Below are 72,089 nucleotides of genomic sequence, written 5' to 3'. Positions count from 1 at the left end.
GGGGATCCTGTTGATAAATAGCACACTGCAGACCCAAATAGTGCTGGTGTCCAAGGGAAAACACCCTATTCAATGAGATCAGTCACACCTGCCAGCCCAGTCACACTTGTCACTGCCGTGATGGGCTCCGGTCAATCCCAGATCCGGTAAGGGGTCACCACCGGTGTTTTGAATGAGAGAAGGAGTGAGAGTCCTATTTCTAGGGTGTCCCCCTCCGCAGTTAGGTACCCAGGCTGAGCTCCCGCAACCAGCCCCTGGGCCCAAAAAAGTCCAAGTTCTCCAGAGATGTCTTGCCAGAACTATGGTTTTGACGGGTCTGTCTTTGATGTGCGTGTGTTGTGCCTATTTCTACCCCCCAGGTGGCTGGCTTAAGTGACCGAGAAGTCAATGTTAATATGACCAACCCCCTGTCTACCCTGAGCCAACCCACTCTGTGATAAGGCTCCTGAGCTATATGTAGTGTGTGAATGTGGAAGACCGGTGCTTATATATATATATATATTATACATACACACACACACAGTACATACACTGGAGATCAAAATGAGAGAACAATGTATAATCACTTGATTTTTTTCAGAACTAATATAATCTACATTGATCAACACTTGAAGGGTTCTTTTGCAAGGCGTACACCATGCCAGTAGAACAATGTTGTACAAAAGATTCAAAGTTTATCAACATAAAACCTTTATTTTGCTCAAAATGTGGTGATCACAATTAGAGAACAAAAATGACTGTAGCACAGAGAAATTTATAACTAAATTTTCTGAAGGTAACAACAGTTACCAATCTGTAGGAAGTGTACAGACCTTTGCTTTGAATGACCGATTATGGTGCTAGATGAGGTTTATAAAGGAGACACACACGCTGTAGGTAAATCAAAGTCTCTGAGTGTCGCTGCCACTGCGGGGAGCCCGTCCAAGTACCCGGTCCCAATGTCACTGCTACCGGTCCCCGACTCCTCTGGTCCCGGACCACTGTCTGCAACCCAATCTCAGTCTTTCTAGCTCCCCGGGAGCTAACACTCCAGTTCCTCTCACTTTGAGGGCTCTCTCCAGACTCATTTCATCCCTCCTACTAGTCTGCCTGACTCCTAGGTGGGTTGCCCTGTTCCAGCTAGCCCAACCCACTGGTGTGTGACAGGTCATGATGTGAGGTGTTGGTTGGGATTTGTGGTGCTGATTGAGGTGACACCGGTTTCTGGGAACTTGGAACTATGGGGGGTAGGTCCTGCACCCTGAGGAAAAGGATGCATTTCTCTGTAGCACCCTGATGTATTCAGGGGTGCTACATTCCCCCTTGGTTAAACGTAGCTCATCCGAGAGCTACAGGGCACACAGAGTTTTATTTAACTGGAAGTAAAAGATAACATATTAAATATTTTTTCCCACGCAGGGGAGGCAATACACTTAAACGTTTCAAACATGAGAGTCCAACATTGGAACACCTGGGAACGCTACCGATTGTAGCAGAAATCGGGGACTCAGCCTAGTCCACTGCAGCCCCTTCCTGCTACAGTCTATTCCTATTGTCCCTTTCCCTTCAACCTGCCACCCAAAACACCTGGACCTCTGGTGCCACCGCTAATCATGGTGTCGCATCACCCAGAGTTCCTTGCATTGTCCATGGTGACGGAATTGATGTCCGGATGGTTCAGAGGACTACTCTTGTAGGTACTCTAGGTGCAACTATTTTCAAAGAGCACAAGTTCGTGCTGGCTGCTGCTAGTCCTGCAGCCATAGTCCATTTTTAATACTAGGGAGGTAAAGCAGGGTCCATGCACTGGGTGCAAAAATTGTAATACTTTTCAAAATCAGGTTACTTATTTGGATAATTAGCATTTGTTCAAACATTTTTTTTTTCAAATAATTAGCAGCTTATTCACTCAACATTTTCAATTATGCAGACTTTTCAAGAAAAATAATAAACACAAATATAAAACAACAGCAACTACTAGGGCAGCCTGGTTCCACTACCATACATACCATACATATATATATAGTCTAAATATATAAATATAGACTGTGTATATATGTAGAGAGATATATTTATATAACTGTATAGACAGATGTGCCACCCCTGCAGTGGATCAAACCGCTTGGAACCGGGGGTGGTGATTTCTCGTGGCTCGAGGGTCTCCGGACCCAGGAGCTAGGGGCAACACTCAAATGTGGGGGTTATTTACAGGGGATAGGTATAGTTCGCGATGCCACCCTTGGTGTGCGGTAATTGGGAGTACCACCGCTGCCGTTGGGAGTATCTGTGGTGATGGAGTGGGGAAGCAAGATGACGTTATCCTCCACGGGTAGGCCCTGGGACTTCTGGATAGTGATGTGGGGGTGCAGTGCAGAGGTCAGTCGGTTACTCACTCAGCAATGAAGCAGACTCTGACAACAGGGTAAACCAAGTCTCTGACTGCCGTTGCCTCTCGAGGGGAGCTTGTCCGGGTCCCGTCCCCTGAAGCACTGACTGGTGGTCTGTAACCTGTCTCCTGGCACCAATTTAGATTGTCCGTTGTGGCCCGGTAGCCTGGAGCTTTCCGGGCCCCGCTCCCCACTGTGGCTAAGTGAAGGAGCCTGCTCTCAGGAGCTCATGCTTGGGATTTCAGTGGGCAGCTTGCTAGGAAAGCCCTATCCCCCTCGTAGTGCTAGTGCCCCCAATCTCTGAGCTTCGTGGGAACAGTCCATAAAGGCCCTGTCCTCCACAGGTTAATTGCTGGGTTGCCTGAAGCTTCTCCCCGACCTTGGGTCCGTGTACCACGACGTGCCTTCGGTCCCGGACCAGTGATAGGACCAGGCTGCTGATCGTCCTCCCTGATGGGTTCCAGGCACCTAGCCTCAATCCCCTGCCACCGGGGGTCCGACTCCTCTAGGTCCAGACCACCATCTGTGACCTAGTCTGCTTCTCCCCTGGGAGCTCCAACTCCCAGCTTCCTCAGAGCTCCTCACAGCTCGAGGGTTCCTACTCAACTCTAGGGAGATGCTACTTCCAGCTCCTCACTCACTGGGAGCTACTTCTGTTCTGCCTGTCAGCTCTACCCTGCATTTCCTAACTCGCTGACTTCCCCCCTCCCACCACTCTGTCTGACCCCAAGGTGGACTGCCCTATTCCAGCTTAAGCAGCCCACTGGTGTGCCTGACAGGTGTGGGTCAAGGTGTATCTAGGATTTGTGAATACTGGTGGAGGCAGTACTGCAGGTTGGGTTCCAGAACCATGGAGGTTTGAGCCCTGCACAGGGAGAGAAAGATTGTGCAGAACCCTGTGACGACCTGAGTAGTCCAGGGCGTCACACATATATACAGTATTTGTGTCCAAACAGCTATATAAATAAATCTAAATAAATGTAAATAATAATTACATACTGTATATTAAAACATTGGTGGCACAGTGGGATTAAAACTAGTGAATAACTGATTGCAGGGTATCTAAAGAGACATGCGGTGAATTGACCTATTCCATGCGTCTGGTAGTTGGCATATGGAGGGATACGGTGAGCAGCTGATACTGCTGATGGTGGCTCTTTTCTGTTCTGGCCACTGTAGGGGTGGCACGGGGCATTTGTAGTGACGTGGACTAATCCTGGCTTCTGCACAGCCCTGCATTATCAGTCCGCGCCTCGGCCACCTCCACGGTGAAAGTGGATATTTGCTGGGACTTGTGGTGCCTGGTATGCATCTGTGAACCAAAGGCCATGTCTACTTCTTTCTTCTGGACCGCTAAACAGCTGCCGGCTGTAGCAGGTCCCATTACTTTCAAGCACCACACTGACACCAAGTTTTTTTCAACAACAAACATCTCTTTACCTAATAACTCTCATAGTTCTTGCAGAGCATATGCACTATGGACTCTTTCCTTCCTTGTTACAGGGAACACACATCTTATCTTTAATACTTTAACCACACTCTCTGGATACCCAATGTAGTTACCAAGTTACCAATAGCAGCCGGTGTTACATTCACTTTGCAGACCAACCACTTCCCTGGTACTAGGGCTTCCAGTCAAGCTTTCGCGCCCCTCATCCCCTTGCTCATCTTCATATTTCAAGGCAGGAACAAAGAGTCCTTCAGGTCACCCCTCATCCACCCACAGGATTTAGCCAAAAGCTATGACTGGGCCAACTTGGATGGCACTCCTATGGCTGATTCTGTCAGGACCTACTCCTCTTGTTGGAGCCCACTAACCTTCCATTGAATGAGGGGGTTTGTAGGTTATCTGCCAGGGGGTGGCCACCATCAAGGCCACACGGACTTTACCCACACTTTGGGATGTGATTCAAAGCCGCTCCTCGCTAGGGCCTCACTTGTTCGAGATCGGAATTTGACTCAAAGGTCACACCAAATTGTTGTTAACGGGGTTCTCCCTCACCATGTCTCTCACAGACGCACTCTCCTCTTTTCCCACGGGGACTCTACTGTCACTTCTTGACTTATCACCCTAGTTACTATCTCAACTCCTCTGCCATTAACTCCTTTCTACCCAGACGATACCAGGGAAATGGTTTTACACTTTGTGGCCACCTAGTGGTTGCATACACACATTACACCTTTATATAAACTGTAGATTTGCAGGTCTGGTGCCACAGAGCCCTACACTCCCTTACACTTCGCACAATCCCGTGGTCTAGAAGAAGAAAAAGGAAATGAGGGCACATGTGCGACCATCAGCAACTGCATACTAGGCAGGAGGAGATGTCTTCAATAGATGGCACAGGAGATAGCGTTTTGCACATGTGCTGACTCCAGCGCCATCTTTGTGAAGTATTCACAAAGTAAATAAATTAAAGAATATGGTGATGGGGGTGGGGTTAGAGGGGAGAGAAAGGCCAGGACAGCAGACAGAGGGTGAACAGAGCAGGACCCAACCCTCAAATGCCCACCCACAATGCACAAGTCAATCAAAGTGCAGTGCATTTTTGAAACTTTGATTACAGATATCTCGCCAATCAAGAAATCCATCTTTCTACAACAGGTATGCCTGGATACAGCATGATATGATAATGTCATATGTCATATTCCTGCCTAAATTCAAATTGTCTCTCCAGGAAAGGAGACAAACTCTAGCGCCACCTATTGGAAGTAGCAATCCTAAAAGTCAAAATTGGCCTTTTAACAAGCCTTTTCATATGACCTAGGATATCTGCCAGATCAGAATGCCAATTTGCAGACACGGCATTTCGGGGTGATTGCTCCTCGTCAGTGCAAAGTGTGGGTAACTGATCTGGCTTATGAGAAGCTTTGTGGGGACCACAGGGGAAAACTATTCTCCTTACGGAGACCTGACAAACCAGTCTGGCTGTTAGCCTCACGTGCCAGGCTTGCATGTTCCCTGCATATGGTCACCACAACATTGCAATAAAATGCAATAAGAAGCAATCAAAACATTAGATCTACCCAAAAATGGAATCAGTAAAAATGACAGCTCAGGGCAGAAAACGTAAGCCATCACACAGCCTCAGATCTCAAAAAATAAAAACGTTATGGATCTTGAAATTTGGCCCCAGAAGCAAACATTTTTTTTTCTTATAAATTACTGAATTTTCTGTTACCACTTAAATTAAAAAAAGCTATAGATGTTTAGTATCTATGTACTCATTATGGCCTGAAGACGCATACTGCCCGGTCAGTCTTAACATATAGTGAACATGGTAAATAAAAACACCCACACAACAATTGAGGAATTGCAATTTTTTTTTTTAGCAATTTCACCGCACTTGCAATTTTCTTCCCATTTTTTATTACACTACATGTTAAAATCAATGCTGTCATTCAAAAGTACAACTCATCCCGCAAAAAACAAGCGCACATATGGCTATAGTGACAGAAACATAAAAAAGAGAAGAGAGGAGCGTAACACTCAATCATAAGCCCAACTTCCTTCTCATTTAGAACCATCCTTAAGAATATTAACTGAATTTGTCTTAAAATATGGATTATCTTAGAATTGTTTATAGCTTAAATTATTTATTTGAGCCAAATGATTGCAGGAATATTATTATAATATCTGTAATGTTTGTGTATTTCATGTCTTCTAGTATAATTGCATGAGTATGCTCCTAGAAATGTCCTTTTTGTGTCACAGAATGAATTTTTCCCAATATCACTATAAGGAACCATAAAGCAATATTTAGTCTATTATGAAAGTGAACAGTTTCCCGTAGAAAAATGCATGCGCAACAATGACACTTATTGCTCTTATATTCCGATTTTACTCATTAGAATTATTTCATTTTTGTTCCTAATGTATTAGTGACATGAGTTTTATAAATAATTTTAGTTTATATTTTTAAAAATAACTCTAGTTACTATCTATATACCACTACCATAGCAGGCCACATGAGAAATTCAAAGGAGATCATTGAGGGAATCGCTTGTTTAGGATAATAATCCATTAGCCAAAATAGCCACCACCTACAAAGAATATGTCGCGTTGAACTACCCAGCGCTACTATGTTTTATAAAGGTAGGCTTATTTTAATGGATGCTGTACAATGCCACCGGCATCCTGCAGTGGCGCTATATGAGAATTGAACAATTACTGCTGTGTTTACCACTGATTGTAGTACATCTCTGGGGTTTCCTGAAGAAAGACTGCTTATTGATCAGCTTCAAGGGACTATTGAAATAAAATATAAATTGTATGGTCGCCAAAAACAAGTGGTGTTCATTATTCTCATAGTCCCACATAACAATGAAGGAATCCCATTGCCACACATTTCTATTATTTGTTTGGATCATTAAAGCACCACTCCAGCATTTTTTTTTTAATTTCCCTGCTGGAGTGGACCTTTAAATCTAAGCCCTCTGCCCCCTGTCATATACTCACTTTCTGCCGGTTCCTGAGACTCCTGAGACTCTATCTTGTGGCCTTAGCTTATGGCTAGCCAAAAGTCAGAAGTGTCGTCATAAAGTCTCAGTGCAAGTCTATGAGAGCCAGAGCAAGGCCAGGATGTGGCTCTCATAGATTTGTATTGAATTATGACCTCCATCACACTTTAGCAAACACTGGAGCTTCTGTCAGGTAACAAATTACAGGAGACCGTACGGAGAGATGATGGAAAAAGATGAAGACTTTGGAAGGTGAGCATGAGACAGGGGTCAGGGAGCTTATATTTAAAGCATCACTCCAGCAGGGAAACAAAATAATTCTGGACTGGGTCTTTAAGGAAAGTGGCTGCTGGCCAATATAATCAAAGCAAGTTGGGCTGCAGTGTGTACATCGCCCTGGCCAAAAACTGATGCTCTAGCAGGATACAGCTAAACCCCCACTAAGTGAAGGCATCACAGGTGCAGGAGAAGCAGATCACACACACACCTTCATGGAATGGAGGGGAGGTGACTGCTAGATGATAAAACTGCACACAAGTGACTTGCATAGAGCGCTGTTCACATGCAGATGACACAGTCACAAACCCGCAGCCTATTAGGTAACGCCCTTCTATTAGATCAGGCGGGCTGCCAAGCCGTACTCCACTGTATATCATGCACGGACAGACACTCTACAATGCAAGGCCCAACAGAAAGGGGCCTGGCTGTATCCTGTACAAACAAAAAAATATGAGGTTTTTGTTGGTATTTATGGCCATAAAACGTAAGCCTACACCCTCGTCAAGGGACCTCATGTCTGTAGGTCCCTACACTAAATATAAAAAAAGCAACAATAAGAGGATAATGTCCTCCAAAAATCAAGTATTACTCACAGCAAGTTGGGCTGCAGTGTGTACATCGCCCTGGCCAAAAACTGATGCTCTAGCAGGATACAGCTAAACCCCCACTAAGTGAAGGCATCACAGGTGCAGGAGAAGCAGATCACACACACACCTTCATGGAATGGAGGGGAGGTGACTGCTAGATGATAAAACTGCACACAAGTGACTTGCATAGAGCGCTGTTCACATGCAGATGACACAGTCACAAACCCGCAGCCTATTAGGTAACGCCCTTCTATTAGATCAGGCGGGCTGCCAAGCCGTACTCCACTGTATATCATGCACGGACAGACACTCTACAATGCAAGGCCCAACAGAAAGGGGCCTGGCTGTATCCTGTACAAACAAAAAAATATGAGGTTTTTGTTGGTATTTATGGCCATAAAACGTAAGCCTACACCCTCGTCAAGGGACCTCATGTCTGTAGGTCCCTACACTAAATATAAAAAAAGCAACAATAAGAGGATAATGTCCTCCAAAAATCAAGTATTACTCACAGCAAGTTGGGCTGCAGTGTGTACATCGCCCTGGCCAAAAACTGATGCTCTAGCAGGATACAGCTATCGTGCATGAGCGTGACATCAGCGGTAACGCGGCATCCTCTGATTGGCCGTCAGGGATGTCAGTGATGACGCGGCGGCTGCTGATTGGTCGGCATGATGTCAGCGGTGAGTTGGCCGCCGCGGGTTGGCTGCCACTGGCACCATTACCTTATGGCATGTGGCATGAGGCAGGGAGGAGACTTTAAAAGGCTCGTAGCCACACCCGTTGGCACGCGAGCGTCATTGTCTATGGCCGCAGCTTAGCAGACTGTGCTGAATGTATGCTTGGGTTCCAGAGCCATCTTTCCTGCAGTGCTTGTGGCAGGTGTGTGTGTGCAATAGGACAGAGTTAATCAGGGCTAGGTGCCGATATCAGGTATTTGTATCTCGGTACACCTGTGTCTTGGCACGGTGAGGGCTAGTCTCTGTCCTATCAGTCCTCGGGCAACCAGTAACGCTAGCTGGGTAGCCCACTCAGTCTGACGTGTCCCGTACGCAAGTGACCAGTATTTTGCAGTGCCTATGGCAGACTTGTATATGCTAACCGGGCTATCCTACCAGTCTATCTTGCTCCCTACGCACGTGACCGATTCAGCGTATATGTCTTTGGTTTCCCAGTGACACTAACTGGGTTACCCCTTTGTCTGATGTGTCCCTACACACATGAGCGATACCTGTTTGTTTTTACTCTTGGTCTAATGTGTCCCTACACAAGTGATCGATACCCGTGTACCTGTGAAACTAACAGGGACACGCTACACATTGGGGTGTGCCCTTAAAGATCCCTTTTGTTCACATTTGGGTTCACCTTGGTTGCTGTATCCGTCCACCAGTCCCACAGTGGCTTTGTCATCTGCCCGGCGGACTTCGGGAGACGATTGACATCATATTATTTTATATCCAATCGTCCCCTCCATAACAAGGGGTAAGTGGGCAGGATGGGTGCGGACACAGTATGAGGAGTGAGGAAAAACAGTATATAGACACAGAGGAGGTAGTGAAAAGACAGTAAGGGATGAGAAAAATATGAGGGGGCACAGAAGAGAGACTGGGTAGTGGAGAGGGGCAGTAGGGAGAGGGGTAACATCAGGGGACAGTGTGAGGTAGTGTGATGACTATTTTAAAAATTTTGCAAAACGAAAATGAAACCCCTTACATTTGAGGAACAATTGCATTCAAATGACATTAGTATCATCAAATTTGTAAAATATTCAAAAAAGTTCCCCCTCTTTTTCATTTCAAAATTTTCAAAACAACGATTTTTCGTGTTTTAATTTTTTGAAGATTCTGGAAGGATTTAGAATATTCAGGAATAATTTAGAACATCTAGAATAAGAATAATCTAGTGAAAAAATGACCTTTTTAATTGTTACCCATTAAAAATTTATATTTAACGTTTTCTTTAAAAGTTAGATTTAGCCTTACAAACAAACATGTGCTATAAGAAGAGCTGAAAGAATTGAAAAGCATGTGGTACATTTGGAGTCAGGCAGCCATCTTGGATACTAGAAAGTGAATTTTACTGTGAATAAGTTTTTTAATTTAAAAAGTGTATATGAAGTGAATAAGTGATAAAATTATCGTAATAAATAGTGTAAATGTTTATAGATTTCTAAGTAATATTGGGAGGACAGAAAATGAAAACCAAAATTTTTGAAAAACTTCAAAGCAAAGATCCCTATTGTCTTTACTTTGATGGTAAAAGAATCCAAGGGGAAGAGTATCAAGTAGTTCTGCTGAAAAATACCACAACCAAAATAAAACTCGGTATTCTGAAATGTGAGAATGGTTCTGCCACGGCTATTCACAAGGAACTACATCAGCTAATTGATGAATACGACGCTTGGGAAAATATTCGCATGATAATCTGCGACATGGCAGCAGTAAATACTGGTTGTTTGAACGGGATTGTAACGCTGATACAGGATGATGTCTTGAGAAAGGGCTTTTAGAAGCCACAATACATTGGCTGTCAACACCATGTACTCAACCTCCTTGTTACGGGGGGACCGGCAGATTAGGACCAGGGGGTATATATCCTAATCGCCAGTCGGGGCCCACCGTGCTCCAGATGACAAAGGAGCTGCTGGCACCTGAGGGTTAGGCGGAGACTATAGAGCTGGATGGCTCTGAGATAACCCAGGAACTCTGGGAACCGGTCACGTGTGTTGGGACACGTCAGACCGGACGACAACCCGATTAGCGTTTTGGTGCACCTAGCGCTACACCAGCCACGTGTGCAGGAAACACGTCAGGCCGGGTGGTAACCAGGTAGCGTTGACCGGAAGACCGCCACGAAAGCGCCCTGTTGGCCACGTGTGTAGGACACGTCAGGCCGAGCGGTCCTCCGATTATCGTTTCTGGCCAGCTCTCGCCTGGCCACGTGTGTGTAGGACACGTCAGGCCAGGCGAGAGCTGGCCAGAAACGCTAATCGGAGGACCGCTCGGCCTGACGTGTCCTACACACGTGGCCGACAGGGCGCTTTCGTGGCGGTCTTCCGGTCAACGCTACCTGGTTACCACCCGGCCTGACGTGTTTCCTGCACACGTGGTTGGTGTAGCGCTAGGTGCACCAAAACGCTAATCGAGTTGTCGTCCGGTCTGACGTGTCCCAACACACGTGACCGGTTCCCAGAGTTCCTGGGTTATCTCAGAGCCATCCAGCTCTATAGTCTCCGCCTAACCCTCAGGTTCCAGCAGCTCCTTTGTCATCTGGAGCACAGTGGGCCCCAACTGGCGATTAGGATATATACCCCCTGGTCCTAATTAGAGATGAGCGAACCGGTCCCGGTTCGGCTCGAGGTCGGTTCGCCGAACGGAGGTCCCGTTCGAGTTCGGCTCGTCGAACGTTCGACGAACCGAACTCGAACTGCATAGGAAACAATGGCAGGCAATCACAAACACATAAAAAAACCTAGAAAACACCCTCAAAGGTGTCCAAAAGGTGACAAACAACTCACAACACAACACAAACACATGGGAAAGTGACAAGGACATATACTCATGCGAAAACAAAACAGCTGGACAAGGAAAAAGAGGAGGACACACAAATATATGAGTATATGCAAGGAAACATCGATTCCATTATTGTGCAACTTGACCCCTGCTCATTTTAGGCTTCCAATCTTGATAAATTGCCTGAGCTCGCCACGTACGCCTTGGGGATCTTGTCGTGTCCTGCAGCCAGCGTTCTCTCGGAACCTGTCTTCAGTGCTGCTGGGGGTCTGCTGGCAGATAAGCACACGTGTCTGTCCACTGACAATGTGAACATGGCTCTCAGAGGACTTTTCTTCCCCTGGCTCAGCTAGGGGAGGCGAAAGGCACGCATATTTTTGAGAGTGCTTCATGCAAAGCATCTTTTTCTTTTTCAAAAGGGGGCTCAACCGATGCCAGTCAAGTGGGGTGTGTGTGGCCCAGTTAGTGGAAACGAGGGAGACTGTGGTTGGAGTCCCCTCGCTGTGTTTCTAAAAGAACCAAGATGAACAAGTCATGGCTTTCAGAGGACTTTTCTTCCCCTTGGTCATCCAGGGGACGGGAAAGGCACGCGTATTTTTGAGAGTGCTTCATGCAAAGCATCTTTTTCTTTTTCAAAAGGGGGCTCAACCGATGCCAGTCAAGTGGGGTGTGTGTGGCCCAGTTAGTGGAAACGAGGGAGACTGTGGTTGGCGTCCCCTCGCTGTGTTTCTAAAAGAACCAAGATGAACAAGTCATGGCTCTCAGAGGACTTTTCTTCCCCTGGGTCAGCCAGGGGACGGGAAAGGCACGCGTATTTTTGAGAGTGCTTCATGCAAAGCATCTTTTTCTTTTTCAAAAGGGGGCTCAATTGATGCCAGTCAAGTGGGGTGTGTGTGGCCCAGTTAGTGGAAACGAGGGAGACTGTGGTTGGAGTCCCCTCGCTGTGTTTCTAAAAGAACCAAGATGAACAAGTCATGGCTTTCAGAGGACTTTTCTTCCCCTGGGTCTTCCAGGGGACGGGAAAGGCACGCATATTTTTGAGAGTGCTTCATGCAAAGCATCTTTTTCATCTTGAAAATTGGGTCAACTGATGCCAGTCAAGTGGGGTGTGTGTGGCCCAGTTAGTGGAAACGAGGGAGACTGTGGTTGGAGTCCCCTTACTGTGTTTTACATGCTTTTAGTAGGGCATGACATGGCTTAGAGGTTGACTTTCAGCATCTGGAAACTGTTGGCTACCAAAATGCTGCCTTTCCAACCTTTTTAACCGAGGATTTTCGAGACCTTATGCCCATCGCAGTGCCCCAAGAGCCGATGCCCAGGCGCCACTCCTTCTCCAACAAAGGCGTGCACGCGCTACACCAGCATGTCGCACTAAACATCACTGATTCCTTGAGAAACTCTGTGTGACAGGGTGCATTTCACCACAGATAATTGGCCCAGTAAGCATGGACAGGGGCGTTACATGTCGCTGACTGGGCAATGGGTTACTGTGGGGAGAGATGGAGAAGGGTCTGCTGTACAAGTCTTGCTGTCCCCACGAGTTGTTTCAATCCTTCTTCTGTAGGTAGAAGTTAATACACTGCTTCTGCCTCTTCAACCTTGTGTGAGTCCTCCACCTTGGCGCAAACCCTGTGTGGTCAGGCCACCCTTCCTTGTAACTGCGCACAAGGAATACCACACACCTCCTTACTATGCTGGCAGCAGAGCTCAATGCCATCAGGCGGTCAAAGGTTTACTTTGAAATGTATGGGAAATGTGAGTCACACCGCTGAGAAGTTGTGGACGGTTAGCTCTGGAGACCGAGTTTCATCAATGGTTGTCTCCACTCAACCAGCAGCCAGGGAAGGCCGGGTGCGACAATGATGCAAACATGGGTGCGGCCCTTCGCTGTGACAATGTGACACACGTGCCTTGTGTGGTTCACGTGTTGAACCTGGTTGTCCAGCAATTTTTAAAGCACTATCCTGGCCCACATGGCCTTCTGCAGAGAGCACAGTGTAACGCCTTCCTTGATCCACACACTCAGATGGGCTGTAAATGATAGGCTAGAGGGAAGCCACTCACCAAGCAGGACCCCTAGAACCCTGAAACCCTTTAACCCCTATACAGGGATTAGGAATTACACAGGGCCCAAGGTGATTAATACCTGTGGAAGGCTGCAGTTCCAGAGAATAGTAGTCAGGCAGGGTCAAAACATTAATTGAGGAACAGGAACAGAATGGGACGGCCAGGACTTAATCAGAAAACAAGCAGAGGTGAAATGCGGATCGGCCAACAAGGTACATAAACAGCAAGCAGGAAAAGTAGTCAGGTAACAAGGACACAAAATCATAAAACTGAACTGGGGGTAAAATTAACCAGAGGTTCATAGCTATGTCTGGCAGTGGTCTGCAGACAGGATGGGCATAAAAAAGGGTGTGGTGTCTTCCCATTGGTTGTAGCTGAATGATGGTATTTCATCTGTGAGATACCCACCAGCTACATTCAGCCAGAGATTCTGCATCTGTCAAGGTAATGCAGCCCAGTGGGTGAGCATAACCTGCGTCCACCTGCGCCGCTGGCATCGACTCCTCTCCCATCATCAGCACTATGCATGAAAGGAACACGTTGTCACCTGGCGACCGGAGTACAAATTGATGGAGCGTACTCCGTTGGTGACTTAACAGCCGTGTGGGGCAATGATGCAAACCTGGCTGCCGGCCATCGTCAGGGCAATGTGACACACGTGCCTTGTATGGCTCACGTGTTGAACCTAATTCTCCAGCAATTTTTAAAACACCATCCCGGCATACATGGCCTTGTGCAGCGGGCACGCTCGCTATGTGCTCACTTCCATCGTGCGCACACAGCAGCTCAACAACTTTCGCCGCTACAGAAGTCTTTAGGTCTGGTGGTTAAACGCCTGAAATGCGATGTGCCGACACGCAGGAATTTGAATCTGCACATGTTGCAGCGTTTGTGGCAGCACCGCCGAACCCTGCTGCAATACGTTATGACATATAGCCTGGGATAACTTGATCCAGAGGTAGTGCAGATCACTCTGCTGGAGTGGTGTCAGATCAAGGACCTATGCACCCTGCTACACAGTTTACAAATGTCGACGAAGATGTTTAGCACTGGCAATGTCATTCTCAGCGTGACAATTCTGGTCATCTACATGATGGAGCACACTGTAATTATTATTCGGAGTCAGGTGTTGGGACAAGAGGAAGGGGAGGAAGTACAGGAGGAGTCATATGCGGAAGGGATAACAAGATCTACGAGGTCCAGATGGTCAGCGGCACCTATGCGGCAGTCATGGTGAGGGAGAGGGATTAACAAGGGTGCATAGTATCAGCAAAAAATGTTGAGGAAGGTGCAGGAGCCCATGAAGAAATGGAGGACGAACTGGCGATGGGCATGGAAGACTCAGCAGATGAGTGAGAGCTTGCTCACATTTCGGTTGTGCGAGGTTGTGGGGAGAGGGCAGAGGAAGGAGGCACGATTCTCACCTCTCTGCCACCAACACACCAAGGACTTGGTCCTCCTGGATGCACAAGACACATGAGCGCCTTCTTGCTGCACTACCTACAACATGACACTCGGATTGTACGAATTCAAAGTAATCCGGAATACTGGGTTGCCACACTGTTAGATCCCCGGTACAAGACAAAATTTGGCGAAATAATTCCTGCCATAGAAATGGACGCACGCATACAGGAGTATCTGCAGAATGTGGTACGCAATCTTAGATCTGCTTTTCCATTAAACACCAGTGCTGCACAGAGTGAATCTCAACGCTTTGTCATGGATAGGAGGAAATGGTCTTTTACTTGTCCACATCTGAGGGACCGAGGGCTGGCTGCTGTGCTGAGATGGCGTTGAGTACGGTGTCCCTGCAGAGTTGCACTTTTGGTCATATACCAAAATGAGTTGAAAAAGGACAGATGCTGGTGGAAAGGGGAACAGGTGTGTTGGAAAGGGGAAAAAAGTTTTGGTCCGTGGATTTGGTGGTTAAGCAACAGTAACATTTGCTGAAGAAACACCATCTGTTACAGTGGGACTGGCAGATTTGGATAAGGTGGTATATACTATGTTACCGCTATATAACGAAAATTAATAAGAATAGAAAGAGAAAGGTATATATCCCCATCAGCAGTCAGTGTCCACCGTGCTCCCAGTTGGAAAAGGAGAGGTTGGCAACTGGAAGGTTTGGTGGAGGATACAGAGCTGTGTGGCTATGAAACTAATAGTAGCCTGAACCGAGTTAGACGCCATTCGGATCTGGAGACTGGGAGCCCTGTTAGCGTCACAGGGTCCACATGCCCACCCAGCCCAGGAACTCCCTGTTAACAATACAGGGGCCATTGAGTACGCTGACCGTGTGCGTAGGGGCCACACCTGTGGACAGCAGGCGCATCAGCAGCAGCAGGCCTGTTAATGCCACTGGGCTGCACAAGCAGAACTGGTAGGACAGGAGCTGGTCTTAACCGTTCTGCGTTACCAACTGTGGTGGTGGCCTGCATCGACACCCTATCCCTGCCTACCTCTGGCCTAAAGCCGCAATGGGTTCAACACATGGAGGTGTGCTCTTTCGGAGCATAATAGAAGACTGCGCACCTCCTTGTTGGCTCCAGCCCCTTTTATAACCTGGGTCCGCCCCAAACCAGGGTGAACCACAATGCACCTCCTGGAGACAAAAGTAGAGTGACACGTCATGAGTGGCATAACTAGCGTCCTATTTGGAACCGCAACTTCAATGATGACCTCATGGCTGCCATGACCCAAACACCTCACCAGTCATCGTCTGACCATCAATAATGCGGTGACAAGTCATAGGGGTGGGCCTCTGCAAGCCATTTCGGAGGACACCTGATGCCCTGTGGTCTATATGGGACCCCCACATCAGGGGCAGGGCCAAAGAGTTCATTACCGGACCTAGTCTCTGATGCAGTAAGTGCCTGAGCATGCTCAGTAGCATGAAATACAGTCTCTGAAAAAAGACTATAAGCTTTAGCATGGTGTCTAGGCACAAAACAGGACTTAGACCCGGCACGGAATGCAAGTACCTGTGCAAAGAGGCTTTTCACACTTAGTGTGGGAGCATGCGCTGAATCCCGAAATGAAGTCTTAGCGTCAGGAATGGCACAGTCAGGCTGAGCATACTCACTAGGCGAAAAACTGTAGTTAGGCTGCAGCTGGGGTAAATCGGCACACGCATGCACACTAGCTGCCTCTCCACACTTAGGCGTGGAGGAGAAATTGCTCTTCGGGTGTGAACTTGGAGATGCTGTCTATGAACAGAAGGAAAAGCTAAAGGAAGCCTCACTTTCTATCCCTCCGAATTATCAAATGCAGCAATGAATTCCCTGAGTTTGCTATAACATTAGCGTAGCAAAATGTGCATGAGGGTGTCATGCACAGGTGCTAGAAATAGCTTGGCACCAGTGGGGCACTAATGGAATACAACAGCCAGTTCTATGATGCCACTAAATGGCAGTATTTTTTGCTATCATTATAGCTTATGAAAAACAGAGCAGGAGGGTGTCATGCAGAGGTGCTGCACATAGATTTGCACTAGTGTGACTAGACAAAAGTCCAATAGCCACGTTTAGGATGACACTAAGTTTCCTCAGTGTTTGCTAGTATAATGGCTTAGTTAAAAAGAGTTTGAGTGTGCAATGCAGGCAGAGGTGCTACAAATATCTTTGCACTAGTGTGACTAGACAAAAGTACAATAGCCACGTTTAGGATGCCACTAGGTACACTGACTGTTTGCTAGTATAATGGCTTAGTTAAAAAGAGTTTGAGTGTGCAATGCAGGCAGACGTGCTGCAAATATCTTTCCACTAGTGGGACTATAGCAAAGTCCAATAGCCACGTTTAGGATGCCACTAGGTACACTGACTGTTTGCTAGTATAATGGCTTAGTTAAAAAGAGTTTGAGTGTGCAATGCAGGCAGACGTGCTGCAAATATCTTTCCACTAGTGTGACTACACAAAAGTACAATAGCCACGTTTAGGATGCCACTAGGTACACTGACTGTTTGCTAGTATAATGGCTTAGTTAAAAAGAGTTTGAGTGTGCAATGCAGGCAGACGTGCTGCAAATATCTTTGCACTAGTGTGACTAGACAAAAGTACAATAGCCACGTTTAGGATGCCACTAGGTACACTGACTGTTTGCTAGTATAATGGCTTAGTTAAAAAGAGTTTGAGTGTGCAATGCAGGCAGACGTGCTGCAAATATCTTTGCACTAGTGTGACTAGACAAAAGTACAATAGCCACGTTTAGGATGCCACTAGGTACACTGACTGTTTGCTAGTATAATGGCTTAGTTAAAAAGAGTTTGAGTGTGCAATGCAGGCAGACGTGCTGCAAATATCTTTCCACTAGTGTGACTACACAAAAGTACAATAGCCACGTTTAGGATGCCACTAGGTACACTGACTGTTTGCTAGTATAATGGCTTAGTTAAAAAGAGTTTGAGTGTGCAATGCAGGCAGACATGCTGCAAATATTTTTCCACTAGTGTGACTAGACAAAAGTACAATAGCCTTGTTTAGGATGCCACTAGGTACACTGACTGTTTGCTAGTATAATGGCTTAGTTAAAAAGAGTTTGAGTGTGCAATGCAGGCAGACGTGCTGCAAATATCTTTACAATAGTGTGACTAGACAAAAGTACAATAGCCACGTTTAGGATGCCACTAGGTACACTGACTGTTTGCTAGTATAATGGCTTAGTTAAAAAGAGTTTGAGTGTGCAATGCAGGCAGACGTGCTGCAAATATCTTTGCACTAGTGTGACTAGACAAAAGTACAATAGCCACGTTTAGGATGCCACTAGGTACACTGACTGTTTGCTAGTATAATGGCTTAGTTAAAAAGAGTTTGAGTGTGCAATGCAGGCAGACGTGCTGCAAATATCTTTCCACTAGTGTGACTACACAAAAGTACAATAGCCACGTTTAGGATGCCACTAGGTACACTGACTGTTTTCTAGTATAATGGCTTAGTTAAAAAGACTTTGAGTGTGCAATGCAGGCAGACGTGTTGCAAATATCTTTGCACTAGTGTGACTAGACAAAAGTACAATAGCCACGTTTAGGATGCCACTAGGTACACTGACTGTTTGCTAGTATAATGGCTTAGTTAAAAAGAGTTTGAGTGTGCAATGCAGGCAGACATGCTGCAAAAATTTTTCCACTAGTGTGACTAGACAAAAGTACAATAGCCTTGTTTAGGATGCCACTAGGTACACTGACTGTTTGCTAGTATAATGGCTTAGTTAAAAAGAGTTTGAGTGTGCAATGCAGGCAGACGTGCTGCAAATATCTTTCCACTAGTGGGACTATAGCAAAGTCCAATAGCCACGTTTAGGATGCCACTAGGTACACTGACTGTTTGCTAGTATAATGGCTTAGTTAAAAAGAGTTTGAGTGTGCAATGCAGGCAGAGGTGCTGCAAATATCTTTGCACTAGTGTGACTAGACAAAAGTACAATAGCCACGTTTAGGATGCCACTAGGTACACTGACTGTTTGCTAGTATAATGGCTTAGTTAAAAAGAGTTTGAGTGTGCAATGCAGGCAGACATGCTGCAAATATCTTTCCACTAGTGTGACTACACAAAAGTACAATAGCCACGTTTAGGATGCCACTAGGTACACTGAGTGTTTGCTAGTATAATGGCTTAGTTAAAAAGAGTTTGAGTGTGCAATGCAGGCAGACGTGCTGCAAATAACTTTCCACTAGTGTGACTACACAAAAGTACAATAGCCACGTTTAGGATGCCACTAGGTACACTGACTGTTTGCTAGTATAATGGCTTAGTTAAAAAGAGTTTGAGTGTGCAATGCAGGCAGATGTGCTGCAAATATCTTTCCACTAGTGTGACTACACAAAAGTACAATAGCCACGTTTAGGATGCCACTAGGTACACTGACTGTTTGCTAGTATAATGGCTTAGTTAAAAAGAGTTTGAGTGTGCAATGCAGGCAGACGTGCTGCAAATATCTTTGCACTAGTGTGACTAGACAAAAGTACAATAGCAACGTTTAGGATGCCACTAGGTACACTGACTGTTTGCTAGTATAATGGCTTAGTTAAATAGAGTTTGAGTGTGCAATGCAGGCAGACGTGCTGCAAATATCTTTCCACTAGTGTGACTACACAAAAGTACAATAGCCACGTTTAGGATGCCACTAGGTACACTGACTGTTTGCTAGTATAATGGCTTAGTTAAAAAGAGTTTGAGTGTGCAATGCAGGCAGACGTGCTGCAAATATCTTTCCACTAGTGTGACTACACAAAAGTACAATAGCCACGTTTAGGATGCCACTAGGTACACTGACTGTTTGCTAGTATAATGGCTTAGTTAAAAAGATTTTGAGTGTGCAATGCAGGCAGACGTGCTGCAAATATCTTTGCACTAGTGTGACTAGACAAAAGTACAATAGCCACGTTTAGGATGCCACTAGGTACACTGACTGTTTGCTAGTATAATGGCTTAGTTAAAAAGAGTTGGAGTGTGCAATGCAGGCAGACGTGCTGCAAATATCTTTCCACTAGTGTGACTAGACAAAAGTACAATAGCCACGTTTAGGATGCCACTAGGTACACTGACTGTTTGCTAGTATAATGGCTTAGTTAAAAAGAGTTTGAGTGTGCAATGCAGGCAGACGTGCTGCAAATATCTTTCCACTAGTGGGACTATAGCAAAGTCCAATAGCCACGTTTAGGATGCCACTAGGTACACTGACTGTTTGCTAGTATAATGGCTTAGTTAAAAAGAGTTGGAGTTTGCAATGCAGGCAGACGTGCTGCAAATATCTTTCCACTAGTGTGACTAGACAAAAGTACAATAGCCACGTTTAGGATGCCACTAGGTACACTGACTGTTTGCTAGTATAATGGCTTAGTTAAAAAGAGTTTGAGTGTGCAATGCAGGCAGACGTGCTGCAAATATCTTTACAATAGTGTGACTACACAAAAGTACAATAGCCACGATTAGGATGCCACTAGGTACACTGACTGTTTGTTAGTTGTAATGGCTTAGTTAAAAAGAGTTTGAGTGTGCAATGCAGGCAGACGTGCTGCAAATATCTTTGCACTAGTGTGACTAGACAAAAGTACAATAGCCACGTTTAGGATGCCACTAGGTACACTGACTGTTTGCTAGTATAATGGCTTAGTTAAAAAGAGTTTGAGTGTGCAATGCAGGCAGACGTGCTGCAAATATCTTTCCACTAGTGTGACTACACAAAAGTACAATAGCCACGTTTAGGATGCCACTAGGTACACTGACTGTTTGCTAGTATAATGGCTTAGTTAAAAAGAGTTTGAGTGTGCAATGCAGGCAGACATGCTGCAAATATCTTTCCACTAGTGTGACTAGACAAAAGTACAATAGCCTTGTTTAGGATGCCACTAGGTACACTGACTGTTTGCTAGTATAATGGCTTAGTTAAAAAGAGTTTGAGTGTGCAATGCAGGCAGACGTGCTGCAAATATCTTTCCACTAGTGGGACTATAGCAAAGTCCAATAGCCACGTTTAGGATGCCACTAGGTACACTGACTGTTTGCTAGTATAATGGCTTAGTTAAAAAGAGTTTGAGTGTGCAATGCAGGCAGACATGCTGCAAATATCTTTCCACTAGTGTGACTAGACAAAAGTAAAATAGCCTTGTTTAGGATGCCACTAGGTACACTGACTGCTAGTATAATGGCTTAGTTAAAAAGAGTTTGAGTGTGCAATGCAGGCAGACGTGCTGCAAATATCTTTCCACTAGTGTGACTACACAAAAGTACAATAGCCACGTTTAGGATGCCACTAGGTACACTGACTGTTTGCTAGTATAATGGCTTAGTTAAAAAGAGTTTGAGTGTGCAATGCAGGCAGACGTGCTGCAAATATCTTTGCACTAGTGTGACTAGACAAAAGTACAATAGCCACGTTTAGGATGCCACTAGGTACACTGAGTGTTTGCTAGTATAATGGCTTAGTTAAAAAGAGTTTGAGTGTGCAATGCAGGCAGAGGTGCTGCAAATATCTTTCCACTAGTGTGACTACACAAAAGTACAATAGCCACGTTTAGGATGCCACTAGGTACACTGACTGTTTGCTTGTATAATGGCTTAGTTAAAAAGAGTTTGAGTGTGCAATGCAGGCAGACGTGCTGCAAATATCTTTGCACTAGTGTGACTAGACAAAAGTACAATAGCAACGTTTAGGATGCCACTAGGTACACTGACTGTTTGCTAGTATAATGGCTTAGTTAAATAGAGTTTGAGTGTGCAATGCAGGCAGACGTGCTGCAAATATCTTTCCACTAGTGTGACTACACAAAAGTACAATAGCCACGTTTAGGATGCCACTAGGTACACTGACTGTTTGCTACTATAATGGCTTAGTTAAAAAGAGTTTGAGTGTGCAATGCAGGCAGACGTGCTGCAAATATCTTTCCACTAGTGTGACTACACAAAAGTACAATAGCCACGTTTAGGATGCCACTAGGTACACTGACTGTTTGCTAGTATAATGGCTTAGTTAAAAAGATTTTGAGTGTGCAATGCAGGCAGACGTGCTGCAAATATCTTTGCACTAGTGTGACTAGACAAAAGTACAATAGCCACGTTTAGGATGCCACTAGGTACACTGACTGTTTGCTAGTATAATGGCTTAGTTAAAAAGAGTTTGAGTGTGCAATGCAGGCAGAGGTGCTGCAAATATCTTTCCACTAGTGTGACTACACAAAAGTACAATAGCCACGTTTAGGATGCCACTAGGTACACTGACTGTTTGCTTGTATAATGGCTTAGTTAAAAAGAGTTTGAGTGTGCAATGCAGGCAGACGTGCTGCAAATATCTTTGCACTAGTGTGACTAGACAAAAGTACAATAGCAACGTTTAGGATGCCACTAGGTACACTGACTGTTTGCTAGTATAATGGCTTAGTTAAATAGAGTTTGAGTGTGCAATGCAGGCAGACGTGCTGCAAATATCTTTCCACTAGTGTGACTACACAAAAGTACAATAGCCACGTTTAGGATGCCACTAGGTACACTGACTGTTTGCCACTATAATGGCTTAGTTAAAAAGAGTTTGAGTGTGCAATGCAGGCAGACGTGCTGCAAATATCTTTCCACTAGTGTGACTACACAAAAGTACAATAGCCACGTTTAGGATGCCACTAGGTACACTGACTGTTTGCTAGTATAATGGCTTAGTTAAAAAGATTTTGAGTGTGCAATGCAGGCAGACGTGCTGCAAATATCTTTGCACTAGTGTGACTAGACAAAAGTACAATAGCCACGTTTAGGATGCCACTAGGTACACTGACTGTTTGCTAGTATAATGGCTTAGTTAAAAAGAGTTTGAGTGTGCAATGCAGGCAGAGGTGCTGCAAATATCTTTCCACTAGTGTGACTACACAAAAGTACAATAGCCACGTTTAGGATGCCACTAGGTACACTGACTGTTTGCTAGTATAATGGCTTAGTTAAAAAGAGTTTGAGTGTGCAATGCAGGCAGACGTGCTGCAAATACATTATACAAACAGCAGTGATCTGAAGGCGCTGTTCACGCACACTATACACTGAAATGTCATAATAGTGTGAGGCACAGAGTGACTTACACTATTACAGCGGAAAGCCAGCTAAGAATTAGCTGTTTTTTTGCTGCTAGAACCGTTCTCGAACGTTTCTAGAACTATCGAGCTTTTGCAAAAAGCTCGAGTTCTAGTTCGATCTAGAACAGGCCCCAAAATCACTCGAGCCTAGAACTGGAGAACCTCGAACCGCGAACCGCGCTCAACTCTAGTCCTAATCTGCCGGTCCCCCCGTAACAGTAAGACTGCGCCAGGGTCTGGCTGGCATGGCGGAGATGGAGCAGCTACATCAGTTCATGCTGCAGCTTGATGCCAGAGTGAGGGCTCTGGAGAAATCTGCTCTTGCTGCTGATATGGATGATGTGGTGGCTCAAGCGGCTGCAATGGTGTCAGTCACCAAGCCTACTCCAACCCTCCCTCACCTCTCGCTGCCCAACAAGTTTACGGGGAACAGCAAGGCATGTAGGGGATTCGTGAACCAGTGCTCAGTCCATCTAGAGCTGTTGGCTGCATGGTTTCCTACAGAGAGGTCGAAGGTGGGGTTTATCATCTCCTTGCTCTCTGATAGAGCACTGGAGTGGGCTACACCTTTGTGGGAGAGGAATGACCCCGTTGTACAGGACTCTAAGGAGTTTTTGGAGTCCTTGCGACAAGTCTTCCTGGGGCCTCAGGTCACTCACGACTCGGCCCTACAGCTACTGACTTTGGAGCAGGGGTGTACCTCCTCAAGTCAATATGCTGTGAGTTTCAGGACACTTGCTGCAGAACTGGGGTGGTCAGAGAGGACTCTCATTCCACTGTTCTGGAGGGGATTAGCCTCGCACGTGAAGGACGCATTAGCGTCGCGTGAGGTACCAACTACCCTTGAGGGCCTCATGACTCTGGCTACCCGCATTGACCTGCGAACCTCCGAACGTCAGCTGGAGCGCAGGTCAGAGGGTCGTTCAGCCACTGTAGTGGTCTCTCCTACTGCACCTCCCTTAGAGGACATCTCTGTCCTTATGGACATCTCTAGGGTTGGTGTTGCTAGGTCTTCGAGTCGCAAGGGCATTTCCTGTTTCGCTTGTGGGCAGTATGGTCATTATGCCAACCGTTGCCCAAAGCGTCAGGGTAAGCGACCACTATTGGTGACCATAGCTGAAGGTAGACTGGACTCTGCGTCATCCATTAGGGTGACGTTTCCCGCGTCCATTTCCTTTAAGGGGTCAACATGGTCCACAAGGGCAAGTGTGGACACAGGTGCTGGGGATAGTTTCATCTCCTCCTCTTTTGCCCGGCGGCATGCCATCCCACTGGTGCAAATGCCAAGGCCAGTGAGAGTCCGTGTATTGGATGGGTCCTTGTTGCCCAAGGTAATTCACCAGCGGACAGTGCCCATTACCCTTGCCATGTCATCTGGGCATAGGGAGACCATTTCATTCCTGGTTCTCCCTAAGGGTGCAGATGATATTCTGCTGGGTATTCCTTGGTTAAAGCAAGATTCCCCACATATCGACTGGTCGTCTGGGGTGATTACGCGGTGGAGCGAGTCTTGCTCCCACTGCATGTCTCCATCTTCCGCCCGTCGCTCAGTGGTATCTGTGGCGACTATAGACCATTCGAGTGGGAGGGCCGCTAGAGGGGGGGGTACTGTTACGAACCGGCGCCGCCATAGCTGCAAGCAGCCTGCTGCGGTTCCTGTTGCTCCCAGGCGCCGGCTGCCGTTCTTGGCCGTGCCTCGGGTCGTCCAGTTGGCTGTTCCTTCCACCACGTATAAGTGTGGAGAGGCGGCTAGTGCGCATGCGTGCGCCGATTTACCCCAGCCAGAGTTTAAGCCCGGTGTTTTGCCTAGTGAGCATGCTCAGCCTGATTGTGTTATGTCTGAGACTAAGTCCTCAGTTCAGGCTACTGAGCATGCTCCCACAATTAACCCTAACAGCCTCTTTGCACAGGTACTTGGACTTCGTGCTGTGTCTAAGTGCTGGGATGTGCCTACTGAGCATGCTCAAACTGATAGTCTGCTTTCTGAGCCTGTTGCTCAGGCTACTGGGCATGCTCAGGCACTTAGTGCACCAGAGGCTAGGTCCGGTAAGGACCTCACTGAGCATGTCCGTGAGGTGGCACGCCCTGATAGGGCAGAGGGTGTAAGGTGTCCTGATGACGTGGCAACTCCGGACTGGCTCGCAGAGGCCCGCCCCTATGATCTGGCACCTCAGTATTGGTCGTCAGACGATGACTGGTGAAGTGTTTGGGGCATGGCTGCCATGAGGTCATCAATGACGTGGCGGTTCCGGATAGGTCGCATGTGACGTCACTGATGACATGGCACTCTGCTATTGGACCTTGGTGGTTCCACCCTGGGTTTGGGGCGGACCCAGGTGATAAAAGGGGCTGGAGACAACATGGAGGTGCGCAGTCTTCACTTTTGCTCAGTCAGAGCACACCTCCATGTTAGAGCCTCATTGCGGCATAAGATTATGTTGGGAAGCGGTAGGTAGGGTTAGGCGAACGGTGCCTGTCACACCAAGATTCGTGGCTCGGCACATCAGGGTCAGGCGCCATGCTTCCCTCCTGCCATTCCAGTCTTGCTATAGCAGCCCAGTGGCGTTAACTGGGCTGCGGCTGCTGTGCTTCCTGTCCGATTGTGCCCCCTACGCACACGGACAACGCACCTGATGCGCCACCTGTCCGATTGTGCCTCCTACGCACACGGACAATGCACCTGCTGCGCCACCTGTCCGATTGTGCCTCCTACGCACACGGGCAACGCACCTGCTGTGCCACCTGTCCGGTTGGGCCCCCTACGCGCACGGACAGCGTACCCCAGGACCCCTGTTGAGTTAACAGGGTGTTCCTTATCCTCCTCGGCTTCCCGGTCAACGCTACTGGTGTACCCATCTGGCCTGACGTGTCCTACACACACGTGGCCAGTCGAGAGGTGGCCAGAAACGCTAATCGGAGGACCGCTCGGCCTGATGTGTCCTACACACGTGGCCGACAGGGCGCTTTCGTGGCGGTCTTCCGGTCAATGCTACCTGGTTACCACCCGGCCTGACGTGTTTCCTGCACACGTGGTTGGTGTAGCGCTAGGTGCACCAAAACGCTAATCGGGTTGTCGTCCGGTCTGACGTGTCCCAACACACGTGACCGGTTCCCAGAGTTCCTGGGTTATCTCAGAGCCATCCAGCTCTATAGTCTCCGCCTAACCCACAGGTGCCAGAAGCTCCTTTGTCATCTGGAGCACGGTGGGCCCCGACTGGCGATTAGGATATATACCCCCTGGTCCTAATCTGCCGGTCCCCCGTAACACTCCTACTGAAGCACGTCTTGAATTTCCTTATTCCAGAGTCAACGAAGAAACCAGAACTCAATTTTTTCTTCATTGACAAATTAACAGAAAACTATGCCTCACTTGAGATTGATTACCACCAAGTTGCAACAGATGATGTCAACACAGGCGAGAATCCTGGATGGCGAGATGATTTCAAGTTCTTATATGAACTATGTCAGGCATATCGTTATTACAAAACAACATCACGTTGGCCTCGAATCAGTTGGAAGAAACTCCCAAACCTGCACATGGCAAGATGTAACTCGCGAGCTGTATATGCTGTTATAGCATTTTTTCTGATACCAGAGTGGCGCCGCGTCCTCGGTATAGCATGCGACTTCATCTGCTATGAAATGGGAAAATGCCTGGTTCCAGTCACAACACTACAACGAAGCGTCCTTCAATGAACTGTTAACCTCACCAAGACAAAGTGCAAGAAGTCAATTAAGTGTTTGAAGGCGCACTGGTTGGTCGAGGAGTCATTAATTGACATTCCCAGATCTAACCAAAATGCTGAACGTGCTGTAAAACAGATGGAGGAACTACATGCGAAATCGAAAAAAATTGAATTTTTGAATCTAAAATTCATATGAAAAAATAATTTTTAAACACTTCTTTTGTACATATTGTACTTATAATTAACTGTTTTATACCATATTTGTTAAAAAACGAATAATAAAAGTTGCTTAGTTATTACTATTATCATTTCAATAATGCAAAACTGCATGTCCTTTTTGGGGGGGGGAAATAATTTTTGCCTTATTTCATTTGAATGAAAGGGGGAACTTTTTTTAAAAATCAAAAAAAAGCAATACTTATTCTTAAATTACCCATAAAAGTTCCTCGATTGCACATGGTTTCATAAAAAAAAATGTTGTCATTACACTAGTGTGAGGCCATAGCAAGGAGGGGGAATGTGCTGAGAGGGCACAGTATAAAGACTGGGCAGTATAAGGGGAGTCTAAAGGACAATGTGAAGAGGGGGCTCAGTATGGAAAGTAGAGGGCAGCGTGGAGGCAATGTACCATAAGAGGGACAGTGTGTGGGTCATATTTTGTGCAGAGAACACAGCGAGAGTCCATTATTTTTTCAGGGGCACAGCATAGGGCAGATATTTTTATATAGGAATATTCCAATCATTTTGCTATTTTTAAGGGCATCGTGTCAGGGTGTGCTGTAGAAGACTGGAGAGGATGAAAGTCTGCAGAGACAAGTTGTGAATGTAAAAATAATCATGGTGTCAGGACAAGATGAAGAATAGAAAGAAATAACTCCAATCAGACACAACATCATCTATAAGGTGAATGTAAGCCCGCCCTATAGAATGTAAGCCCGCAAGGGCAGGGCCCTCTTCCCTCTGTACTAGTCCGTCTACTGTAACTTGTATATGTATTTTGTATGTAACCCCCTTCTCATGTACAGCACCATGGAACTAATGGTGCTCTATAAATAAATAATAATAATAATAATAATAATAATAAAAAGGTACCTGAATGTAAATGTTTATTTGTGATAGTGACCATGTCTCATCATTAGGCCTCGGTCCCACTTGAGCATTGCTTCTTATGTGAGTGCAATGAGTCCCCCACTGATCAGCTGTTCTTGGTGCAGATGGTTGGAAATGCTTATTTCCATATCTGCTCTGTCCTCTGATAGTGTCTGTGGCTGGGTACTGCACGTCCCCCTGATTGATTTTAATAGGAGGCTCCTGCCACTATCAGAAAATGGAGCAGACCTGGAACTGAGCACTTCCGGCCACACGGCACCAAGAAAAGGCGATTAGCGGCGTTGCCAGGTGCCGGATTCGGCCAATGAGACATTGTTGACCTATCCTAAGGAAAGGCCATCAAAGTTAAAGTAGTAGACAACCTCTTTAATAAAGTCTTGTGCCGTCTGACAAGTTAAAGGTAACTATGTTTTTATTTATGTTGTTAGGAGCATTAAAGGGATTGTCCAAGTTTGCCATGAGTCTGCAGTTACTCTATGTGTCACTCTATGTGACTGCAGAGTTCTGAGTTCTCACAGTGTACACACTGCATGCTGTCAGCATTTTCTGGTGTCGGCGGTGAGAGTGGGAGGTTACAAACCTGCAAGTATGCGATTTACATACACGTGGTCACATGCTGAACAGACATGCATGGTCTCACTCAATAAAAATGAATTGAGTGAGCCCGGACACGTCAAATCAGAATGTTGCCAGAAATATATACATTGGAGACTTGAGCTCACATAACCACCCCCTCTTGCCACTGGCACCAGAGAAACCAAAAAGGGTGCAGAACAAGCGTTGCAAGAATTCAGAAGCTTGTAGTCACCTAGAGTCACTAACTTTCATTTCAAACCTGGACAAGCCCTTTAATTATAAAATTAAATAGTGTAGTTTTGTGCCGCCCCCGCGACAGCCGACGGGCTGCTCGGACCTGGATCCGCAGTGGCTCGAGGGGTCTACGGATCTGAGGCGGGGTCGCGCGACTACCCCAGAGATAAAAAGGGGAATTTTGTGTTTTGGGGTAACGAATGGGATAATGTTCGTGACACCACCCATGGTGCGTGGTAATGGGAGAGACCACCGCTGTTGTTGGGGAGCCCGGTGATGATGTTGAAGCAGCAGGATGTTTTAACCCCTGCAGGGGTAGGGGGTTTGGTGTCCCGGGGCCCGGTGATGGGATGGAGTGGGGAACCTGTCAGGGTGAAGGGATATCGGGTACTCACACAGTGCAAAGTCACTGACACCAGGTAACCCAAACTCTTGAATGCTCTGCTTCTCTTAGTCGAGCACGCTGGGTCCGTGCCCCTTTGGTGTTGCTGGTTGGTCTGAAGCCTTGTCCCTTGGCACTGTGTGTAACTTGGTGGATCACTTTCGCCTAAGACTACTCGGGTCCCGCTCACCTGCGTGGCTAGCAAGGTGAGCTTGCTCTCAGGGTTCACGCTTGGGATTTTCTGGACAATTTTGGGAAGTCCTATCCCCCTCGTTGCGCTAGTACCCCGATTCTGGAGCGGATGGGGAACGGTTCCTGAACACTGCAGACCAATTGCTGGGCTGCGTGAAGCTACTTCCCAGCCTAGGGTCCGCGTACCCCGTCGTGCCCTGGCCCCTGTGCGGTTGTTGCACAAGGCAGCCGGCCTGCTCTCTGTAGCAGCACCGTACCCCCTGTCCCTACCACCTGTGACCGAGGTTCCAGCTCCTTCTGGCCAGGCCAACGTCTGGCACCTGGGATGGGTAAAGGAGCCCAGCTCCACAGCGTGACCTGCACTGTCGCCGCTGTCTCACTGCTCAACTCTACTCAACTCAACTACTGACATCTCTGCCCTCCCTCTTCTATCCCCGCATGTGGGTGGCCCTATTCCCCTAAGGCTGCCCAATGGGTGGTTGGTGGGTGTGATGCAGAGTGTTCCTGAGGATTTATGTAACCTGTTGGTAGCAACACCAAATTGACAGGACCCGTAACCAAGGAGGAGTGGGTACCATGCAGAAGGGCAGATTGCATGGCACCCTTGTGACAACCTGATAGGCCAGGGCATCACAGTTTCCCTAGTTATCACGTGACTGTAAGGCGGGCTTTGCACACTACGACATCGCTGGTGCGATGTCGGTGGGGTCAAATTGAAAGTGACGCACATCCGGCATCGCATGCAACATCGTAGTGTGTAAAGCCTAGATGATACGATTAACGAGCGCAAAATCGTCGTAATCGTATCATCGGTGCAGCGTCGGCGTAATCCATAATTACGCTAACGCGATGGTCCGATGTTGTTCCTCGCTCCTGCGGCAGCACACATCGCTGTGTGTGAAGCCGCAGGAGAGAGGAACATCTACCGGCGTCACCGCAGCTTCCGTAGGATATGCGGAAGGAAGGAGGTGGGCGGGATGTTTACATCCTGCTCATCTCCGCCCCTCCGCCGCTATTGGCTGCCTGCCGTGTGACATCGCTATGACGCCGCTTGACCTGTCCCCTTAGGAAGGAGGCGGGTCGCCGGCCAGAGCGACGGTCGCAGGGCAGGTGAGTGCATGTGAAGCTGGCGTAGCGATAATGTTCGCTACGCCAGCTATTACACAATATCGTACCTGCGACGGGGGCAGGGACTATCACGTGCGACATCGCAGCATCGGCTTGCGATGTCACAACGTGCAAAGCCGCCTTAAGTGTCCAAATCAGATATGAATGATTGGTCACATGATGACGCTTGGTGGGAGCGGAGGGCGCCAAACTAAATTCTTGGGTGCCGAAAAGCCTAGATACAGTCATATGAAAAAGTTTAGGCACCCCTATTAATGTTAACCTTTTTTCTTTATAACAATTTTGGTTTTTGCAACAGCTATTTCAGTTTCATATATCTAATAACTGATGGACTCAGTAATATTTCTGGATTGAAATGAGGTTTATTGCACTAATAGAAAATGTGCAATCCGCATTTAAACGAAATTTGACCGGTGCAAAAGTATGGGCACCCTTATCAATTTCTTGAATTGAACACTCCTAACTACTTTTTACTGACTTACTAAAGCACTAAATTGGTTTTGTAACCTCAATGAGCTTTGAACTTCATAGGTAGGTGTATCCAATCATGAGAAAAGGCATTTAAGGGCTCCACTTGCAAGTTGTTCTCCTATTTAAATCTCCTATGTAGTGTGGCATCATGGGCTCCTCAAAACAACTCTCAAATGATCTGAAAACAAAGATTATTCAACATAGTTGTTCAGGGGAAGGATACAAAAAGTTGTCTCAGAAATTTAAACTGTCAGTTTCCCCTGTGAGGAACATAATAAGGAAATGGAAGAACACAGGTACAGTTCTTGTTACGCCCAGAAGTGGCAGGCCAAGAAAAATATCAGAAAGGCAGAGAAGAAGAATGGTGAAACAGTCAAGGACAATCCACAGACCACCTCCAAAGACCTGCAGCATCATCTTGCTGCAGATGGTGTCAATGTGCATCGGTCAACAATACAGCGCACTTTGCACAAGGAGAAGATGTATGGGAGAGTGATGCAAAAGAAGCCGTTTCTGTAAGCACGCCACAAACAGAGTCGCCTGAGGTATGCAAAAGCACATTTGGACAAGCCAGTTACATTTTGGAAGAAGGTCATGTGGACTGATGAAACAAAGATTGAGTTGTTTGGTCATACATAAAGGCGTTATGCATGGAGGCAAAAAAACACGGCATTCCAAGAAAAGCACTTGCTACCCACAGTAAAATTTGGTGGAGGTTCCATCATGCTTTGGGGCTGTGTGGCCAATGCCGGCACCAGGAATCTTGTTAAAGTTGAGGGTTGCATGGATTCAACTCAGTATCAGCAGATTCTTAACAATAATGTGCAAGAATCAGTGACGAAGTTGAAGTTACGCAGGGGATGGATATTTCAGCAAGACAATGATCCAAAACACCGCTCCAAATCTACTCAGGCATTCATTCAGAGAAACAATTACAATGTTCTGGAATGGCCATCCCAGTCCTCAGACCTGAATATCATTGAACATCTGTGGGATGATTTGAAGCGTGCTGTCCATGCTCGGCGACCATCAAACTTAACTGAACTGGAATTGTTTTGTAAACAGGAATGGTCAAATATACCTTCATCCAGGATCCAGGAACTCATTAAAAGCTACAGGAAGCGACTAAAGGCTATTATTTTTTTCAAAAGGAGGATCTACAAAATATTAATGTCACTTTTATGTTGAGGTGCCCATACTTTTGCACCGGTCAAATTTTGTTTAAATGCGGATTGCACATTTTCTGTTAGTACAATAAACCTCATTTCAATCCAGAAATATTACTCAGTCCATCAGTTATTAGATATATGAAACTGAAATAGCTGTTGCAAAACCCCAAATTGTTATAAAGAAAAAAGGTTAACATTAATAGTGGTGCCCAAACTTTTTCATATGACTGTACACCTCTGGGATAACTGTACTTTCAAGTAACTTTTTTAGAATATGCTGTTATGTATGAACTTGAGGAATACCATGAGGAATACCATTATTTCTGTTGATTATATGACTTGTAACCTACATTTTCACCAATTTTACCCAATGAACACTGCATCTGCTAATTGGAGATCAACTCTGAGTTAGTGGAATGTGACTAGCTGCAATGAGGTCATTATAGCAAACAGACAGAAGCAGGAGAGGTATGGAGAAAATGATAGCGCAGTACTTAGCAAAAGACTAGTTAGAAAGCTCATAATCTCAAATTATTCTATGCTTGGTCTTGAACAAGACGGAATTTAATTTTACTTCCAGTGTGCATAGTGATCTCAGGAATCAGGAGGCAGAGGGGAGGGAAATATGTGGCTCATGATTTGGAAAGGAAGCAGATTTCCCTGATAAGATATATGACAGTTTTTTTTATATATGCCTATACTGTTGATTTATGGTAAGGTTATTGAAATTACAATTCCCTTTTAAAAAATTAGTCTATAAAGAAGTTCTAACTTTATAAAAGGAATATATACTCTGAAAAGGATCTGTTGTATATATTAGGTTTTTGTTTTAAATGCATTTTTTTTAAATTTTGACTTTTTTTTTTTTTTTAATCACAAAGTTTAAATATTTTGTTTTACAAATCTTGGAATGTTTGCACTTATCATTGCGGCTTTGTTAAACTGACATATTTTGTATCCTGTACCTTTTCAAGAGACCCATTATCATAGACAGGATGACAATTACAGGTATCACCTCCATAGCCGGCTTTACCTATGTGCGATTGGTGCGGTTGCACAGGTTGCCAGCTGGCCGACAGCAGAGGGGGCGCCAGGGAGCAAGAATGCACTTTCACTTTGCACTTTGCTGCTCCTTCGGTGCACAGGCTCCAGCAGGGAGCGCCTCTCCCCGTCTTCTCGGCTCTGTGTAGTGTCTGCTCCCTGCACAGTCTACAGCAGGGGGCGCCCTCACCTGCTCTCTGCTCAGTGTCCTCTCTCATCCTAACTTTACCAGAGAGAGAGAGAGGGGGGAGGAGCGCCTGCACTGCTGTAGATGTGTTACAAAAGCCCCACTGAACTCCTGGAGCCCAGGAAGTAACTATATGTGAGTATAGCATGCTGTGTGTCATCTGTAATGTATTATGTGCTGTCTGTGTGTGTTATGTATAATGTGTGTGTCCTGTATATTGTGCAATATCTGTCTGTCTATCTATTATTTGTCTGTCTTTCTATTATATATGTCTATATCTATGTGTCTCTATTATTTATCTATCATATATCTCTCTATCCCTCTATCTTTCTATTATCTATCTATTGATCTGTCTGATATGTATTTGTCTATCTATCATCTATACAGCCTTGGTCTGGCACACAGACACCAGTCAATGCCCCAGAGGACCCTCTAAGGTTATGTGCGCACAGTGCATTTTTCGCAGCATTTTTCGTGTGCGTTTTTGTGCTCATAACTGCATGACTTTGCTTCCCCAGTAAAGCCTATGAGTTTTCATTTTATCTGTCCGCACACAACTTTTTGTTTGTTTTTTTTTAAGCTTCGTTTTTGAGCTTAAAAAAAAAAATTGGACAAGTCAATCCTTTCCGGCGTTTTTGCGTTTTTCCCCCATGCAATGCATTGGAAAAATGCAGAAAAACGTAGAGATCAAAAACGCAGCAAAACGCAGCCAAAAATGCACAAAAACACTGTAAAAAACGCAGCATCAAAAAAACGCTGTGTGCGCACATAGCCTAACTGGACATAAAAGGGACCCACTGGCAGAGTTGCAGCTGGCATCAAAGATCCGGAGCTGCGGCCCAGAACTTCTTGGCCAGAGCCCCGAATCTTCTGCAACCACCGCACTGAACTATGTTTGCGTCGCATCGATGCAGTTCAATCCTGTGGCAGAGCAGAGAGCACCCTGCTCTATCACTGCCCTTCTCCTAAGCCACAGACCGCTGAGACCGTATATATACACAAGGGCAGTGCAGTGGCATAATTGCATCACGCTGCCTCTGCAGGCCACCATAGAAGAGAAGATGGAGGCTGCGGTGCTGGGAATCAGGATTAGGTGAGTATAATTTTTTTTATGTATATAAGGGATCTGTGAGGGTTCCTGTTGAATATAAGAGGCTATGTGGAGGCCACTGGTGTATATGGGAGCCTGTGTGAAGATTCCTGCTATGTATAGGAAGCTGTGTGAGGGCTCCTGCTCTGTGTAAGAGGATGTGTGGGGACTACTGCTGTGTATAGGAGGCTGTGTGGGGGCTCCTGCAGTGTGCAGGAGGCTGTGTGGGGGCTCCTGCTGTGCATAAGAGGCTGTGTGGGGGCTCCTGCTGTGTGTAGAAGGCTGTTTAGTGGCTCCTGCTGTGCATAAGAAGAGGTGTAGGGGCTCCTGCTGTGCATAAAAGGCTGTGTGAAGGCTCCTGCTGTGTATAGGAGGCTGTGTGGTAGCTCCTTCTGTGTATAGGAGGCTGTGTGAGGGCTCCAGCTCTGTTTAGAAGGCTGTGTAGGGGTTCCTGCTGTGTATAGAAGGCTGTGTGGGGGCTCCTGCTGTGTCTAGAAGGTTTTGTGGGGGCTCCTGCTGTGCGGCTGTGCGGGGGCTCCTGCTGTGCATGGAAGACTGTGTGGGGGCTCCTGCTGTGCATAGGAGGCTGTGTGGGGGCTCTTGCAGGTATTTGCATATAGTTGTAGTGTGGCCTCTAGAGTTAACTTTTCCTGTGGACCCCAGACACCCCAGTCTGACCCTGCATCCATCTATCTCTCTGTGTCTCTGTTTCTGTTTGTGTGTCTCTGTCTCTGTATCAGACTCTATGTCCCTGTGTTTGTCTCTGTGTCTCTCTGTATCAGTCTGTGTGTCTGTCTCTGTGTGTCTCTGTCTCTATACCAATGAAATAGAAAGACCTGGCTCAACTATAATGAGAGATTATTTATAAAGTGCTCGGAAAAATATCAGTCCAGTATATACAAAGAATCCGGCACACTAAAGAAAAAAATGATTGCAAAGTTGCTTCTCTATCATAATTTTTTATTGTGTTCTTGTGAGGGTATCAAGAAATGCGAACAAAAAGGTCCAACGTTTCGACCAAAACTTTCGGTCTTTTACAAGGACTCAAGGGGTTGTAGTATAGTGCGTATCGCATGAAATGATCAATCGCATGTATCTAATTTTCATCACTCTAACAGAGCCTTATTACCCTCTTATAGATGATAGAACGACAGTCGTCCTCTTATTACCCTTGTTTGAAAGATATATATGGTACTGGTCACCTGACCATCCAAATGGAAAGGGAAAATAACACCTCTTACATCTCTATAAGGAGTGGGATTGTAGGTAAAAGGAACACCAGGCACTGAAAAGGTCCATAAGTATAAGTATATAAAGTCAGGGCCAGAAATATTTGGACAGTGACACAAGTTTTGTTATTTTAGCTGTTTACAAAAACATGTTCAGAAATAAATTATATATATAATATGGGCTGAAAGTGCACACTCCCAGCTGCAATATGAGAGTTTTCACATCCAAATCGGAGAAAGGGTTTAGGAATCATAGCTCTGTAATGCATAGCCTCCTCTTTTTCAAGGGACCAAAAGTAATTGGACAAAGGACTCTAAGGGCTGCAATTAACTCTGAAAGCATCTCCCTCGTTAACCTGTAATCAATGAAGTAGTTAAAAGGTTTGGGGTTGATTACAGGTGTGTGGTTTTGCATTTGGAAGCTGTTGCTGTGACCAAACAACATGCGGTCTAAGGAACTCTCAATTGAGGTGAAGCAGAACATCCTGAGGCTGAAAAAAAAGAAAAAATCCATCAGAGAGATGGCAGACATGCTTGGAGTAGCAAAATCAACAGTCGGGTACATTCTGAGAAAAAAGGAATTGACTGGTGAGCTTGGGAACTCAAAAAGGCCTGGGCGTCCACGGATGACAACAGTGGTGGATGATCGCCGCATACTTTCTTTGGTGAAGAAGAACCCGTTCACAACATCAACTGAAGTCCAGAACACTCTCAGTGAAGTAGGTGTATCTGTCTCTAAGTCAACAGTAAAGAGAAGACTCCATGAAAGTAAATACAAAGGGTTCACATCTAGATGCAAACCATTCATCAATTCCAAAAATAGACAGGCCAGAGTTAAATTTGCTGAAAAACACCTCATGAAGCCAGCTCAGTTCTGGAAAAGTATTCTATGGACAGATGAGACAAAGATCAACCTGTACCAGAATGATGGGAAGAAAAAAGTTTGGAGAAGAAAGGGAATGGCACATGATCCAAGGCTCACCACATCCTCTGTAAAACATGGTGGAGGCAACGTGATGGCATGGGCATGCATGGCTTTCAATGGCACTGGGTCACTTGTGTTTATTGATGACATAACAGCAGACAAGAGTAGCCGGATGAATTCTGAAGTGTACCGGGATATACTTTCAGCCCAGATTCAGCCAAATGCCGCAAAGTTGATCGGACGGCGCTTCATAGTACAGATGGACAATGACCCCAAGCATACAGCCAAAGCTACCCAGGAGTTCATGAGTGCAAAAAAGTGGAACATTCTGCAATGGCCAAGTCAATCACCAGATCTTAACCCAATTGAGCATGCATTTCACTTGCTCAAATCCAGACTTAAGACAGAAAGACCCACAAACGAGCAAGACCTGAAGGCTGCGGCTATAAAGGCCTGGCAAAGCATTAAGAAGGTGGAAACCCAGCGTTTGGTGATGTCCATGGGTTCCAGACTTAAGGCAGTGATTGCCTCCAAAGGATTCACAACAAAATATTGAAAATAAAAATATTTTGTTTGGGTTTGGTTTATTTGTCCAATTACTTTTGACCTCCTAAAATGTGGAGTGTTTGTAAAGAAATGTGTACAATTCCTACAATTTCTATCAGATATTTTTGTTCAAACCTTCAAATTAAACGTTACAATCTGCACTTGAATTCTGTTAAAAAAAACAAAACAAAAAGCCAGCACCAAATGTGCACTTCAGCACTAAACATTCCAAACTGTACTTATAAAAAATTTTTTTGAGATTTTTGGCAAAAAATTGCAATTTCTTGAGCTGCCTCGCCACGTCACGGCAAATCTCATTAGAGGCAGTCCTACACTAAAATATTTTTATAAAATGTGCCATACGGCCTCACATATGAATAGTAGAACTGCTCTCAGCAGCACTCACCTGGTCTATTTCAATCCCGTACCCATGACTGAGTCATGCTGTGGGCGGGACAGGTCCAAGCAAATGCTGCATGAAGTAAATAGCCTGTGGACAAAGCCTGATGACTCAATGTGAACAGTCACCAACCGCCAAAATCTAGACAGATGGAATACATCCCAAATTGGGGTGCATAGCAAGGTGGAGGTCAACCACCGACCAATTCAATGAAAAAAAAACAAAAAGCCAGCACCAAATGTGCACTTCAGCACTAAACATTCCAAACTGTACTTATAAAAAATTTTTTTGAGATTTTTGGCAAAAAATTGCAATTTCTTGAGCTGCCTCGCCACGTCACGGCAAATCTCATTAGAGGCAGTCCTACACTAAAATATTTTTATAAAATGTGCCATACGGCCTCACATATGAATAGTAGAACTGCTCTCAGCAGCACTCACCTGGTCTATTTCAATCCCGTACCCATGACTGAGTCATGCTGTGGGCGGGACAGGTCCAAGCAAATGCTGCATGAAGTAAATAGCCTGTGGACAAAGCCTGATGACTCAATGTGAACAGTCACCAACCGCCAAAATCTAGACAGATGGAATACATCCCAAATTTGAATTCTGTTGTAGAGGTTTCATTTCAAATCGAATGTGGTGGCATGGAGAGCCCAACTCGAGAAAATTGTGTCACTGTCCAAATATTTCTGGACCTAACTGTACGTCTTATGATCTGTAAAGTGGATAGCTTATTCTATTGTAGGCAAGGAGCTCAAAGTAAACAAAACAAAGTACCCAAAGGGTGGGACTATTATGGTACAGTCCTGAGTTAGGTCAGTGTGGCCTGTGAGTGTGGTCCTCGTTAGACACCACGTTCTCGAGGACCACGCTCACAGGCCACACTGACCTAACTCAGGACCGTACCATAATAGTCCCACCCTTTGGGTTCTTTGTTTTGTTTACTTTGAGCTCCTTGCCTACAATAGAATAAGCTTTCCCCTTTACAGATTATAAGACGTATATACTTATACTTATGGACCTTTTCAGTGCCTGGCGTTCCTTTTACCTACAATCCCACTCCTTATAGAGACGTAAGAGGTGTTATTTTCCCTTTCCATTTGGATGGTCAGGTGACCAGTACCATATATAACTTTCAAACAAGGGTAATAAGAGGACAACTGTCGTTCTATCATCTATAAGAGGGTAATAAGGCTCTGTTAGAGCGATGAAAATTAGATACATGCGATTGATTATTTCATGCGATACGCACTATACTACAACCCCTTGAGTCCTTGTAAAAGACCGAAAGTTTTGGTCGAAACGTTGGACCTTTTTGTTCGCATTTCTTGATACCCTCACAAGAACACAATAAAAAATTATCATAGAGAAGGAACTTTGCAATCATTTTTTTCATTAGTGTGCCGGATTCTTTGTATATTCTGTCTCTATACCAGTCTCTGTGTGTCTCTGTCTCTGTATGTCTCTCTGTCTGTGTGTGACACTGTGTGTCTCTGTCTGTGTGTCTCTGTCTCTGTGTGTCTGTGTCTCTGTGTTTGTCTCTATCGACATCATATTATCTGACACATTACTTGTCTTATACTAAGAATGTTCTTTGTTGCCTATAGCAACCAATTACAGCTCCTATTATTGACCTGTAACTCCCAGCTCCATTGATTTTAATATAAGCAGGTTTTTCGGTGAATAACTGTAAAGTGCGGGGTTAAAATTTCCCCTCAAAACATAATCTATGATATTCCCTGAGTCACATGGGGCGTCTGTGCAAAATTGATTGTAAATGCGATGGTGCGGATTCCTTTAGCGGACATACACATACATACATACTCCGCTTTTTAGATTAGATTATACACCCTACATATGTACATGTCACGTATAGTGTGTAATGTAATGTAATTCTGAATATTGACCTGCCATATCCTAAAGGTGTGTAATATGCGCTCTGTTAAGATTTCACTTACCGATTCAAGTAGTTGTCATCTGATAACTCATATGTGACTTGCAATGTGTTATCATCTGTAGAATGACGTCTCCTCCTGTTTCTCTCAAATTGAAAATTATAACAATGAGAGATGCAGGAGGAGTCGTCATTCTACAGATGACACAGAGTCTGCAAATCACTTGTGAGAGATCACATGACCACTCAAATTGGCAAATGAAATCCTATCAGTGTATATTACACATTTTGGTGGTTTGACCAGTCAATGTGCAGAATGTCAGACACAGGGGAGACACCGGTCAGTCTAGGGCAGCAGAGCAGGGAGAAGCCATTGGACACCGGCCTCCCGGGCTCATCATCCTAGTTGCATTGTCCTTGGCCACAGATAATATGTGTTTTATCTGAAATGTGGAAGCATCAGAGTAAAATATACATGACTGCAATAATGGAGCCGGTGTCGGATTCCTTCTACTGAGGGGTTATGCAGGAGGAATCAGCTGTCAGATTCCTTACCTGGTAGCAAAATAACAGTGGAGTCTCAAATGTTACATGGCGTCACTGCCGTCTGCACATCACATGTAATGGTTTAGGGTATGTTCACACGGGGAATCTTTTTTCTTACCCCAAATATGTAGCGTTTTTGGCCCAAGAATGCACCAAAAACGCATGAAAAAATGCAATGTGTTTTTGACGCGTTTTTACCGCATTTTGCCCAATGCGGTTTTTAAGTCTAATCTATTGAGTGGAAGGGCTCAAAAATGAAAATGCAAGAAGAATTGACATGCTGCATCTTCAAAAACGCAGCCAAGATGCAGCCAACAAAACATGCCCAGTGTGGACAGCAAAATCGAAATCCCATAGACTTTGCTGGGAGGAGGAAATTCATGCATTTGGTGCATCTTTGTGACCTCAAAAATGCAACAAAAAATGTCCTGTGTGAACTTAGCCTAAAAGGTGCTTTACACGCTGCGACATTGTTAGCGATAGCTAGCGATGTCATGCACGATAGCACCCTCCCTCGTCTCTCGTGCGATATTTGGTGATCGCTGCCGTAGCGTACATTATCGATACGGTAGTGTCACACGCACATACCTGGTCAGCGACGTCGCTGTGACCGCCGAACAATCCCTCCTTCAAGGGGGAGGTGCGATCGGCGTCATAGCGACGTCACTGCAGCGTCACTAAGCGGCCAGCCAATAGCACAGGAAGGGCGGAGATGAGCGGCCAGAGATGCCGCCCACCTCCTTCCTTCCTCATTGCCGGTGGACGCAGGTAAGGAGATGTTCGTCGTTCCTGTGGTGTCACACATAGCAATGTGTGGTGCTGCAGGAACGAGGAACAACATCGTACCTGCAACAGCAACGATATTAAGGAAATGAACGACGTGTCAACAAGCAACGATTTTTCACGTTTTTGTGCTCGTTGATCGTCGCTCATTTGTGTCACACGCTGCGATGTCGCTACCGGCACCGGATGTGCGTCACTAACGACGTGACCCCAACGATATATCGGTAGCGATGTCGCAGCGTGTAAAGCACCCTTTAGTGTCTTTATGAAGGACATTCTATCAATGTAATGCAGCAGCAGCAACTGAGGTGCATTATGAGGTTCTTCAGCAGCTGAGTTGTGTATTATGGGGTTCTGCAGCAGCTGAGGTGTATTATGAGATTTTACAGCAGCTGAGGAGTATATGATGAGGTTCTGCAGCAGCTAAGGTGTGTATTATGAGGTTCTGCAGCAGCTGAGTTGTGTATTATGGAGTTCTACAGCAGCTGAGGTGTATTATGAGATTTTGCAGCAGCTGAGGTGTGTATGATGAGGTTCTGCAGCAGCTGAGGTGTGTATTTTGGGGTTCTGCAGCAGCTGAGGTGTGTATTATGAGGTTTTGCAGCAGCTGAGGTGTGTATTATGAGGTTCTGCAGCAGCTGAGTTGTGTATTATGGGGTTCTACAGCAGCTGAGGTGTATTATGAGATTTTGCAGCGGCTGAGGTGTGTATGATGAGGTTCTGCAGCAGCTGAGGTATGCATTATAAACTTCTGCAGAATATTATATTATTTGGCGTGGATTTATCTTACAAATTTTCCCAAATAATTATTTGCAGCATTGCCAAATGGGGTGAGCCCAGACTGGTTAATAAAGGGATTACAGTATATATGCCGTAGTTCTTCCATACACCGTGCCCCTCCCTCATGGTGTGTATGTGGTGCTGCACCTCAGTCTGCTCAGGGTAGTGGAGCTGAGAGGCAGGGACACATACACAGTGCCCCTCCCTCATGGTGTGTATGTGGTACTGCACCTCAGTCTGTTCAGGTCAATGGAGCTGACAGGCAGTAACACATATAACCTGAGGACTCTTTATTATGTATAAAGCAGAGATTTTTTTCTAATTTCGTACATTCCCCTTCAACATCTGTATTTTGGACTTTTAGGTCCAGAGTAGAGATGAGCGAACCGGTCCCGGTTCGGCTCGAGGCCGGTTCGCCGAACGGGGGTCCCGTTCGAGTTCGGTTCGTCGAACGTTCGACGAACCGAACTCGAACGTATAGGCTATAATGGGAGGCAATCACAAACACATAAAAATGCATTATAAATGTACACAAACAGTTAATAAACATTGCCATAACACTTACCGGTCCTCGCGATCCCTTCTGCACTCTGTCTCCTGCCGCTATTCCATCCGATGATCGCTGAATCCTCCCGGTGACCTGCACTGCCAGCAGAGAAGCAGGACCTATCGTGACGTCAAAGTAGCCATGTGACCAGTCACGTGGCTATTATCTCATTGGCTACAGACTGGTCACATGACTATGACACGTCATGTAGGACCTGCGAGTGCATCTCTCCGGTACACGGTGCACATATGTGTATCGCCGTGTACCGGCGACATGCTCTAGCACACGGTCGACTCCCCGTTCCGTTAGGGACCGGCTGACACAGCCGGTCATTAACGGAGATCACCGTTGCCATAGCAACGCAGTTTGCGGTGACGTCACCGCTAACCGCGGCTCCGGGAGCACCGTTGCTATGGTAACGCGTCTGTCAGCGTTACCGCTGTTACCGCTAGCAGCCAGCAGTGATCACTCACGGAGTGAAGGCTGCACGCTGCTTCCCGATTGTAGTGAGCATTGTAGTTAGGATGGAGGTTCCCCAGCCCCAAGTGATGCCCCTCACTACAATCGTCACTACTACTACACTAGAAAGAAAGAAGACAGAAGAGCAGGATCGTGGAGGGCTGACAGGGGGTAATAAAGATGGAGTCTCTAATGTGTCTGTGTATTTATTTCTATTAAAGTATTTTTTCTCTGTGTGGTGTCTTTTTTTAACCCTTTATTGGAGATTCTTAATGGCCGGGTCAAACGTGCCTGACATTAAGAATCTCTGGCTTAATACTGGCTGGTAAAACAAAGCCAGTATTAACTCATGATTACCCAACAAGCCACCCGGCTCCAGGGCTGTTGGAAGAGTTGGATACAGCGCCAGATGATGGCGCTTCTATGAGAGCGCCATTTTCTGGGACGGCTGCGGACTGAAATCCGCAGCAGAGGCGCCCACAAACCTCGGGCTAACCTGTGCTGCGGATTCCAATCCCCAGCTGCCTAGTTGTACCCGGCTGGACACAAAAATAGGGCGAAGCCCACGTCATTTGTTTTTTAATTATTTCATGAAATAAGTGAAATAATTAAAAAAAACGGGCTTCCCTATATTTTTGGTTCCCAGCCGGGTACAAATAGGCAACTGGGGGTTGGAGGCAGCCCGTGGCTGCCAGCTGTACCTGGCTAGCATACAAAAATATGGCGAAGCCCACGTCATTTTTTTGGTGGGCAAAAAACTTCTGCATGCAGTCCTGGATGGAGTATGCTGAGCCTTGTAGTTCTGCAGCTGCTGTCTGCTCTTCTCCATACAGACAGACAGCAGCTGCAGAACTACAAGGCTCAGCATACTCCATCCAGGACTGTATGCAGAAGTTTTTTGCCCCCTGAAAAAATTATGTGGCTTCGCCATATTTTTGTATGCTAGCCAGGTACAGCAGGCAGGTACGGCTGCCCCCAACCCCCAGTTGCCTATTTGTACCCGGCTGGGAACCAAAAATAAAGGGAAGCCCTTTTTTTATTATTTCATGAATTTCATGAAATAATTAGAAAACAAATGACGTAGGCTTTGCCCCATTTTTGTGTCCAGCCAGGTACAACTAGGCAGCTGGGATTGGAATCCGCACCACCGGTTGGCCTGAGCTTTCTGGGCCCCACTGCTGCGAATTGCAGTCTGCAGCCACCTCAGAAAATGGCATTTTCATAGAAGCGCCATCTTCTGGCGCTGTATCCAACTCTTCCAGCACCTGCCTGCTATACCTGGCTAGCATACAAAAATATGGCGAAGCTCACGTCCTTTTTTTGTAGCTTTTTGGCAAAAAAAAAAAAAAATGCTTCCCTGGATTTTCCATTGCCAGTGAAGGTAACACCAAGCAGTGGGGGTTAGCAGCCAGTAGCTGCTTGGATTACCCTTAGCTAGCAATACAAAAAATGCAGTGGGAGCTAACATATATTTTTTTTAATTATTTATTTAAATAACTAAAAATAAAATGGGCTTCCCTGTATTTTGATTGCTGGACATCACAGTGCTGTAAAAATAAATCTTTAAAAAAATGACGTAGCGCTCCGCGGTATTTTTGATTCTCAGCGCAGATAAAGCAGACAGCTATGGGTTGCCACCCCCATCTGCCTGCCGTTACCTTGGTTGGCAATCAAAATACAGGGAAGCCCATTAATTTTTTCTATTTAAAAAATAGTTAAAAAAAAAAAATTACGTTGGGTCCCCCCATTTTTGATAGCCAGCTAGGGTAAAGCAGACGGCTGTAGCCTGAAAACCACAGCTGGCAGCTTTACCGTGGTTGGGGATCCAATGTGGAGGTCCCCTCAGGCTCTTTTTTATAATTATTTTATAAATATTAATAATTACACAATAAAAGTAGGGGACCCCCCAAATTGGATCACCAGCCAAGGTAAAGCGGACAGCTGTGGTCTGGTATTCTCAGGGTGGGAAGGTCCATAGTTATTGGGCCTTCACAGCCTAAAAATAGCAGGCCGCAGGCACCCCAGACGTGGCGCATCCACTAGATGCGCCAATCCTGGCGCTTCACCCCAGCTCATCCCGTGCCCTGGTGCAGTGGCAAACGGGGTAATAAATCGGGTTGATACTAGCTGTAAAGTCACCTGAGATCAAGCCCAGTAGTTTGTGATGTCATGGCGTCTATTAGATACCCAACATCATAAACTGTCAGTACTAACAAAAACAAAAAATCGACAAAAGAAATTTATTTGAAAAAACAGTCCCCAAAACATTTCCTCTTTCACCAATTTATTGTAAGAAAAAAAATAAAGGGGTCCCACGACGACTCTGGACCGTCTAGAATATGGGGGGGAGACACTTAGGGAACGTATCCCCCATTTTCTAGGAGTGCGGACCCTTCATGTGAGGAGTGTGGGTGCAATGAATCTGCACTCACTCTCCCCGGGTCCACAGCAGCAGAGTCCATGTCGTAATGGTTGCTACCAAAGCTGCAATGCCCTGCTCATGAGGTAAGGGCATGCCTAATCAGGAGAACTACTGTAGAGGAAGCTCTGCTCACTGGTATATAGGTGCTCAGAGGTAATAATAGATAAAATTAGTGAGTAACCTCGGCACTCTATATCTCCCAGACTAAGTCAGTAAGTCACAACGGATAGTAATGCAAAATCACTCTTTATTGGTCCGTATTAAGAAAATTTTTTTTTCATAAGCATATATGTTTTTGTCCAAAACAAGTTACAAATGACGTTTCGGCCTGAGCCTTCGTCAGATTGGACTTATCTGCATGTAATCATGAAAAATGACAATAATCAGTATCACATAAGAGTGAGAGAACAATAACATAAACTCGAACAATGTAGAGGTACAATTGGGATGCAGCAAAAAAATTGCAACACAGCAAGAAATGAAACACATGATACAAATGTCATAATACAGTACAAGGACAATATAGTAATGACAAATATGGGGTCAGAGTAGACTTAGACAGCTCTGGTACGAAAGAGATGTCAATCATAAAGTAACATGTGCAGTAGGTGTAGAGCTACACTATGCATGGCAGAGCTAATGGGTAGACCGACCATAGAAAAAGTAGAGAAAAAGTGGAGAAAAAGTGGAGAATAAGTGGAACATAAGAGGAGAAAAAGTGGAGAAAAAGTGGAGAAAAAAGTGGAGAAAAAGTGGAGAAAAAGTGGAGAAAAAGTGGAGAAAAAGTGGAGAAAAAGTGGAGATTAAGAGGAGAAAAAGTGGAGAAAAAAGTGGAGAAAAAGTGGAGCATAAGTGGAGAAAAAGTGGAGAAAAAGTGGAGAAAAAGTGGAGAAAAAAGTGGAGAAAAAGTGGAGAAAAAGTGGAGAAAAAGTGGAGAAAAAGTGGAGAAAAAGTGGAGAAAAAGTGGAGAAAAAGTGGAGCATAAGAGGAGAAAAAAGTGGAGAAAAAGTGGAGAAAAAGTGGAGAAAAAGTGGAGAAAAAGTGGAGAAAAAGTGGAGAAAAAGTGGAGATTAAGAGGAGAAAAAGTGGAGAAAAAGTGGAGAAAAAGTGGAGCATAAGAGGAGAAAAAGTGGAGAAAAAAGTGGAGAAAACGTGGAGAAAACGTGGAGAAAACGTGGAGAAAAAGTGGAGAAAAAGTGGAGAAAAAGTGGAGCATAGGAGGAGAAAAAGTGGAGAAAAAAGTGGAGAAAACGTGGAGAAAAAGTGGAGAAAAAGTGGAGAAAAAGTGGAGCATAAGAGGAGAAAAAGTGGAGATTAAGAGGAGAAAAAGTGGAGAAAAAGTGGAGAAAAAGTGGAGAAAAAGTGGAGAAAAAGTGGAGCATAAGAGGAGAAAAAGTGGAGAAAAAAGTGGAGAAAAAGTGGAGAAAAAGTGGAGAAAAAGTGGAGATTAAGAGGAGAAAAAGTGGAGCATAAGAGGAGAAAAAGTGGAGAAAAAAGTGGAGAAAAAGTGGAGAAAGTGGAGAAAAAAATGGAGAAAAAGTGGAGAAAAAGTGGAGAAAAAGTGGAGAATAAGAGGAGAAAAAGTGGAGAAAAAGTGGAGAAAAAGTGGAGAATAAGAGGAGAAAAAGTGGAGAATAAGTGGAGAAAAAAATGGAGAAAAAGTGGAGAAAAAGTGGAGAAAAAGTGGAGCATAAGAGGAGAAAAAGTGGAGAAAAAGTGGAGAAAAAGTGGAGAAAAAGTGGAGCATAAGAGGAGAAAAAGTGGAGAAAAAAGTGGAGAAAAAGTGGAGAAAAAGTGGAGCATAAGAGGAGAAAAAGTGGAGAAAAAGTGGAGAAAAAGTGGAGCATAAGAGGAGAAAAAGTGGAGAAAAAGTGGAGAAAAAGTGGAGAAAAAGTGGAGATTAAGAGGAGAAAAAGTGGAGAAAAAGTGGAGAAAAAGTGGAGCATAAGAGGAGAAAAAGTGGAGAAAAAAGTGGAGAAAACGTGGAGAAAACGTGGAGAAAAAGTGGAGAAAAAGTGGAGAAAAAGTGGAGCATAAGAGGAGAAAAAGTGGAGAAAAAGTGGAGAAAAAAGTGGAGAAAAAGTGGAGAAAAAGTGGAGAAAAAGTGGAGAAAAAGTGGAGCATAAGTGGAGAAAAAGTGGAGAAAAAGTGGAGAAAAAGTGGAGCATAAGAGGAGAAAAAGTGGAGAAAAAGTGGAGAAAAAAGTGGAGAAAAAGTGGAGAAAAAGTGGAGAAAAAGTGGAGAAAAAGTGGAGATTAAGAGGAGAAAAAGTGGAGAAAAAGTGGAGAAAAAGTGGAGCATAAGAGGAGAAAAAGTGGAGAAAAAAGTGGAGAAAACGTGGAGAAAACGTGGAGAAAAAGTGGAGAAAAAGTGGAGAAAAAGTGGAGAAAAAGTGGAGAAAAAGTGGAGCATAGGAGGAGAAAAAGTGGAGAAAAAAGTGGAGAAAACGTGGAGAAAAAGTGGAGAAAAAGTGGAGAAAAAGTGGAGCATAAGAGGAGAAAAAGTGGAGATTAAGAGGAGAAAAAGTGGAGAAAAAGTGGAGAAAAAGTGGAGAAAAAGTGGAGAAAAAGTGGAGAAAAAGTGGAGCATAAGAGGAGAAAAAGTGGAGAAAAAAGTGGAGAAAAAGTGGAGAAAAAGTGGAGAAAAAGTGGAGATTAAGAGGAGAAAAAGTGGAGCATAAGAGGAGAAAAAGTGGAGAAAAAAGTGGAGAAAAAGTGGAGAAAGTGGAGAAAAAAATGGAGAAAAAGTGGAGAAAAAGTGGAGAGAAAGTGGAGAAAAAAATGGAGAAAAAGTGGAACACCCTTTGGTACCTTTCATGTGGCACTAAGGGGTGCTTAGCTTTGTATTTAGCCAAAAAAATGAAAAAAAAATGACATAGGGTTCCCCCTAGTTTTGTAGCCAGCTAGGGTAAAGCAGACGGCTGCAGCCTGCAGACCACAGCTGGCAACCTCACCTTGGCTGGTAATCCAAAACTGAGGGCACCCCACGCTGTTATTTTAAATTAAATAAATAATTGAAAAAAAAAACACGTAGGGGTCCCCCAAAATTGGATCACCAGCCAAGGTAAAGCAGACAGCTGGGGCCTGATATTCTCAGACTAGGGAGGTCCATGGTTATTGGAATCTCCCCAGCCTAAAAATAGCAGGCCGCAGCCGCCCCAGAAGTGGCGCATCCATTAGATGCGCCAATCCTGGTGCTTCGCCCCAGCTCATCCCGCGCCCTGGTGCGGTGTCAAACGGGGTAATATTTGGGGTTAATACCAGATGTGTAATGTCACCTGGCATCAAGCCCTGGGGTTGGTGAGGTCAGGCGTCTATCAGATACCCGACATCACCAACCCAGTCAGTAATAAAAAAAAAATACACGACAAACACATTTTTATTTGAAAAAACACTCCCCAAAACATTCCCTCTTTAACCAATTTATTAGATTGAAAAACAAATCCAGGTCTGGTGTAATCCAAGGGGTTGCCATGACGATGCACACTGTCCCAGTCAATGAAGAGCAGGATGTTCCCCATTGGCTGGGAGAGCAGTGCAGTGACCTGAGCTAACATCAATGGGTCAGCCCAGGTCACTGCAGGGGGGTGACAAGTGCTGCTGTCAGTGAGGTACATTACCTGCGCTGATCTCCAGCACACTGACAGCCCCTGTCACTGAGCTCAATGACCGCCCGGCGCCTTCACACCAAGTATCGCGAGAGGTCCGTGACGTCACCGCTAGTCAGTCTCGGGTCGGAAGCGATAGGTGATGTGACAAGCGGCGGCCATGGAGGACAGTGACAGCGCTGAGGTCGGGATGGCGGGACTTCATCACCGCAGGTAAGCCGAGCGAGCGAGCGAGCGGGCGGGCGGGGGGGGGGGGGGGGGTGGGGGATGTGGATGTGTGTGTGTGTGTTTGTGTATGTGTGTGTATGTGTACATGCCGCGGGCAGGAGGGGGTGGAGCGAGCTGAGCGGGAAAGTGTGGGCTTCCTGCACGTAACTAAGATAAACATCGGGTTACTAACCAAAGCGCTTTGCTTGGATACCCGATGTTTATCTTGGTTACCAGCTTGTGGCAGGCTGCCAGCGATGGCTCCTGCTCACTGTAGCTGTAAAAAGCCCTGCTTTTTGCTGCTAGAACCGTTCTCGAACGTATCTAGAACTATCGAGCTTTTAGCAAAAAGCTCGAGTTCTAGTTCGATCTCGAACAGCCCAAAAATCACTCGAGCCGCGAACTGGAGAACCACGAACCACGAACCGCGCTCAACTCTAGTCCAGAGTACACGCAGCATCGGACGCTGGCTCCATAGTGCCTTGTCTGGTATAATCTGGTACATTTATCCTCAGGATCCCACCAATGGGACCACAACCTGCGCCGCTCTAAGTGTATAGGAATTTTAACCCAGCAGGAAGTACGCCGCCGCCTCGAAATCACTAAGGTTGACAAATCTCCGGGCCCGGATGGCATACACCCCAGAGTACTACAGGAATTGAGTTCTGTGATAGATAGACCATTATTTTTAATCTTCTCAGATTCCTTAATAACAGGGTCGGTACCGCAGGACTGGCGCATAGCAAATGTGGTGCCAATATTCAAAAAGGGGACAAAAACTGAGCCGGGAAATTATAGGCCGGTAAGTTTAACCTCTACGGTTGGTAAAATCCTTGAGGGTTTCTTGAGAGATGCTATACTGGAGTATCTCAAGAAAAATAACCTTATGACAGAGTATCAACATGGGTTTATGAGGGATCGATCCTGTCAAACTAATTTGATCAGCTTCTATGAAGAGGTAAGTTCAAGCCTGGACCAGGGAAATGCAGTGGATGTTGTGTATATGGACTTTTCAAAAGCTTTTGATACGGTGCCACACAAAAGGTTGGTACATAAAATGAGAATAATGGGGATAGGGGAAAATATGTGTAACTGGGTTAAAAACTGGCTCAGTGATAGGAAACAAAGGGTGGTTATTAATGGTACGTACTCGGACTGGGTCTCAGTTCATAGTGGGGTACCACAGGGGTCAGTATTGGGCCCGCTTCTTTTCAACATATTTATAAATGACCTTGTTGGGGGCATGCGGAGTAGAATTTTAATATTTGCAGATGATACTAAACTCTGCAGAGTAATCAATACAGAGGAGGATAATTTTATATTACAGGGAGATTTATGTAAATTGGAGGATTGGGCTGAGAAGTGGCAATTGAAGTTTAATGTAGATAAATGTAAGGTCATGCACTTGGGTAGAGGAAATAACATTTATGATTATGTACTTAATTGTAGAACACTGGGTAAAACAGACACAGAAAAAGACTTGGGTGTATGGGTGGATGGTAAACTTCACTTTAGTGGACAGTGTCAGGCAACTGCTGCCAGGGCTAATAAAATAATGGGATGTATTAAAAGAGGTATAAGTGTTCATGAAAAAAATATAGTTCTACCTCTGTACAAGTCACTAGTGCGACCGCACTTAGAATACTGTGTACAATTCTGGTCACCGATATATAAGAAGGACATAGCTGAACTGGAGAGGGTGCAGAGAAGAGCGACCAAGATTATTAGAGGAATGGGTGGGCTGCAATACCAAGATAGGTTATTAAACTTGGGGTTATTTAGTTTGGAAAAACGAAGGCTTAGGGGGGATCTAATCACAATGTATAAATATATGAGGGGACAGTACAGAGACCTTTCCAAAGATCTTTTTACACCTAGGCCTGCGACTGGAACACGGGGGCATCCGCTACGTCTTGAGGAAAGAAGGTTTAATCATAATCACAGACGAGGATTCTTTACTGTACGAGCAGTGAGACTATGGAACTCTCTGCCGCATGATGTTATAATGAGTGATTCACTACTAACATTTAAGCAGAGCCTGGATGCCTTTCTTGAAAAATTTAATATTACCAGTTATGTATATTAGATTTTATGACAGGGTATTGATCCAGGGAACTAGTCTGATTGCCGGATGTGGAGTCAGGAAGGAAATTTTTCCCCATTGGAACCTGTTTGCCACATTGGGGTTTTTTTTGCCTTCCTCTGGATCAACATGTTAGGCTACGGGTTGAACTAGATGGACTTAGAGTCTCCCTTCAACCTTAAAAACTATGATACTATGATACTATGATACCATCTCTCCATGAACAGCGGCAGCGCCTCATTCTGCAGATACATGTGCGCTCCATTGGGGGGATCCATATGTACCATCCATAATGTAATATTCAGGCATAAAGCATGTACGAGATGAGAAGACGCCAATAAGAATCATTTCAGATGTGGTGGACTTAATGTGGATTTGAGAAGCAGATTCTCCAGCACAAATCTGGAGATGTTTATTGTACATTTAAAGAGATCAATTTTCTTAGGATATAAAAAATAGCCTCCTGTCCTCATTTGTTTCCTGGATACTGGGTAAAAAATCATTGGGGGGGGCACCAAAGGGCAATTTTGCACAGGGCACCATTCAGGCTAAGGCTGGCCCTGATTACCTCTATGAACAGTTGATGATATAGAGATTCACAATAGGTGATGTCACATCTCCTGCTGTTCCCCCTTACTTGACAATAACCATTACACCCATTGATTAGATGCTTCAATTTAAAAGATAATGTTGAGTCAGTCTATTGCTGCTAATGAATATGTGGATTTTCTAAAAGAATAGGAAGTATGGGTTTAGCATGGTCCCAGCAGTCAGTGTGAAAATTCTAAATTGTCAAACCTTTTCAATACAGACTGACCCTAAGTCATCCACACCGGCTTTTTTAACGTCCTTCTGGATAATGGCGTGGGGTAGAGTAGGAGGTGCCTGATTCATTAAATAGCACATGCCTCTTAATGTATCAGTTGAGGTATGAAATGACATGTCCTTTGTGTGGGAATGGAATAGGATTTGTGGTATAGTGAATGACGACACTCCTCATAAATGTTATGAGCGTGGGTCGATTATCCCCATCATGCCGCAGCTCTGCCCACTGTGAATGGCATGGAAACCTAATTTAAGTAGTATGTAATATTTTGATGTCATATTCCATTTATAAGCAGCTTTACTACAGTAGAAGTGGATCCCAACCACCATTTTACTCTATATGGCAGCTGGGACTGGAAGAGTAGGGTAATGCCTTACATTGTGTTTATGACAGCAAATACTCAATTAATTGTCTGATGTGTCACTTGCTGCTTAGCTGTATTTTTGCTTCTATTCAAAAAAGAAGTAGTTCTTATTATAAATTGATTGTATGTAATTAGTTAAAGTGGTTGTCCTCTACTAGGGCAATCCCTTCTCATTCCACAAGTTACCCCCAGGTAAAAAAATAAAGACTATACTCCTCTCCGGTACTGACACCCTTCTAGCAGTGTCCTAGCTCACGTGGGATTCTGACCAGTGATGAGCAGACTCGCAGATAACCGGGACTGGCGGGTCCGTGTTATCTGCTTTTTAATATCTGTTCCTGGGCCAGATTATGATCTCCATATAAGTCTATGGGGACCAGAATCCGGCGATTATAAATATTGGTAGAAAGGATAGGGGGATGGGAGCAAGCAAATTGTACTTACCAAGGCTTCAGGTCAGCTGTACACTCCAGGCTATGCATTCACTTTCGGGGCCGATAATTTACCTCAATTAAATATATACTGCTTTCCTTGTCAACCGACGTCTGTGATTGGTTGAGATCAGAAGCGCCCCCACGCTGAATGACAGCCTGTCTGACAGCAACCGATCACAGACACTGTCTGTTAGTCAGTATTGTACAGTAAAAATAAATAAATAAAATATTTGTCTCTGGGTCACCCCATATTATGATTAGAGTTGAGCGCGGTTCACGGTTCGAGGTTCTCTAGTTCGCGGCTCGAGTGATTTTGGGGGCTGTTCTAGATCAAACTATAACTCGAGCTTTTTGCTAAAGCTTGATAGTTCTAGATACGTTCGAGAATGGTTCTAGCAGCAAAAAGACAAGCTAATTACTAGCTGGCTTTCCGCTGTAATAGTGTAAGTCACTCTGTGACTCACACTATTATGAAATTTCAGCGTATAGTGTGTGGGAACAGCACATTCAGATCACTGCTGTTTGGATAATGGCGATCGCCATTTTTTTTTTTTTCCTTGTCTTCCTTCCCTAAGCGCGCGCGTGTAGTGGGGCGGGCCAGCATGTCAGCCAATCCCAGACACACACACAGCTAAGTGGACTTTTAGCCAGAGAAGCAACGGCATGTGTGATAGGATGTCCATGTCACATGTCCATGCATTATAAAAACGGACATTTTCCTCCAGCACGCCATTATCTGCCTTCTGCGTCTTGGTGTCAGTCACCGCTGGCGTAGCTCCTGTCTCCGATACTGCTGTGTACGCTCTATACACAGCGCTATACAGAATAGGGATAGAAGTTTCTATTAGTCCTTGTAAGGGCTAATACTGGCAGGGTCAGAGCCATAGGTGACAGTCAGGTCCGTGAAAACAGATTTTAACAGCTACACAAGATGACAGCGTCTGTGTAGCTAAGGTCAGAGATTTCCTCGCTGCATTTCCCCATTAGGAGGGATAGAAAGGGAGGCTTCCTTTCCTCTACCCAGACCCACAACCCTGCCACTGTACCCTCCTGCCCTTTGCACACTCAAACTCATTGTTACTAAGCCATTATACTAGCAAACACTGAGTAAACCTAGTGGCATCCTAAAAGTGGCTGTTGGACTTCCATTAGTGTCCCACTGGTGCAAACCTATGTGCAGCACCTCTGCATTGCATACTCAAACTCATTGTTACTAAGCCATTATACTAGCAAACACTGAGTAAACTTAGTGGAATCCTAAAAGTGGCTGTTGGACTTCCATTAGTGTCCCACTGGTGCAAACCTATGTGCAGCACCTCTGCATTGCACACTCAAACTCATTGTTACTAATCCATTATACTAGCAAACACTGAGTAAACTTAGTGGCATCCTAAAAGTGGCTGTTGGACTTCCATTAGTGTCCCACTGGTGCAAAGCTATTTGCAGCACCACTGCATTGCACACTCAAACTCATTGTTACTAAGCCATTATACTAGCAAACACTGAGTAAACTTAGTGGCATCCTAAAAGTGGCTGTTGGACTTCCATTAGTGTCCCACTGGTGCAAACCTATGAGCAGCACCTCTGCATTGCACACTCAAACTCATTGTTACTAAGCCATTATACTAGCAAACACTGAGTAAACTTAGTGGCATCCTAAAAGTGGCTGTTGGACTTCCAACTACTTACCGTTGACAATCCGATGTGCTCCCTTTTTTACGGACACGAACAACTGGAATACAGGTAGATGATGGCCAAAAAAAGAAAATGCTTGAATGGATCTCAAGTGGTCCAACAAGTGCCCTCTCCTCCATCTCAACTACCGCATCCAAAAAACACCAGTTCTCTGAGTTGTCATCCCAATCACACTTGCTTTCTCCCAGCTCTGCACAGTATGGTGGAACAGTGATGCCCAGAACCTTTGTGACTCAGATTCAGGCCATGATGACCAAGTTTCTGAGCATAATGTTGACCCTTATTCACAAACTGAAACACCTGTTGTAATAGACAATGAGGAACATACTGATGACGATGAGACGCAGATACCAGATTGGGATGACAACTTAAATATTCGGTCAGGGCAAGAAGAGGCTCGGTCTGAGGATGAGGGGAGTGCAAACACAACAATTGATGAGGAAGTTCTAGATCCCACCTACTGTCAACCCACAGTCAGGCCATCGAGGAGGTCAACAGAGACGGTGGAGGAGGATGCAACTGATGACGAAGTTACCTTGCGCCTTCCTGGACAGAGTCGGAGTACTGGTAGCACGTCTACAACTGCATCCTCAGCAACCACTGTGCCTCTGAGCACTAGTGGGGGTGGATCAGCAGGTCGCATGCCCTCTAAGCCTTGCCTAGCCTGGTCCTTTTTTGACATAGCAAAAGATCGCCCAAATTATGTGATCTGTAAAATTTGTCGTGATTCTGTTAGTAGAGGGCAAAACCTCAGCAGTTTGACAACTTCTTCCATGAATCGTCACATGAATAAATATCATATGTCCCAGTTGGAAGCTCACCGTGCTGCAATGCGGCCTAGCGGAGCGAACCATCCACCACCTGCCCCTTCTAGTGCATCCGCGCGCTCTTCATCTTCTAGGACTGTGGGGACAGCTGTCACACCTGGTTTTCCACGCACAACTTCCACCACTGTAACCGCAACAGGCAGTTTGCTTGGTAGGTCGTCAGTTGGTTTGGAAGGGGAAACAAGTGCGTGTGTACAGCTCTTTCAGACATCGATAGCACCAACGTTGGATGAAGGCAACATCATGTCTATGCCTGCACTTTCCTCACAAACCTGCTTTTTTCCAGGGACACCCTACTCAACACCGTCTACACACAGCAGCCAGATCTCTGTCCCTCAGATGTGGAAAAATAAAAGGCCATTTCCTGCGACCCATGACAAAACTAAGAGGTTGACTTTATCCCTCTGTAAGCTCTTGGCTACCGAAATGCTGCCTTTCCGCCTGGTGGACACACAGGATTTTAGAGACCTTATGTCTGTCGCTGTGCCCCAGTATCAGATGCCCAGTCGCCACTACTTCTCTAAGAAAGGTGTGCCCGCGCTACACCAGCATGTCGCACACAACATAACCGCTTCCTTGAGAAACTCTGTGTGTGAACGGGTGCATTTCACCACCGATACTTGGACCAGTAAGCATGGACAGGGACGTTACATGTTGCTGACTGGGCACTGGGTAACTATGGTGATAGATGGTGAAGGGTCTGCTGCACAAGTCTTGCCGTCCCCACGGCTTGTGTGTCAATCCTCTGTCTGTCCAAGTTCCGCCACTGCTTCTGCCTCCTCCACCTCATCTGGGTCCTCCACCTCCGCCCCAAGCCTGCCTGGTCAGGCCACCAGCATTCTCACTGCGCAGAAGGAATCACGCACCCCTCATTACTATGCTGGCAGCAGAGCGCAATGGCATCAGGCGGTCTTTAGCTTGACATGTCTTGGAAATAGGAGTCACACAGCGGATGAGTTGTGGGCAGCTCTGGAGACTGAGTTTAATAAATGGTTGTCTCCACTCAACCTGCAGCCTGGTAAGGCCGTGTGGGACAATGCTGCAAACCTGGGTGCGGCCCTTCGCCTGGGCAAGGTGACACACGTGCCTTGTATGGCTCACGTGTTGAACCTTGTTGTCCAGCAATTTTTAACACACTATCCCGGCCTAGATGGCCTTCTGAACAGGGCACGGAAACTGTCTGCTCACTTCCGCCGTTCAACCACTGCTGCTGAGCGACTTGCATCGCTCCAGACGTCTTTTGGCCTGAAATGCGATGTGGCGACACGCTGGAATTCGACTCTCCTCATGTTACAGCGACTGTGGCAGCACCGCCGAGCCCTGGTGCAATACGTCATGACGTATAGCCTGGGCCAACGAGATGCAGAGGTGGGGAAAATCACCCTGATGGAGTGGTCTCAGATCAATGACCTATGCACCCTTCTGCACAGTTTCGACATGGGGACGAATATGTTTAGCGCTGACAATGCCATTATCAGCATGACAATTCCAGTCATTTACATGCTGGAGCACATGCTAAACACTATTCGGAGTGAGGGGGTGGGACAACAGGAAGGGGAGGAACTACAGGAGGTTTCATATGCGCAAGACACAACAACATCACCAAGGTCCAGACGTTCATCATCACCAACGCAGCAGGCATGGGACCATGGGAGACAGGGATCAACAAGGACGCATGGTAGCAGGCGAAATGTTGAGGAAGGTGCAGGAGAACATGAAGAAATGGAGGACGAACTGTCCATGGACATGGAAGACTCAGCGGATGAGGGAGACCTTGGTCAAATTTCAGTTTAAAGAGGTTGGGGGGAGATGTCAGAGGAAGAAAGAACGGTTAGCACCTCTATGCCACAAACACAGCGTGGACTTGGTCCGCATGGCTGCGCAAGACACATGAGTGCCTTCTTGCTGCACTACCTCCAACATGACCCTCGTATTGTCAAAATTAGAAGTGATGATGACACTGACTTGCCACACTATTAGATCCCCGGTACAAGTCCAAATTTTGTGACATAATTCCAGCCATAGAAAGGGACGCACGTATGCAGGAGTATCAGCAGAAGCTGTTACTCGATCTTAGCTCGGCTTTTCCACCAAACAACCGTGCAGGTGCAGGGAGTGAATCTCCCAGTTGTAACTTGACAAACATGGGACGGTCTCGTCATCTTCAAAAGTCTACCTGTATCAGTAGCACCGTATCTGGTGCTGGTAACAGCAATTTTATTGAATCTTTTCATAATTTTTTTAGACCCTCCTTTGCAAGGCCACCAGAGACAACAAGTCTGACACATAGTCAACGGCTGGAGAGGATGATACAGGAGTATCTCCAAATGAACATCAATGCCATTACTTTGCAAATGGAGCCTTGCTCATTTTGGGCTTCAAATCTTGAAAAATGGCCAGAGCTCACCACTTACGCCTTGGAGATTTTGTCGTGTCCAGCTGCCAGCATTGTCTCTGAACGTGTCTTCAGTGCTGCTGGGTGTGTGCTGACAGATAAGCGCACGCGTCTGTCCAGTGACAATGTGGACAGACTGACGTTCATCAAAATGAACAAGTCATGGATCCACAAGGAATTTACTACCCCTGTGTCATCCTGGGGAGAGTAAATGCTTGTGTATTTTAAATGTGCTTGATGCAAATCTATCTGTGAAGTGTACAACTAGGGCACAAGTGCTGCCACTGATGGGGTGTCTGTGTGGCCCAATTTTTGGAAAAAAGGAAGACTCTTCTTGCAGTAACCCTTGCTGTGTTTTTAAAAATGATCCAAGATGCACAGCGCTGGGATCAGGAAAGACTTTGCTACCTACCCCGGTGTCATCCTGGGGACGGTTAACTATGGCGTATTTTTGAATGTGCTTGATGCAAATCTAGCTGTGAAGTGTACAACTGGGGCACAAGTGCTGCCAATGAAGGGGTGGGTGTGTGTGTGGCCCAATTTTTGGAAAAAAGGGAGACTCCGCTTGGAGTAACCCTTGCTTACATTGTTTTTAAAAATGATCCAAGATGCACAGAACTGGGATCAGGAAAGACTTTGCTACCTACCCCAGTGTAATCCTGGGGATGGTTAAGTATGGCGTATTTTTGAATGTGCTTGATGCAAATCTAGCTGTGAAGTGTACAACTGGGGCACAAGTGCTGCCACTGAAGGGGTGGGTGTGTGTGTGGCCCAATTTTTGGAAAAAAGGGAGACTCCGCTTGGAGTAACCCTTGCTTACATTGTTTTTAAAAATGATCCAAGATGCACAGAGCTGGGATCAGGAAAGACTTTGCTACCTACTCAAGTGTCGTCCTGGGGACTGTTAAGTATGGCGTATTTTTGAATGTGCTTGATGCAAATCTAGCTGTGAAGTGTACAACTGGGGCACAAGTGCTGCCACTGAAGGGGTGGGTGTGTGTGTGGTCCAATTTTTGGAAAAAAGGGAGACTTCGCTTGGAGTGACCCTTGCTTACATTGTTTTTAAAAATGATCCAAGATGCACAGAACTGGGATCAGGAAAGACTTTGCTACCTACCCCGGTGTCATCCTGGGGACGGTTAAGTATGGCATATTTTTGAATGTGCTTGATTCAAATCTACCTGTGAAGTGTGCAACTGGGGCACAAGTGCTACCACTGAAGGGGTGGGTGTGTGTGGCCCAATTTTTGGAAAAAAGGGAGACTCCGCTTGGAGTCACCTTGCGGTGTTTTACATGATTTTAGATGGGCGTGCCATGCCTATATCTGTGTCTCCTTCTCTTTTTCCTTGTCCTGCTCTTTTGTTTTCGCATGAGTATATGTCCTTGTCACTTTCCCATGTGTTTGTGTTGTGTTGTGAGTTGTTTATCACCTTTTGGACACCTTTGAGGGTGTTTTCTAGGTGTTTTTATGTGTTTGTGATTGCCTGCCATTGTTTCCTATGCGGTTCGAGTGGTTCGTCGAACGTTCGCTGAACCGAATTCGAACGAGAGTTCCGTTCGGCGAACCGAACTCGAGCCGAACCGCGACCGGTTCGCTCATCTCTAAATATGATACCATACCCAGCACAGATAAAGCCTACGGCGACAGGCTGCAGCACCCAGCCGTGGGTCTATCTTGGCTGTGTATCAAAGTAAGAGGAACCACATGCGGCTTTTTTAAAATTATTTAAATAAATATATTTAAAACGGCATGCGGTCCCCCCAATTTTAATACCCAGCCATTATAAAGCCCAGCAGCTGTTGGCTAATATTCTCAGCCTCGGGAATCCTATGGTTATTGTGACCCCCCAGGCTAAGATTAGCAGCCTACAGCCACCCTGTAATTGTTGCATCCATTAGATGCGACAATCCCAGCACTTTATCCAGCTCTTTGCGATTGCCCTGGTGTGGTGGAAATCGGAGTAATAGGGGTTAGTAACAGTGCACAACACCCTCGGCCGGCACTGTCTCTGTTAAATGGCTGGCAGGGTGTGAGTTATGGCCGTACACTTTAAGCCAGAGTGCGGTACTCAGATCACTGGAGGTCATACCATGGGAATCCGGGTATGACCATCGGTGAACTGAGTGATGTCACTGCTGCCACCTGGGTCCCCCCTGTCAGTGTTTCTTGGACATGTTTTTGGTCTCTCCATGCTCTGATGTAGAAGAGGCATGACCATCAATGGACATCATGTGGATTAGCAGGAAATTTAATAGTCTTTTGGGGTTAATAAAGAGGGGAAAGAGGGTGCTGTATTTTATTTCAAATAAAGGATTTTTTTCTGTGTTTGTGTTTATTTCTTTTTACTTATATTATTAGTGATGGGGGGGGTCTCATAGACCCTTACCCATCACTAATTCAGGGCTTGATGACAGTTGTGCACTGTTATTAACCCCTATTACTCCTATTGCCACTGCACCAGGAAAAATTGGGGATAGCTGGGTAAAGACCCAGGACTGTCACATCTAATGGATGTGACAATTCCAAAGGCAGCTGTAGGCTACTATTCTTAGCCTGGGGGGGTCCCAATAACCATGGAACTCCCCAGGCTAAGAATACCAGCCCCCCAGCTGTTGGGCTTTATCATGGCTTGGAATCAAAATTGGGGAGATGGCACACTGTTTTTAAAATTATTTAGTTACATAATTAAAAAAAGCCGCATGCAGTTCCTCTTATTTTGATACTCAGCCAAGATAGGTGCATGACTGGTGGCGCATCTGACTGCAACCAATCACAGACACAAGAAACACCAGGATGGCTGGTGGGTAGGGAAAGCAGTGCATATGGATGAGCAATGATGAGCCCAGGAAGTGAAGGAGAGGCTGCAGAAACAGTTACAGCCGCGTCGGAGCCTTCATAAATATGAAATGCTTGCTTCATTCTTATTTTCTTTATTTTTCTTTCATTTTTTCTTAATTTTCTGAATGCCAGTTCTGAATCAATATCTGGAATCTTGGGCCCGGATCCGGCACTTGGTTACCTTTGAAACCACACGGATCCAAACTTTTACAAGCCCTGTGTCCAGTCAGCGCCTATTTCCTTCTTCCCGCCTTCGAAACAAAACAAACAATCAACAGCAAGTGAGTGCTGCCGCTGTGCTCTCTTCTTGTTGATTAACTCGTTTTGTCCATAGGCGGAGAGAAGGAAGCTAGAGTTGATTAGATGAAGGGCTTGCTTGACATGACAATCCCATGTGAGCCCCGACACTGCGAGCTTGGTCACCACTGGAAGGGCGCTGATAGCGGAGGTGAGTATAGTTTTTATTGTTTTACTGGGGGGAAATGGGGAATTATAAGGGGTTGTCCTAGTAATAGACAGTTAACAGTTTGCTAGTTATATCAGTCACTCATCAACCCTACCAGCATTATCAGTACAGGAAATTGCAGCAGTGTCTGTTTTCCTTTTACATAATAAATAACTTTGTTGTGCGTATAGTAAAATTAAATATGCTGTGAGAAGCCTGATTTTCCTGATTGCTTACATATGCGGAATTACATTAAGCGAAGTTCCCTGATCTGTAACATTAGAAGAGAACTGTCTGTACTGTGGTGTGCACAGGCGTGCATGGAGGTATTTTCTCTGGTCAGTGTTAGCATTCTTTCTCTGCACAGTACTTTGACATTAGACATCCCCTAGTGATTTCTGTCACAGAATAAAGAGAATCATCAATATCACAGTAAAAGTTGACTTTTCAAAGCTAATAGTGTCTCATTTGGGGGCTGAAATTTAATACATTTTCTTTGATACCGGGTGAGTTTTTAAACATCAAACAATGAATTGGCCAGGGTGCAGTAAAATATTTAGATCTATTGACTGTGCCTCAGAAGGGCAGAATGTGAAACACTAGTGGTTTGATGTTGATAAATTCTCCCTACCTAAATCCAGAAAGTTTAATAGTGAATGTAATCTAGGTGCATCCAGTACTGAGCTCCACATATGTAAATTTTGCAGGTCCATTTCAGAGTACATTTACTCATTTGGAAAGATCACATTATTTGGTCGGAGTGGTCTAAGTGCAGTTCTTGGCTTATTAACTGGTGCTAAGGAGTCTGGCAAGAAACGCAGGAATGTGCCTTTGTTCTTGCACAGTGTAGTCTCTCTGACAAAATATGTTCAGAACCCACAACATCATCAAAATTGCAGTGAATTTGTCTTTGGCAGCCACATCTATTGACAGAAATTCTTTAGGTCAGTGAGGGAATATAACGCTCTAATTACCATACGCTGGTGGAATAAAGTGTACCTAGCAGAAGACGTATGCAGGGGGTGAGAGGTCTTATAAGGAAACTATACATTCCTCTTGTAAAATGGGTTCTAATATAGTGCTTATTGTGTTTGTGTGGTGAACCTATGTTGAATCAGCTTCAAATAACTGGAACCCAACCAATTTTCTTCCGAGCACGTATAAAAACATGTGTTGTCTGCAGTTTCAACTAATACCTTGTTTGCTGTGACCTAGCAAAGAAAATATTATAGACCATACGTAGTGCTATTCTGAGAAAAGCAATCTGGTGTGTGAAACGCGTTTATGCAGAGCTCTTAGAAAAAAATCCTTTTACATTTTCCACTATATATCTTAGGTATAACAGGGCTAAAGAAAACAATTGTATTTTTCTTACTTTTTTGAATTGCTGCATTTTTTCCATGTATTCTGTTTTTCTTACTGCATTAACTACGTTGTGTCTGTCTATAATTTTTATTTATATATTTAGATGGGTTGTCATAGGTACTAGAAGACAAAAACAGAACGGGTCCCCTGTACAAGAACAATATAAGGGCCCTTTGCAGTTTATTGCTTATCTTAATGCACGATTCCGCCTGCTTTGGAGGTAGAAATGGCATCCCTTAACTTTTGGGGCCATCTGTGGGGCCCAAATAGGTCTGCCCCTTGTCTTAGGAACCTATCGTCAGGATCTCACTGCTCCTCTACCTTCCAGATTCCTGCTTTCAAGGGCAGTGTGCTTTATATAGTGTGCTTTATATAAGAAATACCATGGCTAAATTGCTGGACCAACCCATGTGTTCTTTGATGCTGTTGGTAGGGGCAGCAATTCCTCTGCATCATCAGGGTAGTCCAAGGACACGAAAGGTGAGAGATTAAGTAACCCAGCCAGATTCATGTTTATATATATATATATATATATATATATATATATGTATGTATGTGTATATATATATATATATATATATATATATATAATATACTGTATATATATATATATATATATATATATATATAGATTGTATGTATATATATATATATGTATATATGTGTGTATATATATATATATATATATATATATATATTAGCTGTAGTACCTCGTTCAAGGTCTGTATTGCTGTATTGTTCTAGGTCTGTCTCATTCCAGGTCTCTCTCTTTTGCTGTCTGTCTATTTCCCGGTCTGTCTCTTTCCCCGACTGTCTGGTTCCAGGTCTGTCTCTTTACCCATCTGTCTCTTTACCCATATGTTTCTTTCTTCTTCTGTCTCTTTCCAGGTCTGTCTCTCTCCATGTCTGTCTCTTTCTCCATGTCTGTCTCTTTCCCCATCTGTTTCTGTCTCTTTCCTTGTCTCCATCTCTGTCCCTCTTTCCAGGTCTGTCTCTTTCCACGTCTGCCTCTTTCCCTGTCTGTCTCTTTCCACGTCTGTCTCTTTCCTTATCTCTGTCTATTTTCTTGTCTCTATCTCTTTCTCTGTCTGTCTTTCCCTGTCTGTCTCTTTCCCCGTCTGTCTCTTTCCCCGTCTGTCTCTTTCCCCGTCTGTCTCTTTCCCCGTCTGTCTCTTTCCCCGTCTGTCTCTTTCCCCGTCTGTCTCTTTCCCCGTCTGTCTCTTTCCCCGTCTGTCTCTTTCCCCCTCTGTCTCTTTCCCCCTCTGTCTCTTTCCCCATCTGTCTTGGTCTCTTTCCTTGTCTATGTCTCTTTCCCCGTCTGTCTCCTTCCCCATCTGTCTCCTTCCCCATCTGTCTCCTTCCCCGTCTGTCTCCTTCCCCGTCTGTCTCCTTCCCCGTCTGTCTCCTTCCCCGTCTGTCTCCTTCCCCATCTGTCTCTTTCTCCATCTGTCTCTCTCCCCGTCTGTCTCTCTCCCCGTCTGTCTCTCTCCCCGTCTGTCTCTCTCCCCGTCTGTCTCTCTCCCCGTCTGTCTCTCTCCCCGTCTGTCTCTTTCCCCGTCTGTCTCTTTCCCCGTCTGTCTCTTTCCCCGTCTGTCTCTTTCCCCGTCTGTCTCTTTCCCCGTCTGTCTCTTTCCCCGTCTGTCTCTTTCCCCGTCTGTCTCTTTCCCCATCTGTCTCTTTCCCCATCTGTCTCTTTCCCCGTCTGTCTCTTTCCCCGTCTGTCTTTGTCTCTTTCCTTGTCTCTGTCTCTTTCCCCGTCTGTGTCTTTCCCCGTCTGTGTCTTTCCCCGTCTGTGTCTTTCCCCGTCTGTCTCTGTCTCTTTCTCTGCCTGTTTACTTGTCTGTCTCTTTCTCTCTTTCCCTGTCTGTCTATGTCTCTTTGCCTCTGTCTGTCTCTTTGACTGTCTGTCTCTCTCTATCCATCCCTTTCCCTGTTTGTCTCTGTCTCTCTCTATCCGTCTCTCCACCGACATCTTCTTACCTCACACATATGCTTTTTATACTAACAATGTCTTTCGTTCCTATAGCAAATAATCACAGCTCCTATTAATAACTTAATAGGTTGCAGCTCCATTGACTTTAATGGAGGCAGATTTTTTTTGAGAGTAACTGTAAAGCGCGGGGTTAAATTTTCCCATCAAAACCTAGTCTATGACGTTCCCTGAGTCACATGGGTGTCTGCGCAAAATTTTGTGATTGTAAATGTGACGGTGCGGGTTCCTTTAGTGGACATACATACATACATACATACATACATACACACATACATACCCTCAGCTTTCTGTATATGTATATATATATATATATATATATATATATATATATATATAAAATGAATCTGTCTGGATTACTGAATCTCCCACCTTCCGTGTTCCTGCACTACCCTGATGATGCAGAGGAGCAGTTGGCTACTAGCAGCATCAAAGAACACATGGGTTGGAGCATGTATATTATAAAATCTAATATATAAAGCTGAGTGTATGTGTGTATGTGTGTATGTATGTCCGCTAAAGGAATCCGCACCGTCGCATTTACAATCACGAATTTTGCACAGACGCCTCATGTGACTCAGGGAACGTCGTAGACTATGTTTTGAGAGGAAAATGTAACCCCGCGCTTTACAGTTACTCTCCAAAAAACATGCCTCCATGAAAGTAAATGGAGCCTGGAACTACTGGTTTTAATAGCAGCTGTGATTGGTTACTAAAGGAGCAAAGGACACTGTTAGTATAAGAAGCTTCTGTGTGAGGTAATATGATGTCGATGGGGAGACAGAGAGAGATAGAAAGAGACAGACAGATATAGACACAGACAGAGTAAGAGGCAGATAAGGAAAGAAATCAAACAGAGACAGACAGGGAAAGAGACAGAGAGATAGTGACAGACAGACAGACGGTGAAAGAGACAGATGGTGAAAGAGACAAACAGAGGCAGACAGAGACAGATGGTTAAAGAGACAGATGGGGAAAGAAACAGACCTGGAAAGAGACATACCTGGAAAGAGACAGACAGGAAGACAGGGCCAGAGACAGGCAGACTGGAAAAGACACAGACAAAGAGATGGACAAAAACAGACAGGAAAAGAGACGGGAAAAGAGACAGACGGGGAAAGAGACAGACGGGGAAAGAGACAGATCTGGAAAGAAACAGACCTGGAAAGAGACAGACAGAGAGACAGACAAAAACAGACAAGGAAAGAGACAGACGGGGAAAGAGACAGACAGGGAAAGAGACAGACATTGAAAGAGACAAACTTGGAAAGAGACAGACAGACAGGTGGGGAAAGAGACAGACTGGGAAAGAGACAAACCAGGAAAGAGACAGATCTGGAAAGAGACAGACCTGGAAACAGACAGACCCGGAAAGGGACAGACCTGGAAAGAGACAGAAGGGGAAAGAGACAAACAGAGTGACAGACAAAGACAGACCTGGAAAGAGACAGACCTGGAAAGAGACAGACCTGGAAAAAGACACACCTAGAAAGAGACACACCTGGAAAGAGACAGAAGGGGAAAGAGACAAACGGGGCAAGAGAGAGATAGACAGACATAGAGACAGACACAGATAGAAAGAGACAGACACAGAGATAGAGAAACAGACAGACACAGAGACACAGAGATAGAGACAGAAAGACTGTTACAAAGACAGACAGAGATAGAAATAGACAGACAGAGACACAGACAGACAAGGAAAAAGACAGACAGCGACACACAGACAGCGACTGGGAGAGAGACTGAGTGTTACGGGGGGCTGTCTGATAATAACCGAAAGGAGTATCAGACAGTCAGGGTCCACCGTGCAAAGACTTTGCTGCAGACTATGGCAGAGTGCAATACCTCTGTTAACTCACAGAAAGATATAATAAGAAAGTAAAGCAATTCCTCCCTTACTTGGAGGGTGTGTGGAATGATCTCTGTTAATAATCACAGAGACAAAGGCAATGTGTGCGAAATGGCACCTACCTAGGTCCGCTCTTCTAGTGGTGCAAAAGAGACGAACAGCAGCGTAAGCCGCACAAAGCTCCTACCTGCGTTCGCTCCACTAGTGTGCGAGGACACGAACCACTAGATATGGCACCTGCCTAGGTCCGCTCTTCTAGTGGTGCAAAAGAGACGAACAGCAGCGTAAGCCGCACAAAGCTCCTACCTCTGTTCGCTCCCCTAGTGTGCGAGGATACGAACAACTGCCAGACGCAGTATAAGGAACGTTACCCTAGCGGCAACGTCCACCTACGAGTACAATCACAAGGCCCAGCCAGACCATGTGCCTCAGGCACCTGCCTATGTCCGCTCCCCTAAGAGGTAAGGATACGGACAGCAGCCGAAGCTGTAAGGTATAAGAACGCTACCCTGCCGGTAGCGCTCACCTAGCATAGACAGAGGAATGCCTAGAGGAACGCGCACAGAGCGTCTACTCATATGCATGAACCAAGAGGACTGAGCACCATGCGGCGTGTGTCAGGGTCTTATATAGACTCTGTGCCTCATCCAAGATGGAGGACACCAGAGCCAATCCGCTTCCAGAACGACAGGAGTGACGTCATGCTGGCCTATCACCGAGCAAGACGTCACAAGCACATGACCAGCGACCAATCGGCATAGAAGGTGTCAGAGACATGTGACCTCGTGTCAGCGATGATGTCACCCGCACATGTGCAATGGCTCCAAGATTGGACTTAGTCTCCGGCGCTCGCACATGTGCAGTAGCAAGAAATCTGGACTTAGTCTCCAGCGCTCGCACATGTGCAGTAGCAAGAAATCTGGACTTAGTCTCCAGCGCTCGCACATGTGCAGTAGCAAGAAATCTGGACATAGTCTCCAGTGCTCGCAGCAACCGTAACAGTACCTCCCCCTCAAGGGCCCCCCTCCCGGCGACGCAGATAATCGGCAACTAAGTCGGGAGCATGGACAGCCTCCTCAGGCTCCCAAGAGCGATGTTCCGGGCCATAGCCCTCCCAATCTATCAAGAAGAACCTGCGCCCTCTAACCATCTTAGAACCAACTATGGCTCGTACCTCATAGCTAGAGCGAGAGGAATCAGAGGCAGGAGAGTGCACTTCACGAGCGTGAGGTAAAATAGCCGGCTTTAGCAGTGAGACATGGAATTTGTCATGAATCCTAAGATGGACAGGTAACTTCAATTGATAGACTACAGGATTTACCTGTCGAAGAACCTCATAAGGACCCAGGAAGCGAGGAGCAAATTTGACAGAGCTCACTCTAAGTCTCACGTGTTTTGCAGAGAGCCACACAAAGTCCCCTGGAGAAAAGACAGGAGCCGGGCGACGAAACCGATCGGACACCGTCTTCATACGGTCCTTAGCTGCTTGGATCGACTCTTGAGTCCGATCCCAAACCTCTCTGGCATTAGTTGCCCAGTCGGCCACAAGAGGAGAAGGTGCCGCAGCGGGAAACGGTACCTGTACCCTAGGGTGTTGCCCATTATTGAGTACGAACGGTGTCTGCCCAGTGGCCTCAGCCAGCGAATTGTTAAGGGCAAATTCTGCCCAGGGTAGGAGGGAGGACCAGTTATCGTGGTTCTCAGCAACAAAGTGTCGAAGGTATATAATCATAGATTGATTGGTACGTTCAACCAAACCATTAGTCTCCGGATGGTATGCCGAAGAGAGATTCAACTCAATTTGCAGAAGGCTACAAAGATCTCGCCAGAAACGGGAAGTAAATTGCGGGCCTCTATCACAAATGATACGATCTGGCATCCCGTGAAGCCTAAACACATGCTTGAGGAATAGTTTGGCTAGTACCCTGGAAGATGGGATTCTCGATAACGGTACGAGATGAACCATCCGGGAGAAATGGTCCGTAATGACCCACACAAATCTATGTCCCTGTGAACATGGAAGATCACCCACAAAGTCCATGCCTACCACCTCCCATGGTCTATCTGGCACTGGTAAAGGATGCAAGAGTCCAGCCGGTCTCTGCCGTAATGGACGGTTGCGAGCACACGAGTAGCAGGAACCGACATATCTCTTGACGTGGCTGGCTAAGTGTGGCCACCAATACCACCTCTCCAGTAACTCTCGTGTCCGGCTAATACCAAAATGCCCACCCACCTTTGAGGTGTGGGCCCATGACAGTATATCATTCTGTCGATCAGGCGGAACAAATGTCTTGCCCGGTGGGATTTGGTCTAACGTCACAGGGGAGAGCGTATGAAAAACCCTGGAGGGAAGGATAAGACGAGGTTCGTCATTCTCTTCCTGGGTAGAAAGCATAGAGCGAGACAGGGCGTCTGCCTTGTTATTCTTACTCCCAGACAAATAGTTGATGGAGAAGTGAAAGCGGGAGAAAAACAAGGACCAGCGGGCTTGGCGAGGATTCAGACGCTGAGCGGTTTGTAAGTACGTCAGATTCTTATGGTCTGTATAGACCTGGAAAGGATGTTTCGCTCCTTCCAGCAAGTGACGCCACTCCTCCAAGGCTAATCTCAAGGCGAGCAGTTCCCTATCCCCAATGGTATAGTTTCTCTCTGCCGGTGAAAAGGTTTTAGCAAAGAAGAAACACGGCCTTTTTCTACCTGCACCGTTCTTTTGATACAAGACCGCACCAGCACCCACTGAAGAGGCATCAACCTCTAAGAGGAAGGGCTTACTCTCATCGGGTCTTTGAAGAACGGGAGCAGTTGAAAAGTGTCTTTTTACTGCCTCAAAAGCCTGAGATGTCTCAGTAGACCAGGCTTTGGGATTAGCACCTTTCTTAGTCAAGGCCACCAAAGGGGCCACCAAAGTAGAAAAATGGGGTATGAACTGCCTGTAATAATTTATAAATCCTAAGAAGCGTTGCACCGCCTTCAAGGAATGAGGTTCGGACCATTGCAGGACAGCAGAGAGCTTCGCAGGATCCATAGCCAGACCCTCTTGTGAGATAATGTAACCCAAAAAAGGCAATGAGGACTGCTCGAATACACATTTCTCGAGTTTAGCAAACAATGAGTGCTCCCTTAAACGGGAAAGGACACGAACGACATCCTGACGATGAGTCTCCAGATCAGGAGAAAAAATCAGGATGTCGTCCAGATACACCACTACTGAGGATAACAGTAAATCCCTGAACACATCATTTACGAAGTCCTGAAATACTGCGGGTGCATTACATAACCCAAAAGGCATGACGAGGTATTCATAGTGACCGTCTCGGGTGTTAAAAGCGGTCTTCCATTCGTCACCCTTTCGAATTCGTACCAAGTTATACGCACCCCGCAGATCCAACTTCGTAAAAACTTGAGCTCCTCTCAGTCTGTCAAAGAGCTCCGAAATTAAAGGTAATGGGTATTTGTTCTTTATTGTGATTGCGTTGAGACCCCTGTAATCTATGCAGGGACGCAAATCACCCTCTTTCTTCCGAACAAAGAAAAACCCAGCTCCCGCGGGAGAGACAGACTTACGAATGAACCCCTTCTCTAAGCTCTCTCTTATATAGGTAGACATGGCCTCCGACTCAGGTATCGACAGGGGGTAAACCCTGCCTTTAGGTGGAACCGAACCTGGGATAAGGTCTATGGCACAGTCATACGGCCTATGGGGTGGAAGAACCTCAGCACCCTGTTTGGAGAACACGTCAGCGAAATCCAAATAGGGTGTAGGTATGGGAGAGAGATCAGTTGATGCAACTGCAACAACCTTAGGTGGTAAGGGAAGACATCGGGACTGACATTTCGAACCCCAACTAATAATGCTGTCAGACTCCCAGTCAATGTGAGGAGCATGAGTCCGAAGCCATGGAAGACCCAGAAGGACGTCGTCTATACCCTCAGGCAAAACAAGAAAAGAAATCTCCTCTATGTGACCCTGAGACAGGGAAAGGCGCAAGGGAACTGTCCTCAATGTAATGGAGTCAGACAACATAGTTCCATTAACAACACGGACAGGAATAGGCGCCTCTAACATGATAGAGGGAATATTGTGTCCCTTTACAAATCCTGAGGACACAAAAATCCCGTCAGCTCCGGAATCCACAAAAGCCATAATAGGCCATGTATTCTCAGATAACGAGAGCTGACCTGGGATACAACACTTAGAGGGTGCAGAAGACGTCTCTAGTAACCCCCCTCTAATGGTTACTAGGCCAGGGAGTTTCCCTGACGACTAGGACACTTGTTGGCATAGTGCCCAGCCTGACGACATACGTAACATATAGGAGGACCAGACTTGCGTAGTCTGGAGAACGTATGACCTAACTCCATAGGAGTGGGAGAAGTTTCAGATGCTGAGGAAGATGGTAGTGGACCCTCAACAACTGGAATAGCCCGATGCTTAGGGCGTGAGGAAGAGACCTCGAGTCTACGTTCCTTATGGCGTACATCGATCCTCGTTGCTACTGTGATCAAGTCCTCCAGAGAAGCAGGGACTTCACGAGTAGCAAGGGCATCCTTGACATAGCCAGCCAACCCTCTCCAGAAGATAGGAATCAACACCTTCTCTGGCCAATCTAGTTCTGCCACCAGAGTTCTAAAAGCAATGGCATAAGAACTAGTGGATAACGAACCCTGAGATAGATCTAACAGTCTCAGGGCCGCATCATGGGTAACCTGCGGACCCATGAATACCGCCTTAAGAGCATCAAGAAAGTCTTGATGTCTCAGAGTAACCACATCAGAGCGCTCCCATAGGGGAGTCGCCCATTCTAAGGCTTTGTCCTGAAGTAAGGAGATGATAAAGCCTACTCTGGACCTCTCCGTAGAGAAGCGAGAAGAGTTAACCTCTAGGTGTATCTGACACTGACTAATGAAACCACGACATGATCTGGCATCGCCAGAATATCTGTTTGGTAGAGCAAGTCGAGGATCATGTGCAGATGTCACCATGGTCTGAGGTTTATCCTCTATACTCTTGAGCCGTGACTCAAGTACTTGTATGTAACGGTGTAACTGCTGATATTCTGCCATAACTGCCAGACCCTTGGCTCAGTCCTAATGTTACGGGGGGCTGTCTGATAATAACCGAAAGGAGTATCAGACAGTCAGGGTCCACCGTGCAAAGACTTTGCTGCAGACTATGGCAGAGTGCAATACCTCTGTTAACTCACAGAAAGATATAATAAGAAAGTAAAGCAATTCCTCCCTTACTTGGAGGGTGTGTGGAATGATCTCTGTTAATAATCACAGAGACAAAGGCAATGTGTGCGAAATGGCACCTACCTAGGTCCGCTCTTCTAGTGGTGCAAAAGAGACGAACAGCAGCGTAAGCCGCACAAAGCTCCTACCTGCGTTCGCTCCACTAGTGTGCGAGGACACGAACCACTAGATATGGCACCTGCCTAGGTCCGCTCTTCTAGTGGTGCAAAAGAGACGAACAGCAGCGTAAGCCGCACAAAGCTCCTACCTCTGTTCGCTCCCCTAGTGTGCGAGGATACGAACAACTGCCAGACGCAGTATAAGGAACGTTACCCTAGCGGCAACGTCCACCTACGAGTACAATCACAAGGCCCAGCCAGACCATGTGCCTCAGGCACCTGCCTATGTCCGCTCCCCTAAGAGGTAAGGATACGGACAGCAGCCGAAGCTGTAAGGTATAAGAACGCTACCCTGCCGGTAGCGCTCACCTAGCATAGACAGAGGAATGCCTAGAGGAACGCGCACAGAGCGTCTACTCATATGCATGAACCAAGAGGACTGAGCACCATGCGGCGTGTGTCAGGGTCTTATATAGACTCTGTGCCTCATCCAAGATGGAGGACACCAGAGCCAATCCGCTTCCAGAACGACAGGAGTGACGTCGTGCTGGCCTATCACCGAGCAAGACGTCACAAGCACATGACCAGCGACCAATCGGCATAGAAGGTGTCAGAGACATGTGACCTCGTGTCAGCGATGATGTCACCCGCACATGTGCAATGGCTCCAAGATTGGACTTAGTCTCCGGCGCTCGCACATGTGCAGTAGCAAGAAATCTGGACTTAGTCTCCAGCGCTCGCACATGTGCAGTAGCAAGAAATCTGGACTTAGTCTCCAGCGCTCGCACATGTGCAGTAGCAAGAAATCTGGACATAGTCTCCAGTGCTCGCAGCAACCGTAACACTGAGAGACAGTTACTATCCCGGGCAACGCCCGGGTACTACAGCTAGTATACTATAAAATCCAGCTTGCAAGTCCATACTCCTTGAAAATTCCACCAATATTTTAAGAGATGGTAAAAACCAAGGTTGTTTGTTTTTCCCAAGCACTTTGCAATTTTAATTATTTAATAAGACAAAACACCTCCTTTAACATATATGTTAAATAGGTAAAAAAAAAAAAATACTGACATACCTGATGCTTATATCACATGCCTAAAGCAGATGATGAGGAAAGTGTAATCTCACAATCTCTCATTGAACACTTCTGGGCTTTTTGGAATGGAACATACATGGTATGTACACATGGGAAA

Source organism: Anomaloglossus baeobatrachus, chromosome 1 (genome assembly GCF_048569485.1).
Source record: "Anomaloglossus baeobatrachus isolate aAnoBae1 chromosome 1, aAnoBae1.hap1, whole genome shotgun sequence".
NCBI lineage: Eukaryota > Metazoa > Chordata > Amphibia > Anura > Aromobatidae > Anomaloglossus > Anomaloglossus baeobatrachus.
This window is presented reverse-complemented; position numbering follows the sequence as displayed.